Genomic DNA, 59,864 nt, shown 5'->3' with positions numbered 1-59,864 from the left:
TGTATATCTTGCTTTCCTGAAAAAAAAAATCTTGTTTTTATGACCAGTGAACATTGGCTGATTCTTTAAAACAGCACAAATATCATTTTCTCTGACAAATCTCTGTTGACTTTCTTGTGTAGAGTTAGGCAAATCTTTCTCGGTACTGACATAATACCTCTGCTACAGCACTGAAAGTGTAAATCACAAAGAAGGGCCAGGCCTGGGCACATCTGGGGAACCAGGCAGCCCTTTCTCGTGGCCTCAGTAACATAATATTTATTGTAGATGGGCTTTCCTTTTCTCTAGAGAGGGCAGTCTCTGTTCCTTTCTCTGGCCCTGGTTCTTTGCAAAGGCTTTTACTAGTGTCAGGAGTGGAAGAGTTTCTGGGAGATCGTGGAGTCCAAGACTTCATTTTACAAATGCAAAACACTAAGGCCCAGTGTGCTGAACATACTTGTCTAAGGTCATTCAAGGATTAGGTGCAGGAGCTGGAATTAGAACTTAGGCCACATTTTCCCAGCGTCTCTGCTTTCCTGGACAACTCTACATCCCCCACTCCTTGCATTCTCTCTTTCTTCTCATATGACCCTCACCCCCACTGAAACCCTGGCTCAGAGCAGCAGTGGAGACTAACCTGCAGATGCTTGTTTTAAAAAAGTGAAGCTCAGGTGATCTGTACCAGGAGAGGAAGCAGGTAGGCAGTATGGCAACAGCATCAGTGTGAGGCATCAGGCTGTACTGCCAGGGAAGGATTTATCCTCCTTCTTTCTCTGTGCATGTGAAGCACCATGGCACCAGCTGGGAGAAGCTGAGGACAAACAAAGAGTCCCCAGGGCTGGGAGCCCTGTGGGCAAGAGCCGATGTGACTCCTCTCCCCTCTACATCCCTCTCTCCTTCCATGAGTTCACCTGAGGCTGAAGAGCCCTCACTTTATAGGACTTAATCTCCAGGCTGCTGGATCTCTGCTGGCAGAAAAATGGTACAACTTCATCCCCTTTTCCTGCTTTATGAAGAAACTGATCCTGGCCACCTGCTACCTCATTTGATCCCTCCCTGTGTTCACCAGAATAGTCCCACAGTTTGCCAGAGAGGCCGGACGTGGTGTATGAAGGCCACCCACGCAGCTGCCACATTGGCTCACATTGCTCACCTTCCTGGAAGCACCAGAGGCCCCAGCACTCCCATGTCCTCCCATTCTCGAAGTCATTTTCAGGCCCACTTACCTATTTCCTTTGATGAGATCATTCCTTCACTCTTTGTCTCTGCCAGACACTGCACCTTTGAGCCTAGAGGCTGGCCAGAGGAAAACCTTCCATACACAGTCCCATCCCAAATGCATGCTCCCGCCCGTTTCTCAGGCTTTCCTGAGGCTCTCCACTCAAATCTGAATATGCGGACCCTACTTCAACAAGCCCTGACACAAGGAGTCTTTTCCCCAACGTTCCCTCTCTTCTTGCCTTCTTCCCTCTTCTGGTAACAAATACCATCGTCTCAGAAAAGTCAGTTTGTGTTTCTTCCTCAGTCCAAGCTACAAAACCTGAATTGATTGATGTGGTCAGGTCGTATGCACACTTCTCTTCCCGTGGAACACACACACACACACACACACACACACACTTGGAGATTGGCATGAACAAGGTATTATAATAATGTAATCATAAGCAGGAGATGGTTGATCAGGTTTGCATGAGTGTGAACCCCCCAAATGGGACATATAGACCCAAAGTGAGGACAGAGACCCCTGAAGTTTATGACATGCCAGTGTGATCAGAATACACCTAGATAGAAGATGGCATCACCTCAGACGAGGTAAATAACCAGTAGTTATGGACAGACTGTAGGCAGGCAGAGTTAGGGTGACAGGACAGGATGCAGAGAGCAGGTCATCTTTTGAAATTGTAGTTGATGAAGAGAGTTCTGGCTCAGGCAACAGAGGGAGAGAGTTGAAAATCCTCAGTTAGGTTTGTAGGAAAGAAAATTCTTACCAGAAAAATTTGAGAATATTCTGCCTTTATTGAGAACATAATTTTGGTCATGGCCTAGAAGGAGACAAGTTAGGGAACAATTGCTTCTATTATTACCATCAGCAGCAACTATTGCTATTATTTGGGGGCCTCTATGACATATGAAATAATACAACAATCATACGGACAACCAAAGACATGGACATAGCAATTATGGGAGTTTGGGTGCATAGCAACTAGCCCAACTGGCAGGCACAGGGAAGGCACTCCAACTGAGTTATGAAGACTAAGTAAGAATTAATCATGAGACAGGACTTTATAGCAAGGGAATGGCAGGAAGGAGGGGTATACGCTAAGGCATAGAGGTGAGGAAATTTTTCTGAGAACCATAAAATTCTCCAAAACTCAAATATAAAATTTGAGAGAAGTAATACCTTGGAATGAGACAGTAGATGTAGTCAGAGATAAGAGTCTGGAAGAATGTATGCATATTGATGATTGAGTTTAACAAAGCAAGGAATGACCTTGTATTTTTTTTATGGAAGATATTGTTAGCAATATGTATAAAGTATTTAAAATCTGCACTGGCAACAGGCATTATTTGGTGCACGGTGCTAGGTGAGAATAACTCCTAGCTTTTCACGTGGCTAAATGATACTATGGAATGGATGGATAACCTTCCACTTATCTGGAGGCTTGCAATACTATTTGCCTTATATTTCTTGCTAGCACCTATATAATAGCTTTCTACTCTGCTTCTCTGAATTATACAATAAATGAAGGACTAGTGCCCAAGGAATTGTCATTTTAAGAAATACAAAATGTTCTTAGGTCTTTTTGCTTTATTTTGTTATATCACAGAAAAATCCTTTAGAATGAAGATTGAAATGACATTAACCATTCTTATCAATTTTCATTTGCTATGCATCTATTAAGTGTCTGCTCTGAAAAACCCTGAGCAAGGCCTTGCAGATACATAAGTTGACATGACATAGTTTTCTCTTTATGAAGATCGTATTTGGTAAAGAAAACAGATTGTGTTAAACACAGTTTACTGAACAGTTTGACTATCCCAGGCTGGGAAGGCAGAATTTGTTTCTGAAGGCTGGTGGCACCAAACAACAAAGGAATAGTTCTTGGGCACATCTCTGTCCCTTTGGGTAATGATGGTGTAGAGAGGCAAAATTTGCTGCCCCAAAATGCATCTCTTTGGCGTGTGGATTATTTTTTTTTTTAATTTTTTTTCAACGTTTTTTTATTTATTTTTGGGACAGAGAGAGACAGAGCATGAATGGGGGAGGGGCAGAGAGAGAGGGAGACACAGAATCGGAAACAGGCTCCAGGCTCTGAGCCATCAGCCCAGAGCCCGACGCGGGGCTCGAACTCACGGACCACGAGATCGTGACCTGGCTGAAGTCAGACGCTTAACCGACTGTGCCACCCAGGCACCCCTGTTTCATGATTTATTAATGATTAATCTGTCTCATGTCAGTTTAATTCTTAGACTAGCTAGAAGAATCTTGAATGGTAGAGTAAAATTTTTCCCCTCCCCAACAATGAAATCTTATGAATATAAAGTGAAGTGAATGTAGGTAGGTGATTCTTAGGGATGTGGTATATCAATATGTTGGTGTGAGTCTAATCTTGAATGTATTAGAATCCATTACTAAAGTATTGGGGCACCTGGGTGGCTCAGTAGTTTAAGAGGCTGACTCTTGGTTTTGGCTCAGGTCATGTTCTCACAGTTTGTGAGTTTGAGCCCCATGTTTGGCTCCACACTGACAACAGAGAGTCTGCTTGAGATTCCTTCTCTCTTACTCTCTCTCTGCACCTCCCCTGCTCACTCTGTCTCTCTCTCAAAATAAATAAATAAATAAACTTAAAAAAAAAAGAATCCCTTACTAGGGTATCTAAATCCATTACTAAAAGTATCAATGTAAGGGTGTACCTATTTTTATGTGTGCTAGTGTGGCTTTCAGTATATAATATTATTTTCACATGTGCCTGTGTGTGTGTGTATGTGTGTGCATGTGTGAAAGATACAGACAGAGACAGCTGTGTGTATGTGAGAATATGACTGTCTTAGCTCACTCCCTATCCACAAGGAGAACAAGTGAGCCTACTCTGTACCAGAGATTGAGAAAGTCTGTGGGAGAGACAGGGATATATTGGATCCTAGCATGCTTTTCAGGATCCCCATACAAGTTATATTTAGGGGAGGTTCTACCCAGTATCAATACCTAGCTAACTGAGTCAGGCTTGGCAGGGTATGAGATTACTGTAGAACAGCCAGGTCAATATGCATCTTGTGGTTTTCCAATACAACCACCAGGGGGAGCCTTCAACCCCAAACGGGCTTAAATTGGAACCTTCCTTTCCCAACAGGTTAAGAAAATGCATCTTCCAACTTCATTTTCCCACATCCTGTTGATCTCCCACAAAGATCTGAGAAATGCCAGCTGGTGCATTCCTCCTCTGTCTCATGCATACAGACAACAGGCATACCCAAACCCTATAACCCGCATAAAATCGTGAAATTAATGGAGAGATATTTTTCTCTACTTTCTCAGATATTAAAGATAACCTCATAGGATGCAGATGTGTCTGAGTGCCTTTAGTCCCAGTTACATTGACCAAGCTTTGAATCCCCAGTCAGACCAGACACAGAACTAAAGGAAATCCTTTCTCAAGGTTTTTGGTTTTTCCAGACTCAGACTCACTTGGGTTGGGGGAGGGGTCTCTGTTGCAGAAAATGGCTGTAGCCTGAAGGGGAGCAGAATTTGTGGCTCCAAAATATTCCTCTTTGGCATAAGGCTTATTTTAGGCTGATCATTTTTAAGAAACAGCAAGGCTCAAAGGGACCTCTGAAAACCAACCAAGTAGAAGTTACCCTTCTGTAAGAAGCATTTACATTTGTAAGGAAATCTCCATTTGCAAGGATGTCTCCCTCTATTACCAGGATGAGGAAAAGGACTAAACCTCTGGAAACTGGTCGGTGGGGAAGGCAAAGACCTAAATCTGCTTGACAAACTTACCCTTGATCACTGTGCTTTTCCACTAGCCTCCCATAACTGGCTTCCCAACTCCCAACATCTTTTGTCTTTAGTTGGATCTGGGATTTTAAATGGTGGCTTGGGACATTTTGGGGAGTTACTCAGTTTTCCTGGGTACTTGCCATGTATACAGGAGGTATGCATGTTGTTAAACTTGTTTGTTTTTCTGTAGTTAATCTGCCTTTTATCATGGGGGAAGGAGGTGGTCCCAGCCATGAACCTAGAAGGGTAGAAAGAAAATTATTTTTCTGACCCCACAAAGCACACCTTTTTCTGATCCAAGGTCCAGGCCTGGTGAGCAAGGCCCTCCTTAGATAAACATTTTTGGTATGTGATTGTTAAGGGCTTTCCGGGCTGGAAAGACCTATGCATGTTGGGATTGTCAAAGGGATCCTGCAGTCTGGTCTGAGCCCATGAGAAAGCTTCTTGTTGGAATCTATATTTCCCATTGCCTTGCCTCCCTGGATGTCTGCATCTATGCAAGCATAGAAAGTCTAGAATGTTTTCATAGAGGAAGGCTCCACATCTTCCTGCAGCAGTCTTTTTAGTAAGTTCTTCTTTCCTCATATCCTGTCTCTCACCAGTCATTCCAAAGAAGAACCAATTTTCATCTTCACTGTGACAAATTTTTGGTGAGACCCCTTTTGAAAAGCCAAAAATCAATCCTTCTACCCTCACCCCTAGCTTGGGTTAAGGTCTACCTGGTATTTTTGTTTGTTTGTTTGTTTTGTCTGTCTCTGCTCATAGCCCATCTAGCTCAGGTAACTCAAACACTTGTCTCACCAAAACAAGCCTGACATTTCCCAAACTTTTCTCTAGGCCACTCTAATGAGAAAGCATAAGGCAAGCTCAGGGGTTAAGTACAAGCTAGCACTCCCTTCTCCCTGCCAGGTGGAATGTGTGTTATACTCCTGGGACACTCCTGGCTATCCAAGAACAACGGTAAGGGGTTTAAGGGCTTGCCATGGTGATGTGGGAAACAAAGGCAAATGAAAATTCCCTTACTGCCTACAGCCCATTGACAAGTCCTTGAAATAGGCAGAGTGACCTCCCTCTAGTAGCTCAGCTGCCTCCATGATGACACTTTGCTAAGGGCAAAAAGGAATCTTGGCCCTGGTTTACTGACTTAGGGCCTTAACCTTGACGATGCCACTTTGGGCCTCTGGTTTTCTTTTTAGCGTGCTAAAGACAGTGAAGCTGGAAAAGATTAAATCACTTGCTTTTTGTCACATGGCTGGCATTAAATGAAGTGATGTGACTGAATTTCAAAGTCCTAAGAACTTTCATTTCTTCATGCCAACTTCCAAGAGGATGAGTTCATCTTCATTGGAAAACAGTCCAGTGGCTAGGACTGTTTAGAAAAAACAATATCAATTTCAGTCTCTCCCAGAAATGTAGTCTTGACAGGTCAGTCAGGAATTTTCTAATGGGCACCAAGAAGTCTGTCACATAGCACTCCCAACTTCCCAAAGGAAGCTGAGGTCAGCTGCGTGAGGAGACTACTCTACTCTTCCTCCTAAAGGAAAATGGCCTTCCCTGGAATAATTCTTTGTTTTCTTTTGCTTATGACTTTCTTGCCCCACTCTCCTTCCTATAAAAACCTTCCATTTTATTCACATCCTAGGAGCTCCCCTCTACTTGCTGGAGGGGGTGCTGCTGGATTCATGAATTATTTAATAAAACTAATTAGATCTTCAAAATCACTCAGGTTTATAATTTTGTTTTTTAGCAAGTAAAATGTTTATAGTATACATCATTTTGGCAGCTGTTGTGACAATAATGTGTAACAACAAAGTGATAATTTCTTTTTCTTTTTTTTTTTTTTTTAATTTTTTTTCAACGTTTATTTATTTTTGGGACAGAGAGAGACAGAGCATGAACGGGGGAGGGGCAGAGAGAGAGGGAGACACAGGATCGGAAACAGGCTCCAGGCTCTGAGCCATCAGCCCAGAGCCTGACGCGGGGCTCGAACTCACGGACCACGAGATTGTGACCTGGCTGAAGTCGGACGCTCAACCGACTGCGCCACCCAGGCGCCCCTCTTTTTCTTTTTAAATGTTTATTTTTTGAGGGAGAGAGAGAGAGAGCAGGGGAGGGGCAGAGAGAGAGGGACAGAGGATCTGAAGCAGACTCTGCACTGACAGCAGAGAGCCCAATATGGGGCTCAGACTCATGAACCATGAGATCATGATCTGAGCCTAAGTCAGATGCTTAACCAACTGAGCCACCCAGGTGCCCATGATAATTTCTGGAAAAAATAAAGTAGCTCTTCGTATCCTGAATTAAAGCAAACTGCTCTACGTATACTTTCTTATGGAGACTGAGAAAGAGTCAAACTCTTGCTGTCTCTGTGCTTCCTCATTCACAGCAATGAGGAAGGCTAAGGGCTAAATTTTCTTATCTATGTCATGCAGGTTTTATGCTATGGAGTTATTGGGATGGTTACTAGTAGGCAAATGAGGAAGGAGGTGGACTATCTACTGGTGACAAAGGACCGGGCTGTTGCTCTGCTTCTTTGTAAGCACACATTATCACAGTATTGTCTAATAGGCTTTGCATTACCCCTCCTCCCACTTTTGAGGCTCAACTTCTTGGCTGATTTCAAAGTAACAACATACTGCTTATTGGGGCCCTGCTTTTATCCAGGACCCCTCTGCTCCGATTTCTTCAGCTGGCCTCTGCCAGCAGCTTCACGTGGACTCTGATCCCAAGAAACTTTACTCATCACTTAGTAACAACCATCACCACTGACCTGTGACCTTGAGTACTCACTTCAGGGAAGGTGCCTGATATGCTCCAAGAAGAATACTAGTTGTCAGAGTTGGAGAATAAAAGTATCTCTTTAGTCAAAGTAGGGAAGTTGAACAGAGCACATTCATACACCCAGAAACATGCAGGCTTCCGTAGAGACATTCACGGAGACCCGCAATTATGCATTTATCCTCCAAATATTTATTAAGAACCTACTATGTGCCAGGCACAAGGCTTTAGGACAGGGCAGTGGATAAATGGTAGGGTCTCTACTCTCATGAGCCTCAAAGTCTACAGAGGTATTTTTGTTACATCATCCCTGTTTAGACACATTGAGTATAAAGCAAAGCTGTGGAAACAAGAGAGTGGCCTTCTTTGAACTACTCAGCAGACTGCCAGTTCTTATGAGAGCTTCCTAGCAGTAGATGGTCAGACCAAGCCTTCTCTGGTTTCTGGTCTATCCACATCTCTCTACTTGTAATTCCAGTACATAAAGAATATCCTCTCCTTCCAACAACCAGAATAGGAGAGGAGACACAAGACCTTTCAAAACCTATTTATTCTGTAGATACCAAAGGACAACAGAGAAAAGAGATGCCGCAAGTGGCCTCCAATAGAATCTTGGAATGGTGACCATCTGTTCTTTTCAGTTTTGATGGGCTATATCCAGTTGTGCTCTCTGCCTCTAGCTTCAACCCAGAAGAGAGTCATTTTGAATGGTATTTGAGGAATATTCTTGGTTTTCTCCTAGCCTAGAAGTGTTCTCTCAAAAAGTTTGACGGAAATTTACCCTTCATCTTCCATTAAGCTAACGCTGTTTGTCTTTTTCCCAATGTACCTCCACTTTGGATAAGACAAGATGAGGAATTTAGATGTGGATGAGATTAGAAATTTCAGGAAATATTTGGAAAGTATGAAAAAAATAAATGAGAATCCAACTAGAGAAAAAGAAAATACTAAAATCAAAATATTATTGGATGGGATCCAGAGTAGATTGGACAGCATAGGAGAAAGGGTAACTGAACTCAAAGATGCATCAATATTAATCATCCAGACAGAAGCACTGAATGAAACAAAAAGATTTTTTTTTAATTAAAAGACTCCCAGAGATGGTAGATCAAGATGTCGACCACATGTGCAATTGGTGTATTAGAAGGGAAGAAGAGAGGAAAAAAGGATCAAAAATTTTTTAAGAATTATTGACTGAAGTTTTTAAATATTATAACATAAAGGATACCCATGAATTCAGATGCTCAGCAAATATGGAGCAAGGTCAATTAAAAACATACAGGTGAATGAATATTAAAAAACACACGTTGCATACAAAGAAACTATGGAAAGAATGTCGTACGACTTTCCTTCAGAAACACAGGGGTCAAAGGAAAAAATGTGCGATTTCATTTGTGATGTGGTGGAAATAAAATCTCTTCATGTAGATTTTTAGTGAAAATTTACCTCAAAACCTAATGTAAAATAAACATTTTTAGGCTAAATAACAATTGAGATTAAGACTGTTTTCTCTCTATTGAGTTCATTAAAACACAATTGATATTAAACCAAAATAATAACAAAATATTGTGTAATTATCATATAAGTAGAGGTAAAGCATATCTGAACAGTGGTACAAAGATTAAATTAGGCTATACATGAAATTATATTATGATAGATAAAAAAGAAACATACCAACACTGGGTCAACACATTTCTGATTCTAAAACTGCAAAGATTTTGCTGAGGAAAGAAAATTACTACCTTATATTTTCCATCCATGAACAGTTTTTGTTTGTTTGTTTTTGTTTGTTTGTTTTTAAGGTCTTAACAAAATAATAGTAAGTGAATCCAGTAACAATAAAAAAAAAGAATAAGACCTTAGCACAGTCATTTGGAAGGTAGGGGGAAAAAAATTCTTAGCATTTTTTTTGTAGAATTCCATAGATTTTTCACATTTTTTATAGAAATGCAAAAGATCTGGATTAGCTAAACACCTTACAAATAAAGAACAGTTTTGTACAGCTCATGTACTACCTAATTTCAATACTTACTGTAAATCTTCAGTAAAATAGTGCCAAATAATCATGAGAGACAAGCACATCAATAAAACAGATGAGAGAGTTCACAAAGAGATCTTCACATAACTCAATTGTGATATTTGACAAAGTCCCCAACTATTTTTGTAAGAAAGAATAATATTTTCAATAAATGGTGCTGGTCCATCTGTATATTTATACAAAAATAAAATTAGCTTTGACCTTATCTCATACCTTACACAAAAGTTCATTTAAGACAACAAAGACCTAGGTGTACATAATAAAAATATATCCAAACTGTAAAACATCGAGGAGAAAATATAGGAAAAAAATCTTTATGATCTATTTTAAGAAAAAAATGAATTAACAAATTAAACTTCGTTAAAATTAACGAAGTCTGCCCTTCACAAGACTCTGTTAAGGAAATAAAGTCAATCCAGAGATTGAAAAAAAAAATTATGTACATTTGAAAAAGGCTTGGATCCAGATTGAATAGAGAATTCTTATACCTCAATAATGAGAAGACAGTCCAATGAAAGCAGGCAAACTTTTAATGTAAGTATTTTCACAGAAGATATGCTCATGTCTAAGAAGCATATGAAAAGATGATCAAACTATTAGTCATTAAGGAAATGCCAATTTAAACCAGCATAAAATGACTTCTAGACACCAGGATGACTACAGTTAAGACAACAGACAGTACCATATGTTGTTTGAAAGGAACAATCCAAATGACAGCCCTACCTTAGTTTAAAGCTAGGTTCTCTTTTCTGCTTATTATGGATCTTTGATAAGAAATACAATTGCTGAGAAGTCTGTTTTGCTTGCTGTTTGCTATGAGCATTGTGAGACCTTTCCTGAATGTAACCCGCTGTGTAGTAGAATGGGTTGTAAACCTTCCTAAATGTAGTCTGATATGTAATGGAATGAGTGATTGTACATAAACTAACCGGCGTTTCTCGCTTCTGTAATCTTGCTTGCTTAACACATTCCTCCCCTTCCCCCTTCCCCCTTCCCCTTTTTTCTCTCCAGCCACAATTAAAGGACAAAGCCTTCCCGCCAAAGGACAGACAAAGGACGCCCAATCAGAAAACAACAAATGTCCTTACTTTAAAATCGACTAATCAGGCCCCTCATAATTTGAAACCTCCCCTGTGCTATTTGTCTCTGTCTATAAAAACGCTGTACCAACCCTGATCGAGGCCTCTTGCGTCACCGGCGACGAGTGCGCAGAGGACCAGGTTCGAACCTGCAATAAACGACCCTTGCCGCTTGGCTTTGACTTACGACTCTGGTGGACTTTTGTGGGAGGTTTCGGAACTTCGGGCATTACATTGTTATGGATGTGGAACACTTGGAACTCCCAGATGTTGCTTGTGGAAGAGTAAAATTCTTCAACAGTTTGGGAAACACTTGAGAGTTGGGGTGTGGAAGGACAGTGTGTCTCACTAAATAGCCCAAGATCTCTAGCTGGTGGATGAGAGTCCAAATTTGAATAAAGAGGTTTAGTGTCAGAGCTCAACTCTTTTCTAAAATGCAAGTCAATGGCATACTAGGCAAAATGTGTATTTTTCGGTCTTTCGTAGTATCTGCTGGGAGAGAGTATATTTTGAAATAATACTATGGATTTGAAATATCATTAGAAATATATATCTCATCTTTCTTTGCTCCCTTTGCTTAAAAGTACTGATAACACATTTCCTTTGGCTTCCTTCTTACACCTTAGTGTTTTGTCTACTCTTTCTGGGAAAAGTGTGTCATTTTGGTTTATGCGTTACCAAGATACAACAATGTTCCTGGCATTAAAGAGTTAAGTAAGATAGGTTTGCCAACATTTTTGAGAACAAACATGAGGATCCTCGAACAATGTTTAAGTTGCTAACAAGAACACATTCCTAATAATCTAATTTTCTTATCAAGATCTTGGTGCCATGCCTGCAGATTAGGAAAAAAGACAGATTGAAGAAAATAGTTAAAATAACTGCGTCCTTGAAAGTAGGGAGACTAATAATAATGCTAATGATAATAATATTAGTAATAATAATAATAGTAATGATATAACAATGACTATTATAGCAGTCTGCTATTAGTACAATTAGTATTTATAGCTAACGATTATTTAGGCCTTGATAAGTACCAAGAAGTGTCTTCAGCACTTTCCCAAACAGGATTATTATCCTTGACATACTGAAAGTAAAATAAGGCAAAGAAAGTTTAAGTCACCAGACCAGAGTCACACAATTTGTGAGTATTAAAATTAGGGTTTGAATCCAAATTAGCCTAACTTACAACCACTTAGGGAGGAAAATGCAATATTTGTGCTTCTTTTATTTTTTTTAATGTTTTTTTTTAACGTTTATTTTGAGACAGCGAGAGACAGAACATGAACGGGGGAGGGGCAGAGAGAGAGGGAGACACAGAATCAGAAGCAGGCTCCAGGCTCCGAGCCATCAGCCCAGAGCCCAACGCGGGGCTCGAACTCACGACCGCAAGATCGTGACCTGAGTCGAAGTCGGACGCTTAACCAACTGAGCCACCTAGGCACCCCATGTGCTTCTTTTAAAAAAAGGAAGGATTACTGAGCATAATGGGGAAAAGGATATAAAAATTTTGAAAATATTTTGTAAAGAAAAATACTAATATTGTTCTGGTAGAGAATAAATTAAATTACCTCATCCTTAATTCCATCTTTTATCATTGCACTTTTCTGGCTCTAAGTTTATTTATCTTTATGATCAACGGTAAACAACAACAACAAAAAACAAAACAAAACAAAACAAATAAAAACAAAAAAAACCCCACCACAGTGTGTAATGGAGAAGAGTGCTGGAAAGTTCCTGCTCCAGTGTTTCATTTGGTAAATACTTCATAAAAAGAATTTCCTCCCAATAATTTCTGTCAAAAGAATCTCAGAAATTCTCCGTCAGGTATCTCTAGAGAAATTACACAGAGCTTTTTGTTTATTTGATTGGTTCGGTTTGGTCTTGAGTTTGCTCAGGTTGTTCTTGGAAAATCAGCTTGAAATGTGTATACACCTCGTGTCCCTTAACTAGGTGTGGTCCGCAGCATACTATGTCACACAAATCTTTCTTCTGTACCTTGGACTCTTGTGAGCCCCAAGGGCTACTTCTTTCCCGGAGGACCTATAGAAGTCTATACAAAGCTGAGCTTCTGCTCAGCAGGGAAAGCAGTTCTATGGAAAAACCAAGGCATCTGGCTAACAGACACAGGTGATGTACATGGCCCTGAATTACCAGAAAGGTGGGATAGAAAGTGAGGCTGAGCAGGAAGACTTATGGATATAAAGATACATGTCACTACCAAGCTGGAGGAAGGAAGGGTGAGGCTCCCGGAGCTTGAGGGACATGAGCTAAAACTAGATTATGGTATTGTGCCAGGGCACAGATTGCTGATGGGAACTTTCTATGGGTAATGTTACTTCTGGAGAAAGGGCACCAAAAAAAGAGTCTCTTAATGATGGCTTTCCGAGTGATAGTGGGGTCCAGAGCCGACAGCCAAGAAAGAATTCTTGAGATGTCTTTGGTGCACACAGGGTGATTTTATTAAAGCGTGGGATAGGACCTGTGGGCAGAAAAAAGCTGTACTGGGGTTGTGAAGGGTGCCTGGTTATGTACTATGGAGCTGGGGGAGATAAATTCAAGGGGAAGTTTCCAAAGCAATTTTCATATGCTAAAGAAGACTCACAGGTTACTGGAGGCCTAGCTTTTGTTAAGCTAAGGTTGTTGTTTTTTTTTCCCTCTGGCAAATCATTATCATTAAGACAGTAGGGAGTTCCTGGAGATTAGGCTATTGATAAGATTGCCTTTTTCTTGTAATTTACTAAGATGTTTGTAAACTGTTGGAGACTCTATCAGTTGAACCATTTGTTTTCTTTCCTTTTCTTTGTTCTTGGGCACCCAGGAGTGCCTGAGGAATGTCACACACATCCCACCTGGGTGTGTGTGGGACCTGTTGTTAGCTTCTACTTTGCCTTCAGCTTGCCTTATGCTCCCTCATCATGAATGTTGAAAAAGCTGCCAGAGCTCTGAAGCCATTACGGAGGCAGGGTAGCGATAGGTCAATAGGAAGAGATTCTGGTTTCCATAGCCCAGGATTTCCTCCATTCCTATTCTCTTCTGCTTCCTCAATCTGTCAGTCTTCCCAGTGGATAAGATAACACCTATGATCACCCTCAGTGGCAAGAGGATTACCAAGTAATGGTTTCCATTTTTTGGTGGTGGACAAAAAGAGCAAGATATTTTGAGTTTATCAAGAGCAAAGTTAGAGAAAGCACAAGGAAGGTTCACCATACAGCAATGTTAAAAACAAACAAAACAAAACAACAACAAAAAGATGAAATAGCTTATCCAAACCACTGTAAGAGAGGAAAAATAATTTTCCTTTACCTTTCTAGGTTTTTGGCTGAGGACTCCTTATAATAAAAGATTAATTGGAGACAAATGATTAAAATTTTAATGACATATATACCTCCAGTCTACCTGGCACATACCCAATAAAAGTGAGTAACTCCTTGAAATGGTCCAAACCATCACCTTGAATGCCTTCTTAGGATAAAGATGAAGAAAAACGTTGGGGGCTAGATGGGTAGGAGGGAGGGCTTCTAGTGGGAAGTTCCCAGGAAAAGCACAGTAAACAAGGGAATGGTTGTCATGCATAACAGTATGTCTTTGCAGCAGGAAGGTGTAACGGTGTGTTATAGCCATTGGAAAGAATAGTTGTGGAGAAGAGATTGGTAAGAATTTCCAAAGATTTACTCCTTCTCCTCTTCCAGATCTCCCCTATAAATGCAAATGTCTCTTACTGGTCAGCATAAGGATCAGAAAGGTAACATCTCAGCTTTTGTTCTAGGTCTGCTGTTTCTCAAGATAATCGTTAAGCCAAACAGGCATATTTTGGGGTGGCAGATTCTGCTCCCTTTCACATCCATCAATATGAACTTAAACAGCTTCCCAGAAATCTACTGGCTGATCCAATGGATCCAACTGCTTTATGCACCAAGAGGGTATTTTGCCTTATTCCAAAGCTATTAGGCTGTTCCTGTGGAGATGTTCCTACTATTATTGTTGTATTCTTTCCAAGAAAGTGCTTCCTAGGCCTAGTCTTCTAACATAGGTTCTTTTGACAGATATCTGAGCACCCACGTTTGACCCATTTCGCTCATGGAAGGTCCTTTCCAACAGAGTCCTTGCACCATATGACCTCTAAAAGTTCTGTCTCAGGAATCCTAGGCTCTGAAGACAGGCATTATCTTTCCCCACTCTGTTACCTCAGTTCAAGTCTCTCTTTATTGTTCACTTGGTTCAAAAGAGTCAATAAGCATATTGGAATCGTTTTTTTTACATTACTGGTCTCGGCTCTCTCTTTTTTTCTCCTAGCCCCATGCCATCCAAAGGTGTCCTACAGTAATCTCTTCTCCACAGTTATTCTTTCCAATGGCCATAATGTACCCTTATACCTTCTGCTGCAAAGGCATAACTGCCTTCTGGATGTATAAAGAAGTCTTTGGGTTAAAACTAATGAGAACTTCATGCTGTCAACTCAGTGGTTGACAAGAGATGGCAAGGTAAGAGCTAAAACAAGCAAAACTGATAAAACATTTGTAAACTCATTGCCCAGATAGCTCTCTTTCCCCAGGTCTTACTTGATGATCTATCACAGAGTGACTTCGGATAGTCACAGACTATTTATTTCAATCCTTATGTTATCCACTTTTCACAGATTTGGGAAAGAGCTCTGGTCTTGAGGCTGCCTCTTCCAGTCATGTTTCGGGTTACTAACTCCACTCAAGTCCCCTTCTTCTTCATCCTCATGGGCATCCCTGGCTTTGAGGTTTCCCATGGCTGGATTTCCATCCCCTTCTGTTGTCTCTACACGGTCTCCATTGTGGGCAATATCACCATCCTGGCTGTCATCAGGATAGAGCCCTCCCTACAAGAGCCCATGTACTTGTTCCTCTCTATTTTGGCTCTAACAGACCTGGGGCTTACCCTCACCACTTTGCCTACAGTCATGGGACTCCTCTGGTTTAATGCCTCAGAGATCAGCTTTGAGGCTTGTTTTGCCCAGTTCTTCTTCCTCCATGGATTCTCTTTTATGGAATCTTCCGTGTTGTTGGCCATGTCCTTTGACCGCTACGTGGCCATCTGCCGCCCCCTCCATTATGTCTCCATCCTTACCAACCGGGTCATCAGAAGAATAGGGATAGCCATCATTTTCCGCTGTGTTCTGACTGTTCTTCCTGCATTATTCCTATTGAAACGGCTTCCATTTTGTGGCTCCCACCATCTCTCCCACTCCTACTGCCTTCATCAAGACATGATTCGCCTGGTGTGTGCTGATACCACTATCAATAATTGGTATGGATTTGTTATAGCTCTGGTCTTTACTACGTTGGACCCCCTGCTCATTGTGGTCTCCTATGCACTCATTCTGAGAAGTGTCTTGAGAATCAGCTCCCAGGGTGAAAGTTTCCAGGCTCTCAATAACTGTCTGTCCCACATTCTGGCTGTTCTGGTCCTCTATGTGCCCTTGGTGGGACTTTCCATGACTCACCGCTTTGCCAAGCATGCCCCTCCAATTGTACATGTCATCCTGGCCAACATCTATCTACTAGCACCTCCTGTGATGAACCCTATTATCTATAGTATTAAAACAAAACAGATCCGTCAAAGAATTTTTCACCTCGTTTCTCATAGACAATTGCACTAGAGTGTTGAGAAGTAGGTTTTGGGTATTATCGCTTATAAAAAAGAACTTGGGTGAGGCACCTGGGTGGCTCAGTCAGTTGAGCATCTGACTCTTGATTTTGGCTCCCATCATGATGCCAAGGTCATGGGATCGAGCCCTGATATGGGGCTCTGCACTGAGCATGGAGCCTGCTTGAGATTCTCTCTCTCCCCTCTGCCCTTCTCCCCTGCTCTCTTGCTCTCTCTAAAATAATTATTTTTAAAAATTAAAAAGAAAAAGAACTTGGGAAACTTGGAAAGTTTTTGGTTTGGGTGTCCAGTCATGTACGAATCACGAAGCAGGAATTGAGGTACATATATTATTATGCTCCCTGAATTTGTAACTTAAACTAAGCTGAAACATCTACCCATTATGTAGCTGCCCCATTTACATGAGATTTTTGCCTGCCAAATTCCTCAAAGCTGTAATTCTTAGCTTCTTCTCTTTGCTTGAGTTTACTCATGAAATATTTAAATTCTTAATTCTATTTAACCAATAGTATTTTTATCTATCAGTTAACATGAGTTCATGTCTTCCCTGATTGTAACCATAGAGTCCTCTGTCAGACATGTTTTTCACTGCTTCTGGCTTTATCATCTTCTGTTCTCTCTGGGTAAAAAGATTCTTTACAACTAAATCTCATCTCCCTGGATCACATTGTTTGGGAAGTGATAATATGATCAATGCTCCTGAAAGACTCTCTTAGGCTTTGGTGGAATGAGTCATTTACAATTTCTTCTAGCCTGATTGTTTTCATAAAAGGTTTATATCATTGGTTTTGGTCCCTGATGAAAATAATGTAGCTAAGAACAAATTCTTGCCATTGAACATGTTGAAGAAAGTGAGCAGGATATAACTGGAAAGTCAAGAGCTTTCCCAACATCTGTAGTTTTTATTGTGTTTATTACACACCTGAAATTTACAGTAATTGTAATGCTTAGTCCACTATTCTGGACATGCAGATTATGCACCAATGCGATTCCAGACCTCCCTTTGGAGAGCCATGGGAGCTGTGAGTGAGCTGGGGGCTCCCTTGGGAGCAAAGGGCCCAAGTGAAGCTTGGGTTACTTGTGAGGTGTAATTGAAAGAGGGGCAGTTTCTCCTTGGTGAAGTAAAACTTTGGGAAATGTGTGACTTCTTTCTAACTGCTGAGTAAGGACTAGGAAACGCCTTGTCTTTGTCAAGATGGCAGAATGCTTACATATATTTAAATGCATATATTGTGCCAGTGTCTCTATTCTGATGTACCAGGATGTCAGAAGAATTTTTTTTCATTGTAACTTCAAAAACCTCTGTCGAGGGGCATCTGGGTGGCTCAGTGGGTTAAGTGTCTGACTTCCGCTCAGGTCATGATCTCATGGTTCCTAAGTTTGAGCCCCGTGTCAGGCTCCGTGCTGACAGGTCAGAGCCTGGACCCCACTTCTGATTTTGTGTCTCCCTCTCGCTCTGCCCCTTCCTCACTCATGCTCTGTCTCTGTCTCTCAAAAATGAATAAATGTTTAAAAAAAATCAGGGCACTGTATGGTTCAGTGGGTTAAGTGTCCAACTTCAGCTTGGGTCATGATCTCAGGGTTCATGAGTTCAAGCCCCGCATTGGGCTCCATGCTGACAGCTCAGAGCCTGGAGCCTGCTTTGGATTCTGTGTCTCCCTCTCTCTCTGCCCCTCCCTGCTTGCACTCTGTCTCTTTCTCTCTCTCTCTCTCTCTCTCTCAAAAATACATAACATTAAAAAAATTAAAAAAAACCACCGTGTGTTGAAAATGGTTTTATTCCAGCTAACAGTGAAATAACTAAGACTCAGGGTTACGTGACTTTGCAAGGTGCATGTGGCAGAGCTTCTCTCCATCTGAGCTGTAAGGAGCCTTGAGGGATAGCCCTTTGTCCCATTCCTAGAGGCTGTATCCTGGGTCTTTCACTATAGGGGCAGGAGGCAGTATTTGCAAAGCTTGGGAGGGGAATGGTTGGAGAGCCGAAGGCTTGTGCCTGAGAGATAAGACTCCAAGTCCAGGGAGGGGCTGAGCAATTGATTCCTGTTGTCTCATGGCTCAGATAGGACCCCCGCCTCAGACCTCTCAACCCTGCATGCATGGGGACTCCTGCCTGGGGACAGGTAAGGATGAGTCACTGATGAAGAATGATTTCCCTGAACTATGGTCCCAGGGGAACACCTGGTTTCCTTTGAGACCTCCCCTTGGGTTCCCTTTCTGACCCTCACCCCTGTCTCCCTGGCCCGCTCTCCTTTGTCTTCTACCTGTCTTTCACTCATTTTCTTTCCTATCTGTTCCACCGACCTTCTCTTCCTACTGGAGGCTTGTCTCTCCTCATCTTGTCCACTTGGGCTCACCTCTAAGTCACTCGATCCTAAACATAGAGCTGGACGAGCAACGTGTGTCCCTCAGGGGCCCTTGCATCACCAGCTAGCCCTTACAAATAACTGATTGCCTGGCTCCTCCGTGGCTGGTTGACTGACCCTAAGTCCCTCTCTAACTGGCACTTGCTGGTGCTTCAACGTGTGTGATTCCCAGTGCTATTGATGAGCCTGGGTCCCCCTCTCCAGCTTACAGTCGTGCCTCTCTGGCCACAGTCAGGCTTTCACATCCCCTGAGAGGCAGGCAGAGACCCTTTAAGAATGGCTAGGGACATAATCTTCATCCTGCCTTCAAGCCAGTAGGTATGACATTATATGACGTTAGATGAGTGACATCTATGACACTGTTGAGAATGTCGTTTGAAGTGGAGGTGATATCTGCACCAAACCCTGATACTCAAAGGTTCTATCTAAAGATTTTTAAAAACATTACTGCATAATGTATCAGGTTGTATTAAATTCACATGAGTGCATTTTATTGCAATGTTCAGCCTCACCAGTGCCTTAATGTACCCAGAATAGTGTGAAGACAGTAGTCCGTCACACCTAGAGCCCTGTCAGGCGACAGGGTGACATGTGTATCTCACTATGTTTTAATGTGTGAATATTCTTTATGGGAGAACTTCTTTGGGGTAGTAAAACCATATCCATGGCTGTGTATAAAGGAGAAGAAATTTGCTGACTGGTACCGCAGAATACTGGGTTGTTCTATCTCTATCTAAATGCATCTCTTCACAGTATTTTCTACCACATGCTTGATCTTATTCTTCCTTATTCCCCAAGGCGGGGGGTGGGTGGGTGGGTAAGATAATGCTGACAACTTATCGCTGGGATGGAACCAGCCTGGCATAGTTTTGTCTTTGGCATTACCCTACGCTCTAATTTCATGGTTTCCATAGCTGGTAAACACCAATGATACTCTAATAACACTGCTCTCAAGGCACAGAACCTGTTACTCAGTGAGCACCAGTCCTTCAGTTAGCTAGATACTTCCATGGACTTCTGATACATAGTAAAGAGTTTATTTTCAATTGTGGCTCAGTTCCTGGCACTAATGAACTAAATGTCTGTATAACTCCTTCCCAAATAAAAAAGAAATGTTCTGGGGCACCTGCGTGGCTCAGTTAGTTAAGTGTCTGACTCTTGATTTCGGCTCAGGTCATGATCTCATGGTTTGTGAGTTCAAGCCCCACATCAGGCTCTGCGCTGATAATGCAGACCTGCTTGGGATTTTCCCTGTCTCCCTCTCTCCCTCTCTTGCTTTCCCTCCTCTGCTCACTCTTTTTCTCCTTCAAAGAATAAAAAGAAAAAAAATATTCCTTGTCAGATGTAATCAACTGTGGCTGGAATTCAAGGTTATTAAAAATACACTATATTTGTAATTGGTTTTGAGTAGGCTGCTATGACAAGGAGGTGAAGAACCAGCCATAGCTTGAGAAACCCCCTTATAGACTCCTCTTCTGTATTTTTTTCCTCTTTTTTCTCTCCTTGGGTATCCTGCAGCTCTTAGGAAAACATGGAGACCCCAATGATTGAAAATTATTCACTAAAAATCAACATTTCATATATCTACATTCAAAAGAAAATTCATCAATGGAAAGTTAGGGAAGTTGAGAAAGGTGTCCTATGAGGTTGGCCTCAGTGTACTCAGACGATGTGCCCGGGAAGGAACAGGCAGACCTTGTACACAGGAGACTTTGATTATTCACTTTGGGGAGTCTCCTGTCACATAGTGGTGTGCAAACAGCTTAGTGGGATGCCCCAAATACAGAGACTTCTATCTCTACCTCTACCTGTAAACTATCTATATATAATGATGCAGGATTACAAAAAAATAGACATAGGAACATCATCCATTCCTCGTTTATTATTCAATTTAATAAAGAACATTTTATTAAGCTCCTACTCTACTCAAAGCATTGTGCTTAAAGCTAGGTTATAGTGGTTTTCATAGTCCAGTAAGGGAGGAGGAAGAAGGAGGAAATTTCAAGTGTGGCAGGTGCTCCTAAATACGAAGGTATGCTCATCCATGTGCCTGATACACACACATGGCACATTACATAGCTTGTAAATTGAACCAGAGCATTTGCCAGAGTCCCACATTTGCACATTTGGCTTGCCTCCATATTACCCAAAATTACAGAGATTCTGGGAAGTTCTTCTTTGGCGATCAAGGGCAAGGGAATGTGCAGAAGACAGAAGTTCATTTATATTTGGCCCTGATTTCATCAGTCTTTAGGGAAATAATCTTACTCTATACAGGTTGCCTGTATAAGGCTTGTTGAACTCTGGCAAATGTATTCCTTCCTCTTCTTATATTGAATCTATAACTACCCTTCCTGCCACCATTAAGAATGAGACCTTATCTGAATCCCTCCTTACCTGATATGTGCGTGAAACTTCCCTACAGCCTGCCATGAAACCCTTTCAACAGCCCAGGCCTTCTGCTCCTAACACATGTGTTTCCTCTTTGTCTTTCTTCCTACATAGGTTTTGCACACGTGAGGAATACATACCAAGTACCAATCAAGTCCAGTTCTACTCTGAATTAATTTCCTCTTGAGGCTCTGATTATATATAATTTCTGACTAGCACCTTTTCCTTTTGTCAGGATCATCGTAATAAAACTTCTTCCCCTAGATCAGGAATTGATTTACTTGCTGATGTGAATTCACTTCACGACGTAAAAATAGAGCATTCCTATTTTACTTGTGCAGTTGCCTTCTTGGCGTACTGTGTTCAATAGCAACCATTTGGAAATTAGCTCAGAAAGACTCTGCTTTACTGATGACAAGTTCTAGAAAAGGCAGGTGGTGCACACATGGGACACAACAGATAAAAGTTAATGGTTGCAATGTTGTCAGGATGTCCAGTCCATATGAAAAAACAACCAAGAACGGAATCTGTGTTCAATTTATTGGACCATGCCACTCAGAGTCCATGAACCCAGAGTCACATCAGAGCTGCTGCAAGTTGAATGAGTGTTAAGTACAAAACGAATATCAACTGAGCTATGCTAAGCAGCTTGCTCTGTGTTTAGTGTTTTACATGACTTATTTCATCTCATCCTCATGGGAAAAATAAAGGGGAGTGGCAGAAAAAAACAGTTGTATCTGAAATGCTTTTTTTCTGGCATTTGTACATTTATTCTAATGTCTTCCTTAGAAATTTATGACTGTCAAATTATTATGTTTTTAATCTCTCAGTCCTTTTCCAGACAGGAGAAAGTAAATACCATGTTCTTGATGGGAACTGGAGAATACTACTGCGAGTCTGCTTAGTTTTAATACTACAGATGACAGGGTTCATAAAAGAAGGGAAAGGAAGTAGATGTAGCTATTTGTGATGTGTACTAGATGGGGAACATTTCTTCCCAAATCGGTAGATGAATGTCAAACCAAACAGTGACATAGAAGACCGAGATACAGCAGATGTGGGAGACACATTTGTTGAGGGCCTTGGACCCCTCCTCTCCAGATGCAATACTCATGACAGTTTTGAGAATCAAAATATAGAAGCAAAAGATTATCAGGCAGTCCATTAGGACCATAGAAAATACCATCACAATAGGATATAGGCAATTGAAGGTGATGTCAGCACAGGCTAATTTGATGACATCCTGGTGGAGGCAGAATGCATGAGAGAGGAAATGGGATTTGCAATAGGAAAACCAATCGAGAGGCAATATTGGAGGCAAGATGACTGTAAATCCCTTCATGAAAACCCCCACTCCAATCTTTATCATTTGGGTGTTGGTAAGAATGGAAGTATATCTCAGTGGGTTGTGGATGGCAACAAACTGATCATAGGCCTTGGCAAGCAAAATCCCAGACTCTATGACAGAGAAAGTGTGGATGAAGCAGGCTTGGCAAAAGCAGGAGCCATAGCTGATTTCCTTATGATTTGTCCACATCGCACACAGCACTGTAGGCATTGTAACCAGGGTCATCCCGAGGTCTGTGGTTGCCAGCATGGCTAAGAAATAGTACATGGGCTTGTGGAAGTTATGGTCAACGCTGATGAGAAATAGGAGAATGCCATTGCCATGAAGTATGGCAATCTAGATGACAGATAACGGGATAGAGATCCAGTGGTGAGCCTTTTCCAGGCCCACGAAGCCGGTCAGCAGAAAGGGTGGGGCACTGGTGTTGAGTTCCATAATGGGCATTACAGTAGGATGAGTCTTCTGTTTAGGAAAGACCACATTAGTTAGGTCTTCAGACATTCTTCTTTAGCCACTTCTACTTTTTTACTTCCTGTAGCTCTTCCCTAAACTGTAGTGACTCTAGAGAAATAAAACATTCTTTCTTAGGAAAGCCTTAGAGATGGGGGGGAAAAAGTAATCCGATCAACAACTGCAAATCAGTGTTTAACATATGTGCCAGGCAATGTACTAGGCAGCATGGATATAGTAGTTTATGAGATAGAACTGGCTCTTGTCCTTATAGCTTGAAGTAGATTCAGAGGTCATATGTTTTCACTCATATGTGGATCTTGAGAAACTTAACAGAAGACCTGGGGGAGGGGAAGGGGGAAAATAGCTACAAACAGAGAGGGAGGCAGGCAAACCATTAGAGACTCTTAAATACAAAGAACAAACTGAGGGTAGATAGAGGGGTGGGGGAGAGGGGAAAATGGATGATGGGCATTGAGGAGGGCACTTGTGGGGATGAGCACTGGGTGTTGTATATAAGCAAGTTTGACAACAAATTATATTAAAAAATAGATTCAGAGAATGAAAAATGAATAACAGTAATATGAAAATTTTAATAGAAGATTTACAGAACTCTGTGGGAGCATGGCTTCTTTATTAAATCTGGCAAGGTTTGGGCATGGTCAAAGAAAGCTTCCCAGAGCATGTAACATCTGACAGGTACATGGGAATCAGGTAAAAATGAAGGGTATTTTCACCCTGAGGGAAAAGCAGAGGAGAAATTCCTGAGGCAAGAATGGGCTTGAAGAAATAATTTGTGCTCAATGCAGTTAGAGAACTCAAGATGGGAGTAACAAATGATTAGACTGTAGAAGTTTTATTGGTTTCAAAAAGTCATACCAAAGGGCTACCCTGGTGGCCTTCTTGCCACAAAGTAAAGCTCAAAAACATTTAAGCATCTGTGCTTTGTAAATACTTCTATCAGTGTTGGGATAAGCTAGGATATGGGTAAATACCAGTATATCACCACGAGCATTAAGAAGAATATTCTAGAGTGAGTTCATCTCATATTTGTATGAAGCCTCTGAGACCTCCAGACTCACTTTCAGGTAATTCCTTAGCTGTCATTCCAGCTCCTCCAATCTTTAGCCATGTAATTTGGGTAGACCCCTTCTATTCCCTCAGCCTGTGATCCTCCTCTGAAAAATAAATGAGAATTAAGTGTCCCTTGACCTGTGAGGACTAAATGCAGTATCATCCGGGAGTGGACTTTGTAAGTGGGGCGACACTGTGCCTCTGTGATGGGTTTGCGCTACGCTTAATCAGAAGGCCGTTCTGAATTTGTTTGGCAGAGGAAGGCCAGCGTCACTCACACTCAGATATGCTGAGTCATTCCAATTTGCTCAAAACATTTGGAGAAGAGGTATAAGATAATAGGGATTTAAGAAGCCTTAAGATAACAGTGACTGAGAATAGTTAGAGGCTAGTGAAGATTCCTGGTCTCTGGGACAGGATGGGGGGTGGGTGGGAAAAGGGGAGGGGCACTTTGGTAAGCACCAACCAGGCTGAGGGAAGCCTGCAACCTTGGGCTTCACATGGGAGTGGGGGTGAGGCGAGCTTCGTCCCGGTAGAGCTGGGAGAAGCAGAATGTGAAAACCAAAACACAAAAAAAGAAACTTGGTTTTGGCAGGGATGGGTCTGAGTTGCCTATTGTCACAAGTCTAGCCAGGTCTCTTTCCTCTGACATGCTGAGACCCAGATGGGTGGGGGAGCCAGACAGCTGGGGAAGACCCAGCTGGAGAGCATAACTGCTTTCTACCTATTATACAGCAGACGTGGCCTGGATGTGTGGCCAGTGTGCCCTATTTTTTAATAGAATGTCCACAAACATCTTACTTTCCCCATTTTTCAATTAATTGGTAATTAGGATATGTACTCAATGACATAGTTTCGTGCTGTTGAAATAATTTTCCGGGCACAAGATGGAGCTCTCCTGCCCAGTGGTGCCACATCAGTAACACCAAACTTAAACAACTTTCAGTCCCTGTAAACACTGCACTTGACCATACATCCAGTGTATCCAGTCAGGCAGGCCCCAAACTCCAAGCCAACTCTGAGCTTTCTCACCCCACACAAGGCTGCCTAGGTGACTGCAGACAAGATATTTTCTCAAGATATTTGTCTCTTCCTTATTCTTTGTTCTTTATTCTTCATCCTATGAAACGCTTCTGCTTTCCCACCTCCCCTCCCATATTGCAGTTCTCCAGGTGGAGACTCCACTTCGTGACGTGTTAAATAAAGTTTGTTTGTGTCCCCTACATGGTCTTCTTTAATCATTTTTAACACTGCAAAGAACAGTAACTCTACAACTCTTGCCTCATGACCTTGAAAAGTTTATACATCAACTCACGGGGGTGTCCACTCCTGGGGAGCCCTTAAGATCTTGGATTGATGAAAAACTGTTTTCCCAAACTAATCATTCTAATGCAAAAATGTGGCGGCTTCAAGAAGACACTCTGAGTCTCATCTCTCATGTGACTTCTCACGGAGGAACACCACCCAGACGTTCACATAACAGACTTCACATTTGCCTTGCCTTTGGATCCTTCTCCCTTTTGTTTCATTTCCCCAATCTCTGTCTGCTTTGTAACCTTTCTTCTTATCATCCGATTTTCTGACATCCTCTCTACTGTCTGGCAACGTTATTTAGACCGAGCGATACCATCTGTTCTCATACATGGTGTGCAGTAGTAGATGCAAATTAATCACCAAATTCTCATTATATGGCTCAGTGCATAATAGTTCTATTTTCCCAAGCCATGAACTGAAATTCTAGACTTTCATACCAGTGAATACTGGCTCTGAATGGCTTTCTACCCAAATCCTCCAGCTTTTCCCCTTTTTACCAGCATCCCTTGCTGATAAAAATGGTGACCACCTTCCCCTACCCACACCACCCCAGCACCAGATCCACTATAGCTCTCTATCTGTGTGGGGTTTGAGATCCTGCAAATCTACAGTGCCTATAGCTCATAAAGAAGGGAATGAACAAAAAAGCTCTACTCTGCCTTTAGTTACAGAATTTGCACACTTAGTTCCTGATGGATAATAGGCCCACTTCTGGGAATACGCAGCAATTTAAAGTAAAGTGTCTAATGTCAGATTCTGTAAAGTCTGCTTCTGCTTTAATCTGAGGCTGGGCTATTTGGAAAGTTTTTTTTTTTTTTTTTTTTTTTGTTCCGTTAGTCTACACCCATGGTCATTATAGTGTCTCCCCTCCTCAACCTGATTTAGGCTCTGGGTGGTGGGGTGGGGGGGTGGTGGTAAATACCTGGTGGCACTGACAGGGGTCAAGAGGAAGCTCATACAAATAGCTGAAGACAGCAACAAGGGAAATAGATAATCTATCCCAGAGTCCTGAATTATTCTAGAGCTATCTGCCTCTATTCCCACAGGTCTTTTGCTTTTTTCTTCCAAATTACATCTGCCTAGTAAGGAAGACAGATTTTGGCTTTTCCCTATTCCAAAAATCTGTAAGAAAAGATTATTTGGGAGCCCAGTTTTGAGGGGAGTCTTTGGGATATATTCTTATGCCTCATCACCTCTTGACTGACATATTGCTGCCTTTCTCTGTAAGTTTCATTAAACCAACTCTCTATACCCTACCCATGACCTGTTCCCTACGCTGAGCCTTCCAGGACAAGAAACACTGGAGCTTCTTATTGACCTGTTCATGAGTTTTTTGTTCATCGGTGCCATAGATGTGACCCTAGACCCCTAAGCCTGGCCAAAGTCTTGGCTTCAACACCTCCTCTTTAGATCATACCCAGAAGCCAAGCTTCAAGGAGCATTTCTTTCAGAAGGTCCTCCCCAAGGCCCATTTCTGCCTCCTCCCTTCTTTGTTCTCCCAGCTTTGGAGCTTTGGAACAGTGGTGCCCCAAGGTCTCAAGCTGTATCCTTGTTTGGGTTTAGCCTTGTCACCAGAAAGGTGATTAATTTTAAGCATCACATGGTAGTAGGGAAGAAAAGTTAGAGAGGATGGCCTTTTTGCTTTTTTTTTTTTTTTTTTTGGAGAACTCCTAGGACTTTGCCTTTACAGTGAAACATATGTGGATAAAAGGACCAGAGCAGGACATTAAACTGCTCTATTAGGAAAATTCCCCCACCCTAACTCCCTTGGCCCAGGTGTTCAACTGGGACCATTGTGATCCCAGAACTCTGCTCTGTTTCATAGAACTCACCTCCATCAAAAAGAAACTGACTTCCCAGTCCTATATTTCTTATGAGCTCTTTCTCAGATCTCTCCATACCATCTCTGCAACGTAAGGAAGGACAGAAAGGGAAGAGAGAAACTTTTGGAGGTGTCAATCAAATGCAGCCATTTGAAGACTTTCTAAAAGATATTGTTATCCTAATGCCCTTTATATTAGTCTGCTATGGAAGGCCCCAGGATCATTGGGCCTAGAGAGAAAGTCAAGAAAGATTTCCTTTGATGGAGTTTAGATCCCTCTGAGTTGATTCCCGAGAGTACAGAGAAAGGATGCGTCGTGGCATAAAGAGTTGTGAACTTATTTATATTTTTGAGGGTGTTCCATGAGAATACAACTTAGATGCCCAAATATTGGAAGACATTACAGGGCATAATAACAGAGACATTCAGAGGACATGCAGATTCAGAAAAATAATCAGAAAAGCTGGGGTGCCTGGGTGGCTCAGTCGACTGAGCATCCAACTCTTGATTTCAACTCAGGTCATGATCTCACAGTTCAGGTTCATAAGTTTGAGCCCCGTTTAGAGCCCTGTGCTGACAGCATGGAACCTGCTTAGGATTCTCGATCTCCCTCTCTCTCTGCCCCTCACTCCTCCCATGCACACATACTATCTCTCTCAAAATAAATAAATAAACATTAAAAAAATAGAAGAAGAACCAGCAAACCAACAGACACATAGAAACGTGGGTCACTTTAAGTTTTATTCATTTAATCAAAAACTTGTATTTTATTAAGGATTTTCCATGTGGCAGTTTCTATAATAGAGTAGGAAATAAGACCTATAATATCATTGTCCTCCTGGAGCACACTGTCTATAAACTATGAAAGGAGAGACACAAATGGTATACAGTCCAGATACACAGCTGAATTGAATAAAAATAAATGAATGAATGAATGAATGAACAAAGAAACAGTCCATTGAGCTGATCTGGTAGAGATTATTTATGAACCTGGAAGCTGCTCTAAAGGTCTGGTTTCATGTTTGTTTTTTCCATGCTACTCAGAAATCCCAGGAGTTCTGGAAAATTCTTACCTTCGTATGAGCAAGAGTAGGGGCAGGAGTCCGAGACCACTTTGAATGCCAGCATGACAAAGCCCAATGATAGTCTCCCTCTATGTGAAGGGAAGTGACTAGTAACTGGGTGGCACCTTGTATGATCCTAGCATTTCGTATTCAATCTTCTGTTCATAAGAACATCTTCTCTGATTCACTTTAAAACCTGTCACCTGAGTCATGTGTACTACTCTTCAGCTGGCCATAGGACCATGAACTCTTCCCCATGTCTAGACTGTGACCAAAATAAACTTTCATAGCTATTTGGAACCAGGAAAGGTCATTTTTCTTCTTGTCACAGGCATTGCCTCCCTCCTCCCCATTCATACATATGACCAACTATTTGTCAATTCAGGTATTTTTAACATTCCTTCAGTCTAGTCTTATCTGTGGTATATTGCCAAGCTGGAACTTTAATACCATTTTACTATTTGAAAATATATATCTCTATTCCCCTGTATCTAGAACTAGCTCATCACGATGATGGTCATCTGGGTTAGGAATTATCTCTGTGTTGTTATATTTTTACATATGTTTACATATATGTTATTAATAACAATAACATCTAATAAATATTTATCAAACATTTAACTGGACAGACTTACATATAGGTTCCCTAGAGTTGCCATATTGGACTGAGGATTGGGTAAGTCTCATCATTTCACTTAGTGCAGTTTTCTAGAAATAGCAACTATTTCCATATTAGCAAAAAAAAAATAGATGAATGTTTGAGATTAGGAGTGTCATTGCTAAGTATATCAGAGCCAAGACACGCAGAACATTTGGAAAAACAATGGGCTTTGACTCAGTTAGAGACCAATAGTCTAGATCCAAGAATTGTGTGATCAGGTGTCTTATCCCCACTAAACAGGGTGGGTTACTTCTGAAAAGGATAAATCAGTTGGACACCTGAGAGATGTGCTTAATCATGTACATATATTATGTCATTTGCTATCTAGCAATAAATGGGCTATGTGAAATGATATTCTGAATATCAGAGAGAAGTAGGTTTCCACTGACATGTCTTTCCCTAGTTGCTCCTAACAACAAAGCTGTCAGTTTGTCCAGGTTCCCCGAGTTATTCTTGGAGAGCAGTGAGTCAAATTTATGCTCTAGAATTAGGCAGAGAGAATAAACGAATTATACCACTCTGGATCTGCTTGGTTTTAATGCTATATATAACAGGGTTCATAAAAGGGGGGAAAAGGAAGTAGATGTAGCTCATTGTGATGTGGACCACACGAGGAGCATGTCTTCCAAACCTATGAATAAATGTTAGACCAACTACAGTGACATAGAAGACCAGGATGCAGCAGATGTGAGAAATGCACGTATTGAGGGCCTTGGCCCTTTCTTCTCCAGAAGCTATGCCCATGACAGTCTTAAGGATCAAAAAGTAGGAGAAAAAGATGATAAGAAAGTCCAACAAGACCATTGCAAATACAACCACAACTGGATAGAGACGATTGAAGGTGATGTCAGCACAAGCTAACTTGATGACATCTTGGTGTAGACAGAAAGCATGAGAGAGTACATGGGATCGACAATAGGGAAACCAGTGAAGGCGGATAATTATTGGCATGATTGACAGACCAGCCCTTGTCAATACCCCCATCCCAATCTTCATTACCTTGGTGTTGGTAAGGATGGAAGTATATCTCAAGGGGTTGCGGATGGCAACGAAACGGTCATAGGCCATGGCAAGCAAAACACCAGACTCTACGATAGAAAGAGTGTGGATAAAGTAGGCCTGAGAGAAGCAGGCCTGATGGCCAATCTCTCTGTGATTCAACCATAGAACGCCCAGAACTGTGGGCATCGTGGTCAAAGTCACACCAAGGTCTGTGGCTGCCAGCATAGCTAAGAAATAGTACATGGGCTCGTGAAGGTTATGATCATCCCTGATAAGAAAGAGAAGAGTGCCATTACCAAGCAGTATGGAGACGTAAACCCCTAATAATGGGATGGAGATCCAGTGGTGTGCCTTCTCCATGCCTGGGAAACCAGTAAGCAGAAACAGCGAAGTAGTGGTGTTGAGCCACATTGCAAGCCTTGCAAAGAAGAAAATACTCCCTTCAGGTAATGCAGTAGAGGCTCTTCTGTAGAAGTTGCCCTTGAGTGTGCTACCTGTTCATAAGATGTTTATCAGTCTTGACTTCCAGTGATAGCAAGGATGATAATTTAGTCATTATTTGGAGATTTCTAGGTATGGGAGAATAGAGCGTATAAGGAACTCTACGTATTATTCATTGCTACTGTACAACATACAGGAAATACAGCAATGTCGACAGAATAGACCTAGTTGCTGTCCTTATAAATTATATAACCGAGAAAATAAAGGCAAAATGCAAGAAGACATCAGTATATTTGAATAGTGCTATGATAGTGTTGGAACTTACAGTGTATTTTTCAATGTGCTCTTTATCTTCACTTCTGATATTTCTCAGAAAGTATGAAACCTGAAAGATCAGTAGAGAATTAATTCCAAGACGAGCAAGTATGAACATCAATAGCAAAACAAACAAATAAATAAATAATCAATCAATCAATCAGTCAATCAAATAGACTTAGTTGATTTGAGGGAATGATCAATACTCATTATGTCTGGAGGAAAAAACCTGCAGCTCTAGAGACTTTTGAAAAATGATATGATATCATATATCACATTTAACACAAAAATGATATGAGCAAATTATATGTGTTTATCTCCACAACACATAGACATCAAAATCCATGTTGCTTAGCATCATAATTCTTTGGTTATTGATGTGATGTGCCTCAAAGAATTCAAAATTTTATAGTGTAGATACAAAAATGAGCAATAAAAAGGGGATTTAATGACAAACATTTGAGAGCACTATTTGTTAACAGCACAGATTACTGTTAACATATCACCTGTCTGGAGGTACAAAGATAGAAATCCGTTATCTAGGCAAGTTCAAGAAGAAAATTTTTTACAAACTGTGGAGTGTGATGAGATTTAACAAAAGTGAGAAGGCTCTGTGACATTCAAATTTCAGGCATCACCTGGTATACGTAGCCAAACTCTAGGAGTAAAAAAAAAAAAAAAAAAAAAAACATGCATTGGTGGCATCATTCAGAGAAAAGGAGAGCCACCTTGTCCTCTGGTTGGTAGGGACTGTGTATCTCACATGCTTTGAAAAGAACATCTTGGTGTGAATTTGATATATGAATCCTAGGACATCTTTTTGCCCATGAAAAAAGGTGTATAAGATTATTGAGTTTTTACCTCCAGAAGCATTTGTTATTCCAGCTCTGCTACTTTGTAACAATAATAATATTGGGAAAGTTATTTAATCTTGGGCTGTGGTTTCATGATCTTTAAATGGTACTGGCGGGGCGCCTGGGTGGCTCAGTCGGTTAAGCGTCCGACTTCAGCTCAGGTCATGATCTCGCGGTCCGTGAGTTCAAGCCCCGCATTGGGCTCTGTGCTGACCGCTCAGAGCCTGGAGCCTGTTTTGGATTCTGTGTCTCTCTCTCTCTCTCTCTGACCCTCCCCCGTTCATGCTCTGTCTCTCTCTGTCTCAAAAATAAATAAATGTTAAAAAAAAATTAAATGGTACTGGCAATTTCTGTCTTGCCCAGTGATGCTCTTGACACAGGTTGTGAAAATGGAATGGGATTGCCAGTGAGAAAGTGCTTTGCAAGGGGTAAATTGTTCTTCACTTTTGAAGTTCTGGTGTTATTATTACGGAGAAGAGCCTCTTCACTCTCTTCCTGGTGGCTACGCACCACGATTATCCACTCACTCTGATTATCCACTTATTCTGAGACATGTCAAGTTTTCTTAACAAGTCTGGGGAACCAATATAAGATGATGGGGGTTTTGAGGAGGCTGGGTATGGCTGTATCTGAAAATACTAAACTAGAGTTCACTTGAATAGTAGATAAAAGATGGTGTTTGGGGTGGAGAGAGAGAGGAGAGAAGGAGGGTGGTGAGTGAGGGTGGGGACTTCTGCAAGCTGCGAAAGCCTGGAGCCCAGGGACTGGAGTAGGTTGAGGGAAAAGCAACTCTGTCTTCATAGGGGTAGGAGGAGGAATAGCTGACTGCTGCCTGTGAGTGAAAGGCTTGGACAATACTCAGCTTATGTGGCATTAAAGAAGCAGGAGTGGGGGCACCAGACAGGGGAGATAGCTTCAAAAAGGGAATGTAAGGAATAAATCATTGCTGAGTTTCCATTATGTATCAAGACACTAGGACACTACATGTGCCTCATTTTGGGGGGAGTGGGGGAATAGAATCTTTATAGCAGTCTTTTTCCCCAGTCTACAGTCATATTGGTTATGTGTCCAAGGTGATACAGTCAGCCAGTGGCACAGTCCTGTTTATGCACTGTGGATTAATTAGAAAGACTCTAGGAATGGTGAAATATATGTAGTAATTTCGGGTACAACCAAGCTTACTGCCTCTCTACTATGTATTCATACTGAAAATCTGAACATTTTTAATTTGCTCAGAGTTATTTTTGTTGGACACGAGGTTATCTGTAAATGTTGGGGGGTTAAAAATCTCAGACTTTTGCCTCATCCCTGCAGCCACCTATCATCTCCCAGAATCTTAGAGTGGACCTGGGTTTTCCTTGATGAGAAGCTAATTCCCAAAGTCTCAAACCCTGATACATGAACTGTGGGCTCTGTACAGACACCCCAGAGATCCTGCTCAGATTTTTATCTTTCACATGCTCCCTCAATTTCCCTTAGACTCTTTTCCTCCCCTTTTCCTGACACTTCCTCTATCATAAATGCTTAATCTCTCCTCCTTTTTTTAAAATCTCCTAACCTTTCTCTGTTACCATTCTTTCCTGAATAGTTCACATTTATAATCCATTCTTCTATTTATTCTATCTGCAGGGCTCTGTTCTCAATACATACTTCTTAGCAGAATGCCTTGCACATGATTTGTTTTCTTTTCTAGTCACTGAATGATTGGTTTGCTGACACAAACAAATTGATTTTCTGACCATCTTACATGCCTGATTTTGAGCAGGGTATCAAATCATCAAAGCATGTGGATTTCTTGGTACGCCCTCCTAAGTGGTTGATTGATTCTGAATACATCGTTGTGTATCCCCAGCGAGATGACCTGAGGGTTGTTTGTTATAAGGGATATGGAGAGAAAAAACTGTACCCTATCCTCAATTGAATGCCTATTGCACTGGACTTTTCCAGGTGCTGAAGATACACAGCTATGCAAACAGCCGTCTCTAATCTAACGGCACACACTGCCCACACTCCATCCAAGATTAACTTTGACTTGGCTTAACAGTCTTGCATGGTAGGGACTATTCTCCAGGAAGTGTCTGAAGCTCTTATAATTACAAAGCTACCCTTTCTCACACTTTTCAAGAGATTCTAACCCCGTCAGTTTTCTGGATTTCTAGGGGAAAAGTCCATGCAGAAAATCACAGGGTTAGAACAGAGGCCAGAGAGGCTACAGGTGCAGGCATGGGGAGAACAAGAATTAGAAATGTCTAATTTATCCCCAAGCTTACACCTACCATTTGGTTTGTTCCCATAAGTCTTCTTTGCCTCGTGTGTTCCATAATCTGTCTGGATTCTTGGCCTTCTTCGATACATCTGAGGAGGTAATCCTTAAAGAAATCAGATTTTATAGATGTTGGAGAGGCTTAAAGACCCGCGTCTCTTCTCCACATACCCTTGACAGAGAATACTATCAGGTTCTCTTTGCCAAGAAATCAGCTCCCTATTTCCCGTCCTCTCTACTTTGATACCTGCAGTGAGATATCGGAGAGAAAATTCATTACATACCCTCACTGACCTGAATTTTTTTCTTTCATTCTTCATTCCATAGGCATGAATCTGCAACCCTGAGCCTTATTAAGGATTTAGTCATAATGCCATTCTTTTCATGGTCTGCACAAAATTCTGGCAGGTAGGAACATTGACTTCAGAAGCTTGTCTTCAGGGTCCATTCCTGATTTAGGTCACTCATTGTTCCTCCCTCTCTGCACCCCTCCTTCCCTTTGTGCCTCCCTTTTTTCATCTTTTTTATCTTTATTTGAATCCTTGACGTGGGGGATCTGGGGGTTTGAACAGCAGTCCCTAAGGTCTCTATGTCCTGGCTTTTACTTAAGCTCTGTTGCTAGGAGAGTGATTGGTTGTTTATACGTGTAGGCATATGGAAGGACAAGCAGACCAGCTAGGAATGCGGACTGAAACAGAGTTCTTGAGAAAGCATTTTCCCCACTTGTATGTGGGAACTCCCAACCCTTCTCCCTGAAATGAGGAATGAGTTCAAACTAGAGGAGAGCAGGACGTCACTTTGGTGAAGTGAGAGTTCTTCTCATCTTGTCGCCTTTCCCCTAATCTTGATGTCTGGCCCAGAGCCCCATCTCAGAGAAGAGAGCTGCCCTCTCCAGTCCCCGATTTCCTCTTTTCCCTCCATCTACATCCTCCATAAGGATGTTCCCCATAAGAAGACAAAACAAGGATGGGAGTCACTTGTAATCAAATTATGAGTTCAGATATGGAGGACAGGAACCATAATGCCAATTTTCTGGAAGCCAAAAGTCTTAATGTCTTTTCTCATGCAAAAAGTGGCAATACAGTATACATGCGATTAAAAGCATGAATGCCGGGGCACCTGGGTGGCTCAGTTGGTTTAGTGCCTGATTCTTGATCTGGGCTCAGGTCATGATCTTGCAGTCATGGGATCAAGCCCCATGTTGAGTTCTGTGCTGACAGCATGGATTCTCTCCCTCTGCCTCTGCTGCTCTCTCTCTCTCTCAAAATAAATAAATATATATTTTAAAACATCTTGAATGCTGGAACTTGAGCACTTGGTTTACACTGTGACTCTGACTCTTGCTGTGCTGCTTTGACACTTTGAGAAATTAACCGCAGTGCACCTTATGTTCCATATCTCTAAAATGCATGTAATGATAATCACCATTGCATAAAGTTATTGTGAGGTCTAAATATAAATCACTTAGAATAGTACTTGACATGTAATAAGCACTCAGTCAACGTCAGCTATTACTACCTCTGTCATAATTACACTTATTTTAATTATTTATATTTTGGATTAGATTCCCCCACTGAACAGTGAATTATTTGAGAAGTAAATTTCATCTTTGCAATTTAATGGTACATTGGTATCCAAGTGATTCTACTATAGAATCAATGTCATATTCCCCAGTTTCTGCTACTGGAGGTAGATGATGTCACAGGCAATTTAATGATGTGTCCCTGATGAAGAGTAATTCTCATTTCCAAATTAAAACCACAAACTCAACACACACCATTCTACTTAGAAAAAAGTTTTAAAAAATTTACTGTGTTAGATTTTAGTCATAGATGTATATATAGAGGATATACAGATAAACGCACAGATGTATTCTTTTTTTTATTAAGCAAATTATGAGATTCAATTTAATTTAATTACAGACTAACTTACATTTATTTGATCATGTAATTATTGCTACAATGAAAACAGTATTGGGGAAAATGTATAAACCTAAATAGACAATCAGAAAATAATTCAATGAGCATTTGTTTTAGTAAAAAACTTATTGAAGTAAATTTGCATCAAGAAATATAGCTGAAGTATAAAGGTCTAACTCAATGAATTCGTTGCAAAGTAAATTCACCATGGTAATTACCACCCATAACGAGAAACACACCTTTACCAGCACAGCAAAGCCCCTTTGGTGCCCTTATGCAGTCCAGCTACTTGATTATTTTACCCAGTTGTAACCTTTATGTAAGTGGAATCATACTCTGTGTGCTCCTTGTGTTTGGCATCTATGCTCCTCATTAGGTTTGTGAGAAATATCCATGTGTTTGCATGGAGCAGTAGAATGTTCATTTTTATTTCTGTATAGCACCCCATTGTATGTATATAGCCCATATTTACTTTTCTACTCTTAATAGTAAAATAGAATAGTGATAGCTTGGCTATTGCAGATACACTACCCTGATCATTCTGGTACATGTTCAATTGATCGTTGTGCACACGTACATATGAATTTCTGTTAGACTAATTAGGGATACGTCTTTGGAAAGACTATGTTCACCAATGGTAATAGATTCTGTCAGGTATTTTCTGAAGCGATTACATAATTTTATATTCCACTAGCAGTTCATGAGTCTCAGCTGGTTCACATCTTTAATCACACTGGGTATTTTCAGGGTTTTTGTAAGTCAGTCTACTGAGTGTATTGTGGTATCTCACTGTGGCTTTAATTCGCACTTCCCTGAGGACCAATAATGTCCACGCATTTTTATATATTTATTGGTCAGTTGCCTCTTGTGAAGGACCTGTTTTAGTCTTTTGCCCGTTCTAAAAAGAAGGCTATCATTTTCTTATTGATTTTCAGGTGTTATTTATAAATTATTGATATGAGTCTTGTATCAAATATAAGTATGGCAAATATCTCTGCTACTCTACAGCTCATTTTTAAAATTCTCTTTATTATAATTTTTTCACAAAATAAGGTATTTTTATTTTTATTTAAAAAAAATTTTTTTTTCAACGTTTATTTATTTTTGGGACAGAGAGAGACAGAGCATGAACGGGGGAGGGGCAGAGAGAGAGGGAGACACAGAATCAGAAACAGGCTCCAGGCTCTGAGCCATCAGCCCAGAGCCTGACGCGGGGCTCGAACTCCCAGACTGTGAGATCGTGACCTGGCTGAAGTCGGACGCTTAACCGACTGCGCCACCCAGGCGCCCCAAAATAAGTTATTTTTAATGCAGATTTATTTATGGTTCTTATTTGTGTGTAATATGTAAGAAGATTTAAATCCCAGATTGGTGAATAAAAATCCCTCTGTTGTTTTACAATAGCTTTGTTTTAATTTTACCACAAACTGAATTTTTTCTATGGTATAAAGTTGGGATCAAGAACCATTTGGTGTCCATATTAATTTTGTGCCTTTGTTTTGGCCACATTCTGTTCTGATCCCAGAAAGACCTGTAGTTTGAGGTACCCTCTTGCACCCTTTCACAGTCACAGCGTGGTCTTGTCGACAGAAAAGCATGATTATCACCTCCAGTAGCTCTCTATCCAGAACACTTACATTCTTGTGGGGCAGTGAAATTTATAGTTTCACAGATTGTCAAGACACCTGAAGGCTGAGTATGTTCCTGTCACGGGGTGGGTTCTCCAGAAGCAGATACAAAGCTGAGTTGGGGGTGAAGGTTGGTTATTAGAGGTTAGGCTTTGGAAAGAAAGGAAGAGACAGAATTTGTCGGAGGAAGAAATGGAACTGAGGTATGGGCTGACAAAGTGTCAGCCAACATAGCAAGAAACTGTGGAGCAAGTATTTATTACCCAACAGTATTACCTCGTGTGGGGGTTGAAATGGCCAGGCTTTTAAGACCTCTCTTCACTTTGTCACCTAAGAAATAAGGTCATGACCTTTGGCAAAATGGCACCCTGAAGCTGAGAGACCCTGTAGAAGCTGAAAGTTGGAGACTGTCTGGTGACCCCTCTCCCAGGGCTGGGCAGCAAGTCTTTCCTTGAAGGGGAATCTAGCCTGCAGAGCAACATGTCTACAACAGCTTCCTTATTGATACCCTATATTTGGAGGTCATGTCCCAAAAATTTTCAGATTTATACCTCCTAGTCTAATCACTGTTTCCACCACTCCCAGAGCAATGGACAGTTGGAGCATATTATCCAGGTATTGAAGGAATATCTCCAGGGATCCACCAGCTCCCAGCAGCACGTGTGGGTTCTTAAGTTTCACAGGAGTATATACGTAGAGTGTTTCATTGCAAGTTCAACATTAAAACAAACAAAACACACCTTATATTTAAGGGTGAGTATTTGTTTTCTTATCTTTTTATTTTTAAATACTTATTAACTCATAAGAAGTTGCAAAAATATATATCGGGAGATCCTGTGGAAGTTTTACCCAGTTTTCTCCAATAAAAACGTCTAGCATAAATATAGTATAATGTCAAAAACCACAGATCCACAGTGGTATGATCCACAGAGATTGTTTAAATATGCACTTATTTTTATATACACTCAACTTTTATGTACGTGCATACAGTTTTATGCAACTGTGTCACACTGCAGATTCTTATAAATACCACCACAGCCAACATACAAAACTGACTCATCTGTATGAGGCTACCTAATGCTACTCCTTTAGAGACATACTCACTTCTTTTCCTTCCCCCCTCCCCTTGTTCTTAACCTTGGCCAGCTACTAATCTGTGTTCTGTATCTAAAATTTTGTTGTTTCAAGAAAATTACATAAATAGACTCAATTGGCTTTCTTGCTTCCCTCCCTCTCTCCGTCCTCCCTCCCTTTTTCTCTCTCCGCTCCTTCCTTCCTTCCTTCCCTTTCTCTCTCTCCCTCTTCCTCTATTTCTTTCTTTCTTTCTTTCTTTCTTTCTTTCTTTCTTTCTTTCTTTCTTCCTTCCTTTCTTTCTTTCTTTCTTTCTTTCTTTCTTTCTTTCTTTCTTCTCTCTCTCCCTTTCTTTCTTTATTTCCCTTTTTCTTTCTTTCTTTCTTTCTTTCTTTCTTTCTTTCTTTCTTTCTCCTTCTCTCTCTCTCTCTCTCTTTCCTTTTTTCTTTCTTTCCTTTTCCTCAGCAAAATTCTCTTAAAAGTATCCACTGGTTGCATGTATTAATAGTTTGTTTCCTTTCTTTGCTGAGCAGCAATTCATTGTATGGATTTGTCAGTTTGTTTAAGTATTCTGTGACTGGAGAGCATTTAGGTTATTTGCAGTTTTTAGCAATTATTTTTAAAAAGCTGCTATAAACATTTGTGCACAAGTTTTGGGGTTGGTGTATGTTTTTATTTTTTTCTGAGATGAATACACAAAAGTACAACTGCTAGACCATAAGGTAAGTCATGGTTAGTTTTACAAGAAACTGCTAAGTGTTTGCCAGAGTGGCCATACCACTTTCTGCTCCCACCAGCAGTGTCTGAATGCTCCAAATCCTCTGTATCTTTGACAGCATTTGGTGCCATTTTTCATGTAAGCCATTCTGAAATGCTGTAGTAATATCTGATTGCGGTTCTGCTTTGCATTTTACTAATAATTAATGATGTCAGCATCTTTTCATGAATTTATATGCCATTTATGCATTCCCTTCAGTGAGATGCTTGTTCATGTCTTCTGCTTATTTTCTGATTTTACTGTTAGATTTTTCTATATTGTGAAGTTTTGAGAGTTCTTAAAACATTCCATATACTAGGTCTTTGTCAGATATGTTGTTTGTAAATATTTTCTCGAAGTTTGTAGTTCATCTTTCCATTCTCTTAACAGAGTCTTTCCATGTCAAACATAACTCTTCACTTTGCCCTAGGCCCCAAAGATTTGCTCTTGTATTTTTCTAAAAGTTTTAGAGTATCATATTTTACACTTAAATTTATGGTCCATATTAATTTTGAGTTAATTCTGTATAAAGTGGGAGTATTTCTCCCTCCATCCCCCTCCCCAGAGATGGCTAATTACTCCAACACTATTTTTAGATGAAGCTATCATTATTCCATTGAATTACTTTTGTAAGTTTGTCAGAAACCAATTCAAAAATGCCATTGGAGGGGTGCTTGGGTGGCTCAGTCGGTTGAGCATCTGAATCTTGATTTCAACTCAGGTCATGATCCTACGGTCTTGGGATCAAGCCCTGCATCAGGCTCTTCATTGAGCGTGGAACCTGCTTGAGATTCTCTCTCTCTCTCTCTCTCTCTCTCTTGCTCTCTCCCCCTCTCCCTCCCTCCCTCTGCCTCTCTCCCCTGCTGTGTTCTCTCTCTCTCTAAAAAAGAAAAAAAACGAATGCCATTGGAATTTTGATGCCTTTGGGCAGTATGGACATTTTAAAAATATTAATTATTCCTACCCATGAACATGAAATATCCTTCCATTTATTTGTATCTTATTCAATTTATTTCATCAATGCCTTATAAATTTCAGTGTACAAATCTTTTACTTCCATGGTTAACTTTATTCCTAAGCATTTCATGGTTTCGGATGCTATTGTAAATGGTATTTTTTTTCTCTCTTGGATTTTTTTCAGATAGTTCATTGTTAGTATGGAGAAATGAAACTCAGTTTATTATGTTGATTTTGTACCCTGAAACCTGATTGAATTTGCTTATTATTTCTAATAGTTTTTGTAATGGAGTATTTAGGATTTTCTCTATATAAGATCATATCATCTGCAAACAGAGATAATTTTATTTTTATCTTTCTAATTTGGATGACTTTTAAACACTTTTCTTGCCTAACTGCTCATGTGGCACCACTAAAATTCCCAGATAACCAAAGAAATCTTGAGAAAGAAGACTAAAACCTAAAGCATCACACTTTATGATTTCAAACTTTATTACAAAGCTAGGGCAATCAAAAAAGTTTTACGGGCATGAAGACAGACATATAGACCAATAGAACAGAATCAACAGCCCAGAAATAAACTCACACATATATGGCCAACTAGTATTTGACAAGAAAGGCAAGAATATTCAATGGAGAGAGTGGAAAGTCTCTTCAAGAAGTGGTGATGGGACTACTTGATAATCACATGCAAAATAATGAAGTTAAATCCCCATCTTACACACTCACACAAAGTAACTCAAAATGAATTTGACTTAAATGTAAGACCTAAAAGCATAAAACTGCTAAAAGAAAACATGGGAGAAAAGCTCCTTGACATTGTTCTCAGTGACAATATTTTGGATATGACACCAAAAGATCAAGTAACAAAAGCAAAATTAAACAAGTGAGATGAGACTACATCAAACTAAAAAGCTTCTGTACAGCAAAACAAAACGAAAAACAACCAACAGAATGAAAAAGCAACTTATGGAATGGGAGAAAATACCTGCAAACCATACATCTGATAAGAGCTTAATATCTAAAATATTTTAGGAACTCATACAACTCAGTTGCAAACAAAGCAAAAAAAAGCAAACAGTTTTTTGCAAAGCCAAACAACACAAAAAACCAAACAGTTCAATTAATAAATGAGCAGAAGACCTACATAGACATTTTCCCAAAGAAGACATATAAATGGCCAACAGGTACATGAAAATATGCCCAGTATCCCTCATCATCTGGGCAATTCAGATGAAAACCACAATGAGATATCTCCCTACACCTGTTAGAATGGCTTTTGTCAAGAAGGCAAGAGATAACAAATGTTGGTAAGGATGTGGAGAAAAGGGAACCCTTGTGTGCTGTTGATGGAAATGTCAATTGGTACAGCCACTATGGAAAACACAATGGACGTTACTTTAAAAAAATTAAAAATAGACCTAACATATTATCCAGCATTTAACTTCTGGGTATATAGCTGAAGGAAATGAAATCACTATCTCAAGAGATATCTATACCTCCAAGTTCATTGTAACATTATATGCAGTAACCAAGACATGGAAACAACCAAAGTGACTATCAACAGATGAATGGATAAAGAAAAAAATATATATCAGGTTTTATTTTTTTAAGGTTAATTAATTAATTAATTAATTTTGAAAGAGATAGCATGTTCAGGGGAGGGGCAAGAGAGAGAGGGAGAGAGAGAGAATGCAAAGCAGGCTCCATACTGTTGGTGTAGAGCCTGACATGGGGTTCCAACCCACGAACCATGAGATCATTATCTGAGCTGAAATCAAGAGTCAGTTGCTTAACAGCTACTGTATACACATACATTTATGTGTATACATACACATATAATGGAATATTATTTAGTCATTAAAAGATATCCTGGCAACATGGATGAACTTTGAAGGTATTCTGCTAAGTGAAGTTATGATAAGGTCAAATAGAGAAAGAAAAATATGGATGATCTCACTTATATGTGGAATCTAAAAAAATGAAACTCAGAAAAAGAGTAAAATGGTGGTTGATAGGGGCTGGGAGTTGAGGATCAGGAATGAGCTGATGTTGACCACAAGGACCTAACTTGCAGTTTTTTGTTTTTTGTTTTAATTTTTTTTTTCAACGTTTATTTATTTTTGGGACAGAGAGAGACAGAGCATGAACGGGGGAGGGGCAGAGAGAGAGGGAGACACAGAATTGGAAACAGGCTCCAGGCTCTGAGCCATCAGCCCAGAGCCTGACGCGGGGCTCGAACTCACGGACCGCGAGATCGTGACCTGGCTGAAGTCGGATGCTTAACTGACTGTGCCACCCAGGCGCCCCAAACTTGCAGTTTTAAGATGAGTAAATTTGGGGGATCAATGCACAGCACAGTGACTATAGTTAACAATACTGTATTATGTACTTGAAAGTTGCTGATAGAGTAATCTTAAATGTTCCCATCTCACACACACACACACACACACACACACACACACACACACACACAAGTGGTAATTATGTGAGGTGATGGAGGTGTTTATTACCATTATTGTGTTAATCATTGTACAATATATATGCATATAATTTATCACATTGTATATCTTAAAACTCACACAATGTTGTTATGTCAGTTATATTCCCATAAAGCTGGGGAAATTTTTTAAAAATAAAAACTAAAAGAAAATTAAAAAATCATTCGAGTATATCTAGGTCAGTCGATTTCTGGGTTTCCTATTCTGTTCCATATTTCTATATAGCTGTCCCTCCATCAATACCATTACCACCTTGATTACAAGAGCTATATACTAGGCCTTAACATTGAACAGAATTATTCTTCCCATTTATTATTTTTCAAAATTGTTTTAGCTATTTAGATCTCTTGTCTCCCATATGTATTTTAGAATAAGCCTGTCTATGTCTGTAAAAAACAAAAAAACTTTGCTGTGACTGCCAGGAATCGTACTAAACCTATATATCAATTGGAAAGCAGGGAAATTGGTAAGCAGGGAAAATTGACCTGCTTACTATATTGAGTTTTCTGATCCATGAAGTACATCTCTCCATTCACACAGGTCTTCTTTGATATTGTTGATTGGAATTTTGTAACTTTTAGCATCCAGTCTTGTATAATTTTTATTAAGTTTATACCTAAATATACATTCAGTATTAAACAGGTTGGTTGTGTAATTTGTCCATGTTTACATTACTGGTGTCCTGGTTTTCTGGAGCTGCAATAACCAAGTACCACAGACTGCATGGCTTAGACAATAAAAATTTATTGTCTCAGAGTTCTGGAAGCTCGATGTCCTGGATCAAGGTATTGGCAGGGTTGGTTTCATCTGAGGCCTCTCTTGCCTCATAGATGGCCATCTTCTCCCCGTGTCTTCACAAGGCTTTTCCTCTGTGCACTCTGTTGTCTGTCTCCATGCCCAAATTTCCTCTTCCTCTGAGGACACAAGTCAGATTGCATTAGGGCCCAGTCTAACAGTCTCATTTTAACTTAATAACCTCCCTAAAGGCATAGCTCCAAATGCAGTCACATTCTGAGGTACTGAGAGTTATGACTTCAACATACGAATATTTTCAAGTTGACACAATTCAGCCTATCACAGTTAGTAGCCAGCTGATGATTCTAAGAGTAGTCATTTGCATCTCAGATTTGCATTAAACATTGCTTTAATCCTAACAAAACATGGTAGAATCCCAAACAGATCTTTAGGGACAGGAAATTTGTTCATGAGTACTATATGTTTCTTTTCCTCTAAAACCAGTAACAGGGAAGATGGTTCCTGCCATGCATGGTCAAAGGAGAAACCACAGATATTATCATCCTTGGGGCTAAAGTGATGAAGCATGCACTGTGTTATAGGTATGTTCATGTCATTTCCAGCAAACAAAAATTCTGGCGATGTGAAGCCAATCAGGGAAAAATGAGGACTGAAGATTCCTGTTAGTTACTAGAGGAGGCTGACTGACTTTTATATATTGACTCCAGTCTACCTAATTTTCCACTTTCAAGCTAGCTTTGAGATAAACCAAGCAGAAAATATAATTAATTCAAAAGCCTTAGGCTAATAAGATGCATTAAGTTTTCTCCTGAGATCAACTGGGAGAGATTTGACCTTTGAAGTAGATGTGGAGGATAAATGGTCTCCCATAGGTGATACCAAGGTCTGCTGGGGCCACAAAGACAAGCACTCTGATTTCTCACACATAAAGCTGCCACCTGAGGCTCTGTTAACCCCTTACCTGGTTGGGAGAAGATGCTTTAAGACCTTGGAGAGATTAGTTAAATATTCCATCTCCTTCGCAGGAGGGGTTAAGATAGAGAAAATGCTTTTTAAGAGCTACAGTGGCTGGAAAAGGGAAAACTCTGGGGAAGTGCTTTCTTCATTAATAGCCTCAACTGACTGCATCTCTTAACTGACTCTGAAAAGGAGCCATGTGATCTGAGTCCTCAGGCAGGACCCAAGAACCCCGTTCTTTATCCCTAACATCCAAGCGAGGCAGCATGTGAGTATGGGCAAACACCCAGCATATATAGGAAAGGGTACTAGGGCACTCCTCTATAAGCTTATCTAGAGAGAAAACAGAGGGAAGAAGAAGGAAAGGATTTTTATAGCTCATGGCTCTCTATGAGTGCACAGATCTCAGTGAATTTGGTAGCACTTGGAAAGGTATCTGGGCATAGGAGACACCTGCCGTGCTCCATGGTATGAATATGGTTGGCCCTCTCACATGTCTCCTGTCCTTTCTAGGGGATGATCACAGAGGCACCTCTAATCCCACACTATATTGAAATGAGGTAGAGAATGGTTATAGCTGTAAATGGTAGAAGATTGCCTGAATTTAGTCAACTATATATTCTTCTTAGTGCTATTCCAAATTTTCATAACCTCTTTCCTCCCCTATGGTCTTTACTCAGCTTTTGAATCATTCCTCAATGTTCTTCTCAGAAACTAAGAGAAGCTCCTAGCTGAAGACATGTGAATTTCTCATAGCACCAAGTACAAGTTAGATCTGAATGGGATTCTTGGAAATAGAGAAGAGGAAACTGAATTGAAGGTTATTGGAAAAATGGAATGGTTCTCCTCCATTTTGAGTAGCTTTATTGTGATTTATATTACTGTGTTACATATTCTTTTACAATGAGAATTCTTCACAAAATTGCCTTAAGACATTGGGTTAAGATCATTGCTTAAGAGTCAGAGAAGTAAGGGGAATGAGGTTGTATTTAGAATACCTAAGAAGAGGAACACCTATGTGGGATTATCTTTGTATCCAGTGACTGAAAAATAAACAATACTCATTATATTTTCAATAAACTCTAAGTTTATGTATCTTAATCCTGAAGACAGAGTGTGGAGAGTGAGAAATGATTCTGCCAATTTTATGTTGCTTAGTGTCAGCCCCAAAGGGCTAAATCCACATCTCATGCCCAGTTGTCTGGCGAAGCTTGCAGTTCAATGTCATCTGTACAGGTACAAGGTAAGAGGATGGTTTTCTTTGAGAACATCTTAAGGGTGGTGGTTTCCACTGGCAAAATAACTTCAAAGAAGCATACTTGAATGAGAATATCTTTTTTTAAGTTAGGAAAAAGCTTGAATAAACTGTTCTGGTATGTAAAAAGAAAAAAAAAGGACATCCATTTGCTCCAATTCAACCATATTTACTGATAACTCTTGATTTCCTTGTGAGTAAATATATGTCTTTCAGACTTACTCCATTGAGGAAATGACTTCACCATCCTCCCATTTGCTCAAGCCATAAATCACACACACAAAGAAATGAGCCAGTCTTATTTTGTTTCTCCCTCATTCCCATTTCCAATATATCAGCAAATCTTGGTACCACCTAAAAAATGTATCTATATCTGTTTAAATTTTCTTTATTTCCACTGCTTTCCTAGTCATAATCACCATCCCCAGCTTGGATTATTTTGATAGTGTTCTAACTACTATCCTTTCTTGGATCTTGCTTGATTATCCATTCCTCACAAAGCATTCCAACTGATAATTTAAGAATGCAGATTTCAGTATGTCACTATGCCCTCCTCCACTGTGATTTTTACATTGTCCAATGTGTTTTCATCACATTTGTAGTAAAATAGAGTTCCAGTGTTGTCTATAAGGCCCTATGTTATCTATAAGGCCCTTGACCACCACCTGGGTCTCTGAAAGTACCTATTGTCTCTGTCTTGTTTGCTCACCAAGCTACAGACATGCTAATTTTCCCTTTTAAATGGAAGAGTCTTCCTCCACATCTTCATATGGCCAACCTTCATTGTTATTCAGGTTTTAGCTCAAATGTCACCTCCTCAGAGACAGATCATCCAAATTAATAAACTGTATGCAATATCATCCCAATCAATCCTATTAAATAGTGCTGTTTTATTTTAAAATTGCACTTATATTTATCTAAATATTTCTTATTTATTTTCTAACCTAATTTATGGCTTATAAAATCCATGACTTTGTCTTATTAGCATTTAATCCCAGTACTTAATATGCCATCCCTATCACATAGTGGATGCTGAAAACATATTGGGTGAATTAGTGTATACATGCATAATTGTATAAATGTATGTGTATGCATGTATATGTGTATGTATGTATACATGTATTTACATATAATTGATGTATGTATGTAATATGTGTGTATGTATACACAACATGTTTGGTACTTCACTAGGTGTTGAGTAAGGCAAATAAAACATAGTTTCTATATTCAAGTAGTCCATAATCTAGTAGCAGAAGAGACAATGAAACCTTCTTAAGGGACATAACTCTTCCTTCCACTAACAGGCAATTCTGTTTAAGCAGCAGAAGGGCTCTCATTTATTACGGGTAGGACAGGCTCAGAAGCCCACGGCTGGATATAGAAGGAAGGAGATCAAGAAGGTGGATGTATAACACAAATGGAGAGCTTGAAAGGGGAGAAATCAGGTTTTAGGGAGTTACTAGGGTGGGTCTACAGAAAAATAATGGGGAAGGAGAAAGAAATTACATGGAAATAAGATAATTTTTTTTTCAAACTGAAGGATAAAGTCAATGATGAGCCATGTCCTTGGCTTGCCTAAGCATTTATTCCAGCTCCAGGGTCTATAATTATCTAACTTAAAATTAGGCTATTGTAGTGATATTTAAAAGTTATGTAGTATCCAGGGGGAAGCTAATTAAAATGTAATGTTTGTTTTTCCAACACAGATCCATGAATTGGGAAGGCACAGCACCTCTTCCTTGTATCTGTCTGCTCCTTAGCAACAGTGGTAGTGGTACAGCTTTTCTTTCCATGCCTTTTTTTTCTCTTAGACCCCTGGAACGTTTGTTGAGAATTCAAAGTCACACATATACAGGATAATGTGAGTTAGGAATCACCATGAAGACAAGTATAGTTAGGTCAAGGTTGGGTTCCTTGAAATCCACCAAATAGGGTTTTTTTCTGTGAAGTCTGAATAGTTGATATAGATGGTTTCTAAATGTAGTACGGATTAAACATTTCCTGGGGAGACTGTTAAAATGCAGATGACCATATGAAACACCAAGGATTTAATTAAGTAGGTAAGGGATGGTCCCAGGAATATGCAGTTAAGAACACAGAAGATACAACTTGTTTTGAGAATATGTTTTGAGAAACAATAGCTTATATTGATGTCATTATTACCTTTAAGAAAGAATTCTGAGACGATATAGTTGGAGGGATACCTTGAAAGTGGAGCTGTATTTCTATGGTAATAACAGAAAAAAAAGACATGTCTTTGGATAAACCCGACGAGAGGCCGAACGGCAATTCCAGTTCCTTCCTGTTGACTGGTTTTCCAGGCTTGGAGGCAGCTCACCACTGGATTTCCACACCCTTCTTTTTCATCTACATCTCTGTCCTTTTAGGCAACAGCACCCTCCTCCTTCTCATTAAGGAAGATCACAATCTTCATGAACCTATGTACTATTTCCTGGCCATGCTAGCAGCCACAGACTTAGGGCTGACCTTGACCACAATGTCTACGGTGCTCAGAGTCCTCTGGTTGGATCACAGGGAGATTGGGAAAGTAGCCTGTTTTTCTCAAGCCTACTTTATACACTCACTTGCCTTTGTAGAGTCTGGTGTTTTGCTTGCTATGGCTTATGATCGTTTTATTGCCATTCGCAACCCCCTTAGATATACCTCCATACTCACTTATACTCAAGTGTTGAAAATTGGACTGGGAGTTCTGCTGAGGGGGTTTGTATCTGTTATCCCTCCAATTGTACCCCTTTATTTTTTTCCCTATTGCCATTCCCATGTCCTCTCTCATGCATTCTGCCTTCACCAGGATGTCATCAAACTGGCCTGTGCTGACACCACCTTCAATCGACTGTATCCAGTTGTGATTGTAGTCTTTATATTTGTGCTGGATTCTCTGATCATCCTCATCTCCTATGTATTGATACTCAAGAGTGTCCTGAGAATTGCCTCCAAAGAAGAGAGGGCCAAGGCCTTCAACACCTGTGTCTCCCATATCTGCTGTGTCCTGGTTTTCTATGTCACAGTCATTGGATTGTCTCTGATTCATCGGTTTGGGAAGCAGGTTCCACATATTGTCCACCTCACTATGAGCTATGTATATTTTCTTTTCCCTCCACTAATGAATCCTATAATCTATAGTGTCAAGACCAAGCAGATCCGGAGTGGCTTTCTTCACCTTTTTACTAGCCATCATAGTCCCTCGCACAGAATGTAAGAAATCTGGGTTTTGGCAGTGGAGCAAAGAAATCTCATATCAAACACCCATGATCAAATCTCTTGGTAAAATAATTGCCAAAGTAGAGCTAAAAATTTCCCTATAGTATCTCTGTAAGCTCAGGTCTTTGGTCTAATCTAGTTTGTGCCATTCTTTTTAAAGAAAATTACTGTATACTGAATATCTGTTTGCCACTCAATTTTTGTGATAACAACACCATGGGTGTTTATAGTTGTGTCTATAATGTATTTATAATACGTATCTTTAAGGTTTTAGAAAGGTGGCAGATAGGAACAGAGTTATAAGGATATAAAATAATGAGTTGGTTTGCATGAAATAAAGTTTGGTCTGTTTATATACAATGTCATTCCCATGAATTGCTCCACAGAATTCACACAAATTGTGGGAACCTGTATGTCTGACCACTGATGTTCTGTAACTTTCCAGTAAAGAAGTATGAATTCTTCCTCACTCAGTGCTGTAATCACTTATCATCCCAACCATATCATTGATTCCTCCCCTCTCCATCAAATGACCATGAATTTGTCTCAAGAATTATAAGCTTGGGGAACCTGGGTGGCTCAGTCAGTTAAGTGTCTGACTTCGGCTCAGGTCATGATCTCACAGTTTGTGGGTTCGAGCCCCATGTCAGGCTGTGTGCTGACAGCCCATAGCCTGGAGCCTGCTTTGAATTCTGTGTCTCCCTCTCTCTCTGCCCCTCCCCGCTTGTGTTTTGTCTCTCAAAAATAAATATTTAAAAAAATATTAAAAAAATAAGCTTGTATTTATTTCCCAAGACACTGCTAACTTATGAAAAACTAGTTTGTGATAAGAGGAACAATGGAGAAAAAAGAGGAAATAGACATAGTCAGTGTTCCCTTCCATCTTTGCCCTCATTCATATCCTTCTATTCCACTGTTAGCTCTGATGTTGGTACCATCTCCAGAACATCTACCAATGGCTAACTGGTCTGTCTGAATGGAAGAAATGTTTTTTTTCCTCCCTCCTTTTATTATGAACAAAACTTGAGGGATTGAAGGAATAGATTTGCACATTTTGTTTGAGATTTTCTGATGAGTTGGGAAGAGAATGTGACTCAAGTCAAAATATCCTCCCAGGGTGGACGCTGTGTCTGCATTACATTACATTACATTACATTACAACTGGGGCAAAGAAGGAAGTAGATGAGTCAGGAGAAAGAATATACAGAAGATGCTATTGATGTGATTGGTGCTTTGTCCATGTCACTTTACAGAACTGTGTACCTACTCTTTGCCCCTTATGAGTGTTAGCTACTCATCACTCACATTTGCTGCTTACTTCAGGTTATTATTCTCAAGTCAATTGGAACTGCTTCACCAAGATTATGGCCCCTGCTCCCCAGGAAGCAGACCACAGGCAAATACCAACTCTTTCCTTCCTAAAGCTAAACTCCAGCTGGAACTATGTCCTTGATTATCTCCTTGCCATGCCTACCCTTTTATTTTCTCTTGCTCCTTGATCAACAAATAGTAAACAATTCCCAAGAAAAATACTTCTCTGAATCTGTAGTGAAGGTACCTAGAATGCCTGAATGTTACCTTCATATATATCATGAATATTATGGGGTAGGAATAGGACTTAAAAACTGCATGACGCCAGAGCTGAGATCCATTGCCAGGTAAGGCCAGAGGAAAATATTTTAACTTAAAAAAGTTAGATATTTTTACTAATGAAGCTGTCCCAATATCTTCAAAACACATAGTCTCATGAAGATTGAGCTCTGTGACCCACAAGAGACAGGCACTGATGGTGTGACCTTTGTCAGGAAACACTACATCAAAGAAAGGCTTTCACTACCTGAGATGGGAAGTCTTCCCAAATCAGAGAGATTATGCCTCTGGGATTCTGTACTTCACAGGCAGTATTGCAGGGAATATGAAAGGAATGAATAAGGTTTGGAAAACACATGCAGAGCAGAGCCATAATGGCCACTTAAGGAAATGGTGTCCCGCCCACTTCCTCCCAGTGCCCCCAAACCTGGCTGTTTGGAGTGTTGGTTGATAAGGGCTAATAGCTGCTCCCATTCTCCAATGACTTGTCCTATGCCTCATGTTGGAAAGTTATCCTGACTGGGGTGTCTTGTAGCAAATGACTTCCATCTGTTCTAGAGAAAGTGGTGCTTCCAGAAATAGTTACACACACGCAATATGAAGTTCTGTGGATGAGAGGGTAAATTTTCCTACTGATGAAACAGAGAGAACGCTGGAATTCTTGTTGCTTGTCTTATGTTCTCATTATGTTACCTCATTTTCAGCTCAAAATATGGTTTTCCAAATCAAGTCACCCTTAAGTTTGCACTTGGCAAAGAGTTTTCAGGGAAAGGGAATTCAGACTCAAATCATTCTCAGAGACTGACTCCTACTAATTGTGACTTCTCAGATCCTACTGACTTTGAGAAAGACTTATGGGCTGAGGAGAGTTCAAGAGGAACTTAACTGAATCTGAAATGTCAGAAGCTAAATTGTGACCTGGTTCACTACATTGCACCCGTTCACCACATTGCACCCGTTCTCATTTTAATTTCTCGCAGTTGGGCTAGACTCCAGGACAAATTTAGGAGACAAGGCTAAGACAAGAGAGCTCATCAGATCCTTATCCATGCCAGAATGTGACTACAGCCCTTTCTACCCAAGTACAAATTATCAGAGGAAGTTAAGGATGGAAAGAACACCTTCTCCATCTCCACTACTTCAGTTCATTATTATTTATTATTATTACTATTCATTATTACTTAAAGTAAAATTTATTTTAAGTAAAATTCCTTATTACTTAAAGTAAAAGAAGATTTTTTTTTATTTGACTTATATTCCGAAGGCAAGAACTATTATCTCTGGATAAGACTTACTAAGAGAAAGATAAAAAGCCTACTGTTTCAAAGAATTCATCAGTAACTGCGCTCATTTGTGAAATGATATCACTTTAAGAACGCATGTGTGAAGGGCGCCTAAGTGGCTCAATTGGTTTAGCATCCAACTTTGGCTCAGGTCATGATCTCGCAGTTGGTCAGTTCGAGCCCCACATCCCACTCTGTGCTGACAGCCCAGAGCCTAGAGCCTGCTTCGGATTCTGTGTCTGCCTTTCTCTCTCTGTCTCTTCCCCACTTATGCTCACTCTCTCTCTCTCTCTCTAAAAGAAAAAAAATAATAAACATAAAAAAAGAATACATGTGTGAAATACTGTATAATAAGTCATCTCATTTGAAACCAAGGGGAGGTAATTGTCAGGGAATTATCAAACTTCACTTAAATGTCATGAAATTCCTTGTTCCTGGATTCAGGAATGACAAAGGCAAATGCAGTTTTGTTGGTATCTTCTCTGTTCAGGTAGAGATCAGAAAGGACAAAGGTGATTTGACAGCACGACTTCCATCTGAAGAAGAAGCTATAATAGAAGAAGCTATAATCCTGCTTTCTGTCTGTAGCAAAAATGTGGGGTTACAGGACACAGCTCTGTGGGTCCTCCTACTTCCCCAGAGGAGGCCAGGAGAAGATATCTCAGAAGCCTAATTATTCAGCAGCCAAAGGGACCCTGGGGAAGCGTTTTCCTATACAAATAACTTACCAATTAGTCCTAATAGCACTCTTCAAAGATAACATTTGCATCAGGTTCTATATGAAGACCACAGTTGCCTCTGCCCTTAATTCCTGGTGCCCCAGGTAAGGCTGGGGTGACCATGAGAGAATGAGAGGGAGAGAATAGGGAAGAAAATAAAGATTCCTCTTCTTGGAATACTCTTCCTTCAAGTAGATGTTACAAGATGGTGAATAGAGAACTGAGGAAAGCTATGTGTATCCATGGATTGTGTCCAGTGTAACAGATTCTAACAGAAATGTTCCCTAAAAAGAAAAACTCCCTAGAAAATACTGACTCTCTGAGATATGCAGTGCTTTTTTTGTTTTGTCTTGTTTTATTTTTAAATCGTGGGTGCATATACGCATAATCGAGAGATCCAGGTTGCTACCTAGACCTTTTTGGTAGCCCAGGGTTATCAATATTATTTTTCCTACAACAGGAATATTCTTTGGAAGAGGTGGGAAGAGGAAGAGGCTGCTGTTGGGAGTACAGGTGCAGGGCAGGGCCATCATGACATACACAGGTTCTGACATCACATCTTTTCCTCCTCTTCATGCTATTCTCTACATTCAGTTTTCTTTCTCTCATATCTCCCTATGTTGCCTTTCTGTCCTCCCCTTCCTCTTCTTTGTGCTTTTTGCCTTCAGTAATTTGATGAAGTCTCAGTTATAGGACAAAACTCTGTGTGTGTGTTCTTACCTCTATGCCTAACCTTAAGAATTGCCATTCCTTTAAGATTTGGGGTGGTCACAGTGTAAGAGCTCCACTGGGGGTAAGACCCAGTCAGGACTGGTCAGGAATATCCACCTTTGAGAAAATATTAGAGTTTGGAGGGCCTGAGGGTGACCACATATGCAGGGTGTTGGTGAGTTATTGGTCACTCTTAATTGGACATTTGTTTGGTAAAGGCTGTGCTTCGATCAATCAGCTTACACGTTAGCCAATTAGTATATCAGTAAGTAGTATTTGGAAGCCAATGTCAATACATAACTCAGTTTAATGTCAGCTTACCAGCCAGTTGTTGCATCACTGTGTTACAAATAAGACTACTAAAATTTCATTAATGACCGGATAATCTATGTCAAAATGTGTCTTTGCCTCCAGGAAGGCTGATGCATTCCCATAGCAGTCAATAAAGAAAGCAACGTTAGCACTGGATTGAAAATACATCCATGTTTCAATTGGGTGAGTTAATTAGAGCCCCTAGGTCTGAGACGCTAGTAACATGATATAAAAGACAAAACATTTTGCATTAAGTTTTGCGCAGGAGCCTGAGTGATGCAGAAGAGACATATGGGACTTAGCTACAGGGAGAGAGCAAAGTGAGGAATAAGATTTAAACACACACACACACACAAACTGTAAGGGACATAAGAAGGAGGGAATAGGAAGATGACAGGATGGAGATTACATCCAGCTGAATGTTAGGTGCAAGTGCAAGAGAGGCAGAAATCACCAGATGTGCCCAACCACAGCCAAATGAAATGAACTGAACCACGTATATGAGTGGAAAAGTAACTGTGTAATGTTAGCCACTGAGGCTTTATAGGACTTTGCCACGGGGCAATTTGTTTTAGATTGTCTAATTGACACATTAACTTTCATAGATTTTATATATTAGTTTAATAATTAATGCTACTGTTTTCATTTTCGATCGCTGTGCAGCAAATTCCCACAAACAGCTGCTTAACACAAGACTTGTTTATAATACCACAGTCCTGTAGGTCACAGTCTGGTAGGCTTGCCTGGGTCTCTGTTAGGGTGTCATGAAGCTATAGTCAAGGCAGTGGCAGGGCTGGGGTCTTGTATGAAGGTTCTAGGGAAGAATCCACTTCCAAACTAATTCATGTTGTTGGCAGAATATATTTCCTTATGGCGATAAGTCTGATGTCCCTAATTTTTTACAGGCTGTCAGCTGGGATCTCTCTCTGCTCCTAGAAGCTGCCTGAATTCCTCCCTATGTGGTCCCTTACATCTTCCAACTAGCAACTATCTGTCACATTCTTCTCAAACTTTGAAATACTTGGGTTTTCATTCCACCACTAGTCTGTGAAAAATCTTTGTTTTTAAGGGTATGATTAGATTAGGTCCACCCTGTATCTTCTTTAAATAATAGCTTATTTCATTTTAATGACCTAATATGATTACCTCAGGTAGAATTTAGGAATTGAAAAGAAATAGTCACTTCTAAGTTTCCATCTGTTGTCTTCAGCACCAAAAGCAATGCTTCCTTGAAGCAAAAAGTTTAGTAATATAACAGTCCCATGGGGTTAGGAGGTACCTGGACAAGCTTCAGGCACCCCTCTCAGGGGTTTCCTGAGTGAGTTGGTCCTGTGTGGTTGCATAATATACTTACCCACACAAATTATTATAGTGTGAGCTATAATTCAAGTATGTAAGGTATTATCAAGACAGAGCTTATTTTTGTGACAAGACCATGAGGTTTGTGTCCTTAATGCCAAGTCAAGTCCCTCATATAGGTAGGTATCACCAATTCCTATTTGGAGAATCAGTGGACACATATTGTGAATGGTGGATCCAAAATGAAAAGACTGACTTCTTTCCTACACTATAAAATATGTTCACCATAGAGAGGAGAATAAACTAGATGACAGAGACAGAGATGGACAAAGAAACAGATATAGATGGACTGTATTTTAGAAATGGTGGATTAAATACAATGTAGTATTAAAATTACTTTTGACTTTTTCCTTTTTATTCTTTAAAAATTTTTTTGTTTATTTATTTTTGAGACAGAGAGAGACTGAGCATGAACAGGGGAGGGGCAGAGAGAGAGGGAGACACAGAATCTGAAACAGGCTCCAGGCTCTGAGCCATCAGCCCAGAGCCCGAAGCGGGGCTCAAACTCATGGACGGCGAGATCATGACCTGAGCTGAAGTCAGACACTTAACCGACTGAGCCACCCAGGCGCCCCTTTTTTTAATTCTTTTTAATGTGGCTACTAGAATATGTAAAATCACACATATGGCTCAAATTATATTCCTACTGCACAGGGTTGGTCTAGAGAGAGCTTTTTTGTTTCTTCTCAGGGATCCACCATGTGGTCCAACATCAGTGCTGCCCCTTTTCTACTGACTGGCTTTCCAGGTCTGGGGATATTTCGTCCTTGGATTTCCATCTCTTTCTTTGTCATTTATGTCTCCATACTCCTTGGCAATGGCACCATCCTCTACCTTATCAGAGAAGACCACACTCTCCACCAGCCGATGTACTACTTTGTGGCTCTGTTGGCAGCCACAGACCTTGGAGTGACTTTGACAACAATGCCCACCGTGCTTGGTGTTCTGTGGCTTGGTCACAGGGCAATCAGCCAAGGAGCCTGCTACTTTCAGGCCTATCTAATCCATTCACTCTCTATTGTGGAGTCTGGAGTCTTGCTTGTTATGGCCTATGATCGTTTCATTGCCATCCACAGTCCCCTGAGATACACCTCCATCCTCACCAATGCTAGGGTGGTGAAGATAGGTCTGGGGGTTCTAATGAGGGGATTTATACTTATTGTGCCCGTAATCATCACCCTCTCTGGATTTCCCTACTGTGGATCCCATGTTCTCTCTCATGCTTTCTGCCTACACCAGGATGTGATCAAACTGGCCTGTGCTGACATCACCTTCAATAGACTCTATCCTATAGTGCTGGTCTCATTAACGGGCTTCTTGGACTCTGTGCTTATCCTGATCTCTTATATTCTAATCCTTAATACTGTCATGGGGATTGCCTCAGGTAAGGAGCAGGCTAAGGCTCTAAACACTTGTGTCTCCCATATTAGCTGTGTTCTGGTTTTTTATGTCACTGTTACTGGGTTGACCCTTATTCATCGATTTGGGAAATATGTGCCACATGTAGTTCATATTATCATGAGCTATATTTACTTCCTCTTCCCCCCATTTATGAATCCAATCATCTATAGTATTAAGACCAAGCAGATAAGGAATGGCATCAATCGCCTTCTCTCTTTGCATAGAATTTGATTCTGATCTATTTACCTTAGAGTCTGTCCCCACTGTGGGATGTGTTTCTTGGGAGCATGGACTATACAAAGCCAATGTGGCTCACAGTCAAAGGGACCGGCATTCCTGGCATTTAAATGACACAGGCTCATCACGCTGATTCTTCACCCCTTGCCCCCATCATACTCCCAGGGACATTGACCTTAGTCCTGGTGCTTTGTTTGGTAGGTTGGTTTGCTGTATACTGTCATTTTTTAGTCTGTCAGAATTATTTGTCTTCATGGTTAACTGAGGTCAATGATATTTGAAACGGCTGCAGAGTCTATATGATCATAGGGGAGTAAAATAGCTTGAAAGAGTTTCCCAACACTTTGTGGAAAACAGTTAAAAATTTCTTGTGTGCTTGAGAGTGCATCAGAGATGACAGAGGGTCTTAGAAAACCCTAACGGTACTGCATGGCACTAAAGTGGATCAGAAGGAAATTAGAATAAGATATTCAGACCAAGAGAGGTCTTGCCACCAAAACAACCCATGGCCAAACAAGCGCTTGGATTCCAGCAGTGTCAGCATAGCTAGATGCCCACCATGGATTAATGAGAAGGCTCTGAGTTGATAATATGTGGTGTCTTCAAACTTATGGGCTGACGAATTCAAACCACTGCAATAAAATAAAGTTCCATTTCTTGGACACCTGAAGTTTTGTTCTGTGATATGCACTTCAGAACCTCAACATATGCCTAATGAAAAAGGGATACTAGTCAAGGAAGCATTCCAATATGTATGCAGGGGCAACATTTTGTCTTTTTTTTTTTTTTTTTTTTTCTGGATTGAGTGGATGGTAGTGAAATGAACTATTTTCAGGAAATATTGTAATTTTCCAGATTTAAAACACTTAAGATATTTAAGGAAAGCTCTTCCAGGGCTTCCCAGGCATTTTATTCCATACAGGGGTAAACATGATGAGAATCTGTCCATGAGCGATACAGGAAGAGAAGCTATATTTTATTAGTTCATCATGAGGTAAAGAGGGCTAGGGAGAATGGTGTACATTCAGCAAAATTATAGAAAATTGTGTTGGCAAATAAAATGCTAATGTATTCAATCAATAATTAGTCCATGACATACATTTATTTGTTTATTTATTTATTTATTTATTTATTTACTGGAAAAGGAATTGTCAGGATCCCCAGAGTAATTTCCTGTAACCAACAGATTATCTTGTAAAATAATTTATTTCTCCCTTGAAGATGGCTATTTATAAAATAACCTTCGAAAAATCATTGACTTAGGGGCACTTGGGTGGTTCAGTCACTTAAGTGTCCAACTCTTTTTTTTTTTTTATATTTTTTTTTAATGTTTATTTATTTTTGAGACAGAGAGAGACAGAACATGAACAGGGGAGGGGCAGAGAGAGAGGGAGACACAGAATCTGAAACAGGCTCCAGGCTCTGAGCTGTCAGCACAGAGCCCGACGCGGGGCTCGAACTCACGGACCAGTGCGATCATGACCTGAGCCGAAGTCGGACGCTGAACCCACCGAGCCACCCAGGCGCGCCCTAGTGTCTAACTCTTGATTTCAGCTCAGGTCATCATCTCACAGTCATGGGATCAAGCCTTGCCTTGGGCTTTGTGTTGACCGTGGCAGAGCCTGCTTGAGATTCTCTCTCTCCCTCTCTCTCTGCCCCTTCTCTGTGTGTGCTCTGTCTTTAAATAAATAAATAAACAACAAAAAAGAAAATCATTGATTTAGACCTTCTATCATTGTTTGCTCTCCTTTTTAAAATTTCTTTAATGTTTATTTATTCTTGAGGGACACAGAGATAGAGTGTGAGTGGGGGGAGGAGTAGAGAGAGAGGGAGACCCAGAATCTGAAGAAGCTCCAGGCTCCGAGCTGTCAGCACAGAGCCCGACATGGGGCTTGAACTCACAAGCTCTGAGATCATGACCTGAGCTCAAGTCGGATGCTTAGCTGACTGAGCCACCCAGGCATCCCAGTTTGCTCTCATTCTTAATTCACCTAGCTTTTTTCTTCATTTTAACTAGGTTTTTCCCATTAATTCTATGAAAGAGAAAAGAATAATAAGTCTGTGTAGTCCAAGCAGTTCAAAAATTAAAAATAAAAAATATAAAACAAGAATTTAAAAGCAAGGGAAAAGATACATTTAAAAAAATCAAGACAATGGTGACATAAATAAGTCTAACATAATAAGTATCTCTAATAGAGTGATGCCTAGAAATGAATTCAAATAAAAACAATGAAACAGACAAAGTAATTCCATATTTATACACTATGTAAACAAGATGTAATAAGCATGATCTTTATTTTTATCATCTATCTAAGCAAACACATCTTAAAAATTTAACATTTCATAGAAATAGTTACCAATTTTACTTCACCTTATTATGTATAAAATTATATTCTAACTTTTACAATATATACTTGTTCTCAAACTTGCTCAGATAACATGGATGGAGTATATCTAGAGGTATGGAACACACTATTACATTTAAAAATGCTAAAACTGTAATCATGTAATACCTTTGAATTTAGTAAGTTTATTTATTTGCATCAGTTTATTCTTAGGAAGTATGGAAAATTTGTTGAAATTAAAAAAGCACAGTATGGCAGAAAGAATGTGGTCTTTGAAGAAAAAAGCACCTCTCCTCTTGCCTCCTTCACTTACAACCTTCGTGATCTTTAGTCATTTAATCTCTGAGCCTCATTATCTGTCAGTTAAGGATAACAAAATGCAGGCTATTGGCACTCATATGTCCTATTAATTTTATTAGTATTCTCTTAAGTATTAGTATCAATAATTAATTATGTTAGTATTAATTACATTAGTTTGCTAAAGCCAAACATCTGAAAATTTTGACCTGTCAACACTCAAATAGGAAGGAAGAACAATTCAGCGAGTAGGAAATCATTAAATATATAATGATTCTTTCATATGATGAAATACATAGCTAATAAGAATAATAATTATATGTTTTAAATAGCTTTTGGAAATGATGCTCCTTCAAGCTTCTCCCTGGGTCACTCCCAATGTCATTTTCTCCTGGGACGACACAGGGTATCCAGTCCACTGACACTTTTATTTCTGATTCCTTCTTGTCTTCATTTTGCCTTGACAACCTAGATGGTTTTATTTTCAGTTCTTTGGAGGCTCTTATATCACTATCCTATATGTTTTGTTTGTTTTTTTTTTTTTTTTGCTTGGGTTTATTTAATTTAATTTGATTAATCTATGTTTTTAATGTTTATCTATTTTTGAGAGACAGAGAGAGACAGAGCATGAGCAGGGGAGGGGCAGAGAGAGAAACACAGAATCCAAAGCAGGCTCCAGGCTGTGAGCTGTCAGCACAGAGTCTGACTTGGG

At 40.2% G+C, this 59,864-nt stretch overlaps 4 protein-coding genes and 1 pseudogene across 4 annotated transcripts; 3 read left to right on the top strand and 2 right to left on the bottom strand.

The window, feature by feature from the left end:
* Nucleotides 1–15,557: 15,557 nt before the first annotated feature.
* LOC123602506 (olfactory receptor 51Q1-like) lies at nucleotides 15,558–16,505 on the top strand. Its single transcript, XM_045486988.1, has one exon. The coding sequence runs from the start codon at nucleotides 15,558–15,560 to the stop codon at nucleotides 16,503–16,505; it is 948 nt and encodes a 315-aa protein (XP_045342944.1).
* Nucleotides 16,506–22,077: 5,572 nt separating this feature from the next.
* Nucleotides 22,078–23,050, bottom strand: LOC123600445 (annotated as a pseudogene).
* A 6,424-nt stretch (nucleotides 23,051–29,474) lies between these two features.
* On the bottom strand, nucleotides 29,475–30,413 carry LOC123602505 (olfactory receptor 51B6). Its single transcript, XM_045486987.1, has one exon. It carries the CDS (start codon nucleotides 30,411–30,413, stop codon nucleotides 29,475–29,477), a length of 939 nt encoding a protein of 312 aa, XP_045342943.1.
* Nucleotides 30,414–47,927: 17,514 nt separating this feature from the next.
* On the top strand, nucleotides 47,928–48,896 carry LOC123600444 (olfactory receptor 51B5-like). Its single transcript, XM_045482497.1, has one exon. It carries the CDS (start codon nucleotides 47,928–47,930, stop codon nucleotides 48,894–48,896), a length of 969 nt encoding a protein of 322 aa, XP_045338453.1.
* A 6,675-nt stretch (nucleotides 48,897–55,571) lies between these two features.
* Nucleotides 55,572–56,504, top strand: LOC123602503 (olfactory receptor 51B2-like). Its single transcript, XM_045486986.1, has one exon. It carries the CDS (start codon nucleotides 55,572–55,574, stop codon nucleotides 56,502–56,504), a length of 933 nt encoding a protein of 310 aa, XP_045342942.1.
* Nucleotides 56,505–59,864: the final 3,360 nt, after the last annotated feature.

This window comes from Leopardus geoffroyi, chromosome D1 (genome assembly GCF_018350155.1).
Source record: "Leopardus geoffroyi isolate Oge1 chromosome D1, O.geoffroyi_Oge1_pat1.0, whole genome shotgun sequence".
Lineage (NCBI taxonomy): Eukaryota > Metazoa > Chordata > Mammalia > Carnivora > Felidae > Leopardus > Leopardus geoffroyi.
The sequence above is the reverse complement of the archived record's forward strand: the minus strand, read 5'-3'. Positions and strand labels throughout refer to the sequence as shown.

Bases quoted from the DNA above. Each gene is read 5' to 3' on its own strand.
- LOC123600444 (XM_045482497.1), top strand. From the start codon at position 47,928: ATGTCTTTGGATAAACCCGACGAGAGGCCGAACGGCAATTCCAGTTCC.
- LOC123602506 (XM_045486988.1), top strand. From the start codon at position 15,558: ATGTTTCGGGTTACTAACTCCACTCAAGTCCCCTTCTTCTTCATCCTC.
- LOC123602503 (XM_045486986.1), top strand. From the start codon at position 55,572: ATGTGGTCCAACATCAGTGCTGCCCCTTTTCTACTGACTGGCTTTCCA.
- LOC123602505 (XM_045486987.1), bottom strand. From the start codon at position 30,413: ATGTGGCTCAACACCACTACTTCGCTGTTTCTGCTTACTGGTTTCCCA.